Source organism: Onthophagus taurus, chromosome 1 (assembly GCF_036711975.1).
Source record: "Onthophagus taurus isolate NC chromosome 1, IU_Otau_3.0, whole genome shotgun sequence".
Lineage (NCBI taxonomy): Eukaryota > Metazoa > Arthropoda > Insecta > Coleoptera > Scarabaeidae > Onthophagus > Onthophagus taurus.
In genome coordinates this window covers 10532149-10604237 of record NC_091966.1, presented here as the reverse complement: position 1 = coordinate 10604237, position 72089 = coordinate 10532149, and the positions used below count along the sequence as shown (strand labels likewise).

The window sequence follows — 72089 nt, the reverse complement described above, 5'->3', positions numbered from 1 at the left end:
CCGAATTGCCCGGGCCGCATTGATAGGAATCGTTTAACCATGCGCGTCCCTGTTTGTTTAAAAGGATGGGGGACGCGATTCTATCGTTTCGATAAACTGGAAAGGCCGTACCGCCGTAAGGCCAGAGGTAGCAATTTAACATAGAATTGCCCCCAATGTTTGCTCAGTTAGATTTTACTATCGCGTGATAAATGGTAAGTACTCCCTATTTCTTTTTATAAAAAAAAATAACTGTTTTCATTGTTAAAAAAAATAAATTGATCCGGATCTTCAAGGCTTCGTAACTGGTGGATTAACGCAAACCACACCAATTAATTCATCGTCTTCTCCCCTTCACACGATTTCGGAGGGAACGAAAATCAAGTAACCCCTTGACTTGGCCTTCGAAGTAGATTCGGTCCTATCCTCTTCGTCGTTGTCGAGAGTGTTGTTCGAGTTATTCGCTAATTTAATTCCGGAGGCGAATTTACATTGTGTAATGTCACATAACGTCAACGGGCGTCAAAGTTTACAATTCCGCAAATGTCTCTTCCGACCTCTGTGACGATCCCTGTTACCACCCTTCGCATTACCAACAGAAAGCGGTTTCCCAAAATCTTATGTGACGTTAGTATAACAAAATTCAGCTTTAGTAATATAGATTAATATTTTAAAAAGATTTTTTTATTGTTCGTCTAAAACGTTATAAAGTAACAGATTGCTTAAATTCAACTACAACGATGGCAAAGTCATGTATCCGTCTAATTAGTGTCAGAAAATCAGGGTTCCTCGTCCACGTCATCGTACCTCTGAATAATTAAAACGCATACCACGTTTTCCTTCTCCCCACAGTATTCGTCCCCTAAAAACAAGCGATCGTCTAGTCGCAGATAATAACAATTTATCGAGGGGGAGTTTGCACCCTCGGTGGAAACTCGTGCAAGTGACAGGTCCGGAAGTGGGGCAGCAAAAGCAACAGCCTCCTAACTGCCTCCGTCACACACATATCTCATAACCGGATTACTATTCGCCATCGAGAATCGCTGTCTACCCCAGTCAACTCTACGCCAATAATTCACGGTGCCCTCGGGTGTATCCAACACCACGCCACTGACGTCGTCGTCTGTTGCGGACAATGTCTGTTTTAAGAAATATTTGAAATACCGCTACCTAATTAAATATATAAAATATATTATATATATTTTATATCTAAAATTTATATAAACTGTTGCATACAATTTATTCCCCCCTGAGGGAAAATACAAACAGTTTCGTCACAAGAAGTTATAGTCTTTTCCTCGAGGGATGTTTTTCACAAGATTTTTCCCAATATCCAATCTCGTGGCAGTGGTACTTTTTTAGTTTTTCTCTTCCTTGTTTTTATGTTTGGGTCATATGATTGACGCGCCAACTGAGGGAATACAATGTAACAGTAAATCAAAAATGACAAGACAAAAGTAGTCGACGAGAACAATAGAAGAAAAAAAATGTGGTATCAAAAATGTAGTATTTATTTAAAATTTTGAATTACAGTAATATTCCGAAGATACGTTATAGGTGGGATATATTAAATCGGCGCATATTTCGTAAATCGAAAATTACGTAAGTCAAGTATCTAAAGGCTTGAACCAAAATTAATGTTAACACAAAAAACACATCTATTCAAACATATTTATTATACTCTATGAAATATATATTAATAAACAACATATTATTTAAGTCTTTTACAATTTATGCACCTTGATTTAACCATTTAAATTTGATGGTTTTAGAAAATCGGAGATGGTAGTTTGGCGACATAAATTCTTTTTCTTCTGCCTCAGAATTTCTTGATAACATTCAATCGATTGTTGTATATTCTTTTTAACTGTCATTACGCGCTCTTCATTGTAATCTATTTCTTCTAAATTTTCTATACCATTCTGCATGCAATTAATTGCTTCTGTCAATTTTGCAATGGTTAGAACTTTTCCCGGTTTACTAGTTCAACATTATTTTCTTCATTTTCATTTTGTTACTGGATTTCAATCAGCTCGTCAAGGGTAAGCTCCTCATCACGTGACTTTGAGCGCAATAACATCTTCGCTATCAAGCTACAAATCGACTTGCTTTCCTAAAATAACATTATTTGCTACTATTGCGAGTAAAGGATTTATAAAAGATTTGTAAAGGTTTTCTTATACTGTTTCAGGTGAATCAGTAAAGAAGTTCGGGCTAAGCTTTTTCCAAATTCCCTTCATTGTTTTTGAAGAAACTTCGTTCCACAGTTCCCCTATAATTCTAACAGCATCAAGAACATTAAATTTATTCCAAAAGTCTTTAACGGACAAGTTATGATCGTGATTTTCAGATTAATTTAAACAGATTAAAATAACCGTCGAGTATAATACGCCTTAAACGTTTTGATAACACCTTGATTAGGTTGAAGTAAACTAGTTGTGTTTGGGGGCAAAAATATTACTACAAGATACCACTTGATAAGGTTAGCTGCCGAGTCTACAAATAGAGAAGTCTTCAAATAAAGAAGCAGTAACCCAAGCTATCCGATTGGACTTCCAAATTACTGACATTTCTAAGATAAGGTTAGCTGCCGAGTGTCCAGGTGCGTTGTCAATAATTAACCTCACTTTAAATGCAACGTCCTTAAAGGAACAGTACTGTTCAACTGTCGGGATAAAATGATTTCCAAACCGGTCTTCAAATAAAGAAGCAGTAACCCAAGCTATCCGATTGGACTTCCAAATTACTTGCAATTCTGATAAGGTTAGCTGCCGAGTGTTCAGGTGCATCGTCAATAATTAACTTCACTTTAAATACAATGTCCTTAGAGGCACAGTACCGTTCAACTTCCGGGATAAAATGATTTCCCACATATCTTCAAATAAAGAAGCAGTAATCCACGCTTTCCGATTGGACTTCCAAATTACTGGCAATTTTGATTTTGTTTTATTCTTTAGGGCTCTGGAGTTTTCAGAACGATACACCAACAAAGGTCTTAGTTTATAATCGCTAGCAGCATTTCCACCAAGCATAACTGTTAATCGATGCTTTGAATCTTGGAAATATTTTTTCTTGACGTGCAATGAACGTTCTATGAGGTATTTTCTTCCCGAAAAGCTCTGTCTCGTCTGCGTTAAACATGGTCTGTGTGCTATAACCGCCTTCTTCTATTAACTTCTTTAATTCGATAGAAAAAGCAGATGTGGCGACTTTATCGGCACTTGATGCTAAAACGACAAAACCAATCATTGCTGGCTACAAAAGTTTCCTCTTTTGCATCATCTGCAGCAAAAATCTGCCTGGGTTGATTACATATGGTATTCTGGTCTACTAGACAATTTTTGACATTCACTTGGTTTTCACACCATACTTTAAGCAAGGTTTCCATTTCAGCTATCATACCATGTCGTTTACGAATGTCGTCGAATGAATAATAGTGTGAGTAAGGTTGAATTTGTGTGCTAATTAGCATGTTTTCATGCCTTTTTCAAAATCTTTCACAATACTGTGTTTTAGGTCAAGTGTTAAAGTTTTACGTTTTCTTCAATAATTTAGAGAATCAAATTCTTTTCTTTTTGTTGACATAATAACTAATATGTAAGGAAATAAATAAAGCTTTTAACTAATGTTTACGTATATATATATATAACATAAAATACGATGGATTCTCATACGAAACTCATGTGAACGAGCTAAAAATATTATGATGCAGGGGAAGAACCGCCTAACTACGTATCTTCGCGTTCACGTAAGTCGAGGTATTACTGTACAAACCAATTTTAGATTTGAAACATTTGAAACAATTTAAACAATTTCTCAATTAGCCGACTTACGATATCCAATAAATCAAGAAAATCTCTTGAAACGCTGTTGGCACTCTCCGCTTAACCGAGCGAATTAATCGTCCTTGGTCACGTGAAAAATCACCCCAAAGCCGACAATGTTTGTGCGTGAACTCCGACGAAGCGACAGCGACGATGCTTCAGTTGGAGGACGGCGATTTGTTTTGCTAATCCTGATATATATTTCAGCGTTATCTCAACTCGGCCGATTAATTTAACAGAATTAGAAGGACTGTGACGACGGCAGTTCCGTGTCGACCCGGAAAATATCTCTCCCTCTCTCGCAACAACGCTACCGAATCCTGGTCGAAATCGATATAATCGATAAGCCTTTTTGAATTGGAATCGTTTGTTGCGATAGTTCCAAATCCAATCTCAGAATTTGTGTTTCGATATCTGCATGGTCTATGATTGCAACAATAAATCTGAATGAAATGTTAACAAATTTAACAATGTTGGAGGATATTCCTTTTTATTGATGGGAAAGTTATTTTTATAATAAATTTTGTGACAAAAAGAAAGATTGAAAGAAAGTAATTCTTTAAGTGAATTAAATCGACCTGAAATATAAGGTAACGCACAAGTTCGTGAAACCGTAAAATTTATCATACGGCTTTCAGCAAATTTTCATTATGACAAACGCAATAGTAAATAACACCGACACGTACACGTATCCCCATTTTCAATAAACCGCCTTTTATATGTCCCCTTGAAATATGCGGAGGAAACACGCGTAGAGAAACGCGGGGTAGCAGGTCTCCTTTTCGTTCTGAAAGTGAATAATTTAACGATTATAATTAGATTTCAGCGTCGCGGGCATCGTAAATCTCCCGCGCGCGTCACAATAGGACCTAACCCGGTGGGGTTGGAAATTTTGCATACGGCCCTGCACGTTCTGAAAGCGGCAACCAGGACCGTAAAACAAGACCGTAATATTTCACTTTCATATAATGCGTAAATTGTGAACGCGCGTATTCCAGGGCACCAAGAGAACCGGTGGCGTCGCCGGCGTATACATCGTTAAAAATAAATTAGTCGACCCGCAGAGTTCATGTTTTATTTATTCGGACGCCGGATGGAATAAAAAAGGTCGCGCGAAAAATCCGGTTAACCGGAAAATAAAGAACGCTCACCGCCGGGATTTCCAACTTTTTGTGTCGGCGTGAAAGAATCACTGTTGGTCCCCTTGAAAAGTGTTCAATACGTAACCCGTATGTGGGTGTTCTAAAACTTGCTACGCGTCAAGGAAACTTTTGGGGCAAAATAAACTCGTTGATGAATTTCTTGTATAAATATGTAACTAAGCTTATAAATATATCATGAATACTTTTCAGAGGAAAAATTTTACATTACTGCATGATATCTGCATAAATATTCCTAATATATAAATGAAAAATATCTCTTCTTTTGTTAAGATTCGTGATAAACAGTTGAGAGGCGCCAATATTTTTCACAAAAACATCCTTTCATCTAGCTCGTTCATCACCCACTATCTGACAGTGCGAGATTTCGATGGATTTAGAATATATTTCGAGATGAATAGTTCTTATTCATATGGCGCGCGGTGCGTTTCGATATACGAAAATATCTATATTTCACGCTTAAATCCTAATGATTTATCGGCGACGTTCGATTTAGACCGCGCTCCAGGAAACTGCGCGCACCCCAGTTTTCGATATTACGAGGGCTTTTTTCATCGCAACAAGTTGCTAAGATGAGGGTGGTTTTTGAAGCGATAGCGAAGCGAAATGCAGAAATACACTTTTCAAGGGGTCATCGTACATTTTAGTCACGTATAAAGCATGTGATTAGAATAAATACAGAAACTTATAAATCGGTTTATCACGGCTGAAATCGTTTTACACAGGAAAAGTAAAACGAAATAATATTGATAGTGTTATTAATCTTCTAACTGTTATGTATTTAGACAGACGCGCGCGCCCTCTACAAAACAGAATAAAACAGTGTGACTTGTAAAGCTGTGTGTTATTGTTAATTACTGAGAAATAAAGTATATTTAGAGTTCTAATGTGGGTTTATTTGATCGGGTACACAACATAATTGGCGACGAGGTAAACGAAGAAGTCGAAAGTGAAAGAAAAAGTCAAAGTAAAGTACGAAGAAAGTAATTCCAGTCTAACCTAAAAAAAAAAAAAAAATGTCGATCGGAAAGGTGAACGAGTTCTCACCCGAAACAGAGAATTTTGAACAATATATCGAACGCCTTGAACAGTATATTATAATTAATGATATCAAAGAAGAAAAGAAAGCGGCATTGTTAATTACGTTGATAGGAGCGAAGGTGTATGCCATATTAAAAAATTTATTATTACCTGATAAACCAAGCACGAAAACTTATGACGAATTAGTCGCAGTGTTAAAGAAATATTATTCGCCCACTAAAAATATTATTGCCGAAAGATTCAAATTTAATAAAAGAGATCAAGAAGAACATGAGAATATTAGTGAATATGTCGTAGAGTTACAGAAGTTAGCAGATACGTGTAATTTTGGGGTGTTCCTGAACGAAGCACTGAGAGATAGATTCGTAGCAGGAATAAAATCATTGGCACTTCAAAGAAAATTGTTGGCGGAAGACAATTTAACATGGGAAAACGCAAAAAAAATTGCAGTCAATATGGAGTTAGCCGATTCCCAAGTGAAAGAATTTAAAACGTCTGACATGGGTGTTAGGCGAATCAATCTTAAGTATAACAAAAATCAAAAAGAGTCATATGTATCAAGAAAGTCGTCAAGTAGTGAGGGAAATGATATAGGAAAGAAATGTCAAGTCGAGATTAATAAAAAGGATCAGTCTGCAAGGTCAAGCGTAAGGGAAAACAAGAAGAAATGTTATAGATGTGGGAGAAGTAACCATGATCATGAGGATTGTCCGGCAATTAATTGGAAATGTTATGCCTGTCAAGGTAGAGGTCACATAGCGACGTGCTGCAGGAAGAAAAAAAGAATACATGGAGTGGAATCAGCGGTGGAGTCTGAGGGCACAAGTGAACAGAGCAGTGAAGAGTGTGAATTAGCGATTCAACAAATAAATATTAATACAGTTCATGATAAGTTATTTAGTAAGATAAGTATTAACAAAAAATTAGTAACGATGGAGGTCGATTCTGGAGCTAGTGTCAGCATACTATCTAAAGACAAATTTGATATGATATTACCAAATTGTAAATTACAGAGTTGTCCAAAACAACTTTTGTCGGTTTGTGGTAATAGATTAAAAGTTGCAGGTCAGACCAATGTTAGGGTAACTACTAAAAATAAACAAAAAGTATTATTGCCGTTAGTCATTATAAATGAAAAAAATGTTAGTTTATTAGGTCGTCCCTGGTTAGATGTATTGGTCCCCGAATGGCGACAAAATTTAACGATCAATAGGGTAAAAGTTGACACAATAATTAAAAATATGTCAAATAAAAGTTTAGAAAACAGTAATAGTAGTAATAGTGTAAATAATGAAAAAAGTAAGTTCAAAACAGATGAAAATAATTGTATAAAACATTTTCTGGCGCAAATTGTTTTAAAAGATGATGCCTTGCCTGTATTCCATAAAGCCTATTCAGTTCCTATATCGCAGAGAGAGTTAATTGAAAAGGAAATAAAGAGGTTGGTCAAGGAAAATATCATAAGCCCAGTACGTCACAGCGAATGGGCAAGTCCGATTGTTATTGTTGAGAAGAAATCCACAAATAATGAAGAGAAGAAAATTCGTCTTTGTGTCGATTTTAAGAAGACCTTGAATCCTAATGTGAAGAAAGACCATTATCCATTACCCTTAATGGAGGACGTGATTAATGCGATGGCTGGAGGTAAGCATTTCACTATTATCGATTTAAAAAATGCCTATTTACAATTAAAAGTTCAACCTAATTGTAAGAAATATTTGACAATTAATACCCACCTTGGATTGTTTGAATATAATCGACTACCATTTGGTGTCACTTCAGCACCAAGTATATTTCAATCCATTATGGACCAGATCTTGAAAGATATACCAATGACCGCATGCTATATAGATGATGTTATCGTAGCAGGTCGTACATTAGAGGAATTGAAGAAAAATGTAGATGCCGTGTGCAAACAACTTGAGAATTATAATGTAATCATCAATTATGAAAAGAGTCAATTCAATAAATTGTCGGTTGAGTTCCTGGGTTACAAAATGGATGCTAATGGTATTCACCCTGTAGAAAATAAAATAGAAGCGTTAATGCAAGCACCTGCCCCCACAAATTTGACTGAGTTGCGCTCTTATTTGGGATTTTTGAACTATTATCATAAGTTCATTCCAAACGCTTCAACTCTATTGCAACCACTATATGATCTAGAGCGAAAGGATATTCCTTTTCACTGGAGTAAAGAATGTCAGAAAGCATTTAACAAAAGTAAACATCTAGTAAAGTCCAATGCTACACTTGATTATTTTAATCCTAAATACCCTACACGCATTACTTGCGATGCATCTAAAACAGGAGTTGGGGGAGTGTTGAGCCAAATTGTTGAAGGTGTGGAGAGACCAGTTATGTTTGTTTCTAGAACGTTGTCCGATACTGAGCGGAATTACGCTCAGGTTCAAAAGGAGGCATTGGCAATCATCTTCACAGTACAAAAATGCCATAAATACCTTTATGGAAGACCATTTGAATTGATTAGTGATCATCAACCGCTAAAGATATTGTTTGGAGAAAAGAATGGTTTACCTATTCATGCATCTCAAAGATTACAGAGATGGGCCATTATCTTGTCAGGATACAATTATAAGATCTTATATAAAAGAGGAAAAGAAATAGGAAACGCTGATTGTCTATCAAGGTTGCCGCTCATTAACAAGGAACTTATCGAGGAAATTGATATAAATATTCTGGATGCACATTTCCCAATTACAGCAAAAGATATCGCGTGTAACACAAATCAAGACACTACATTATGTCGAATAAAAGAATATCTTCAAAATGGATGGCCTATGAAAGTTGAAAATGACAATATTAAGCCTTATTTCAGGAAACAAAATGAATTGTCTATCGAAGAGAACTGTATTCTACTTGGCAATCGAGTTGTGATTCCCTACCAATTGAAAATGAGAATTTTGGAACTCCTCCATGATCAACATATTGGCATGGTAAGAATGAAAATGTTGGCAAGAAATAATTTATGGTGGCCTCTGATGGATGAAGATATAGAGCAGTATTGCAATAAATGTGATGTTTGCAAATTTACCCATGGCAAATCATCAACAACGACTATAGTACCTTGGCCAAAGTCAAACAGATGTTTTGAGAGAGTGCACTTAGATTTTTTTCAGAAGTGTGGGAAATATTTCATGTTGCTGGTGGATAGCTTCAGTAAGTGGTTGGAAGTAAAAGTAATGAAAAATACAACGGCGGAAGAGTTAATAACTACCCTAAGGTCAATTTTTGCCACTGTTGGGTTGCCACAGCAATTAGTCACCGATAATGGACCACCATTTGGATCATCAGAATTTAACAAATTTTGTAAGTTGAATGGTATATTGCTAACACATTCTCCTCCATACCACCCTCAATCTAATGGGTTAGCAGAAAGAAATGTAGCAACAGTTAAGAAAAATTTGGCAAAACAATTAAGGGAAAATGAACAAAAACAATGTAGAAAATCTCTACAACTACTATTGGATAATTTTCTTTTAAAACATAGAAACACGCCAAATACTGTAACTGGACTCAAGCCTACAGAAATTGTTTTCAAGTATGTTCCGAGAACACTCCTTACATTGATTCATCCACACGCTGTTAAAGATGAAGAAAAGGCAATGATGATGAAGAGGAGACAACCGGAATTTAGTATAAATGATAAAGTGTTGGCGTTTATTAATTTGGGCGGAAGATTAGGACATTGGAGGGAAGGAAAAATAGTAGAAAGGAAGAGTTATAGAACTTACATGGTGCAATTTGATAATGAAACTAGATTTATGCATGTGGATCATTTGAAAATGGATAAAAGTAAAAATCAACACAGTGAAAATATATCAGAGGATGAGAAGAATTTGAGATATCAATGGTTATTACAAAGTTTACCAACATCAATAGAGAAGAATGAAGATAAGACATATAAAGAGGTACCTGTGACTATGGAGACAATGGAGAAATCTAAGATACCGCAAGGTCCAGAATCGGATTCCTCAGATCATCCCTCTACTCCCAAATCTCCTAAAACCCCTAACTTACGTCGATCTAAAAGAATCATAAAGGCACCCCAAAAATTAGATTTGTAACGAAGGAGGGAGTAATGTTATGTATTTAGACAGACGCGCGCGCCCTCTACAAAAGAACGAAGCGTCGGTAAACAGAATAAAACAGTGTGACTTGTAAAGCTGTGTGTTATTGTTAATTACTGAGAAATAAAGTATATTTAGAGTTCTAATGTGGGTTTATTTGATCGGGTACACAACACTAACAAGTTAGAAACTATTTTAAAACTGTTACTAAAGAACACAAGTGTACAGTTGTTACTATCTAGATTTGAGGACCTATAATTTTTTTAAAGAATGTTTCTTCTATTATGCCGTATATGTGCAGTAGAAGATTTATTTGTTCAGTGAACATGTAAAATAACTTTGTTTTCAGAACAGGATCAGGACCTTTCATAAAAAGCAATTTTTTTCAATGCTAATATTTTGCTTATATAATATAAATCATCCTCCCTAATCACCAGATCTAAATCTCATACAGCATATTTGGGAAGAATGTGATCATCGAATTCGATAACCAAACATAAAAATCAAAATTACTATTCGAGCACCGTTAAAGGAAGTTATCGACAAAGTATGGCGAGAAATTCCAAATGATAGTTGCGACAATTTCGTTCTAATCATGTCTAGATGTCTCGTTGCTGTGATTAAAGCAAAAGAAGACCCTAGCCCTACACTCTTCTGTACGAAGGACAATGTATATGAGTCATCTAGTTTCAATACCGGCCATCTTCTGCAAAGTTAATTTTGAGTAATTTGCAAGAATACTGTTACATATGGTATTCATTAATTGCGGCTGATAAACAATATTTTTCTACATTATTTACATAAATTTTTGATTTTGTAATTGGCTTGACTTTCATAATAAACTTTGCAGAATTAAACATGTTAAAATGCAAATAGTTATATTATATTGAAATAAACGTGAACTTATTCGAAACATGGATCCAGATAATAAATATTAACTAAATATTAAATTACAGTGAAATTCCCCTAACTCGAACTTCTATATCTCAAATTATCCTCTAAGTCGAATAATTTTCGTAAGATCAAGCGTTTGACTAGGTTTCAAATGTGTTTTTATCCCTCTAAGTCGAATTTCCCTAACTTGAATTTCTCTGTAACTCGAACTGAACTACTATGGAATTTCTTCAACTTTTACTTCTATAAGTCGAATTTACCAAAGAATAAAATATTCGAATCCGCTCTGTAAGTAATTTTAACTACAAAAATCACATAGACTATGGCTCAGAAACTACAGATTCTTGAACCAAAACAAACCTAATGTTCTTATTGTTTCAGAATCAGATGAGGGTGATGATAATCTTGAAAATGAAATTCTTATCGCTGTGTATACATTTGATGAAGCTTATTCCTCTCAGAAAGCTTGAAACCTTTGTATTATCTCTCTTGATAATACAAAGGTTTCATATTCCTAATTCTATACATTTAATAGAAGATTTTTTCTACAAAGAGCGGTTGTCCACTTTAAGCCAAAAGAAAATTACGGATTACTTTAAAAAACTTGATTAATTTTCTACTTACAATAGTATTAAGGTTTCTGTTTTAAATATACGTATTAGAAAAGTACATTTCTAATTTTTTTCATTAGAGCTGAAATTCTACTAATTTTTCTCTAACTCGAATTCTTCATAACTCGAAGTTTTGTTCCGCTCCCTTAGTGATTCGAGTTAGGGGAATTTCACTGTACATAGATATGTCAAAATTCAAACGGTTATTATGTCAAAAAATAATAGTGTCCACTTCTTCTAATACCTCACATATCAGGCCCACTTCTTCTATATTTATGGCTGTTGAGTTTTCTATCCCCACATAAAATCTCAAGATCTCGAGGTCTCTCCAGCCCTCTTCATAATGTGTTTGAAGAGGTGTTGAGAAATGTGTAATTTTTTTCACATTTGGAATTATTCCGGATGTTAATAGCTCAGAAACCAACCCATACAGCTCTTTTCCTTTTTAATCACCACTTTGTCACAAACTTGAACAAGGCAGATTTTATATAATAATAAAACAGTAAGAAAGTACTAAATTTCGATCATTAATAATTTTCTAAATCAAATTTAAAATATCATTGTCCTGGTAGCTTTAGGACTTTTTTGTGGCACTCCAATCATTGTCATTACAGTCAGTTCCCAGATGGCATATAATTCCATGCTCTTTAAAAATGTTAAAAAGACTGAAGACTGCTTAGAGAAGTCTAGATATCCCTGACAGAATTAAATACTGCAAAGTAATGACGAGGTATTGCTTCGAAGACTAAACACTGCTTTTAGGATACTAGATTTGGCGGATAAGTCAAAATATTGTAAAGGCATGACGAGAAATTTCTTGAAGAAATATAGATACCGTTGATGGAAGACAATTCTTGGCAATCATGATAATTTATTGCTTGCATAAAGCTAGATACAGCTGCCAAATAACTACTTATTGTTTCCAGAAAAGTAGCTGAAAATTTATCTGGAAAAAGAATAGAAACTGCTGGCATGAATACTTACTGCTATTAACATATTTTATCGGGTATTCGAGAGTGGTTTACTACAACGAATGTTACTTCTATAACTTTTACATTATCAGAAGCAGAAAAGCCATTTCTATAACATTGCCATGAGAGTGATATTTTTATTTTGGAAACCGCAGCCTTCTACATACAATCTTATTGTATCGATGTTATGTTTCAGTCCAGCAATAAATATACATATTACTTGTGGTTAGTGGAACATGTGAAGTACCTTGCTCGATGGTAAAAGTATAGAAATTCCATTGTCTACTAAAATATGCTCTATGATCTGGATCTTTTAGAAATAACATATTTTTTGGTAATCTCTTTCATCTTTAAGTAATGCTTATATTTTTAGCTTATGAACCCTCTTCATTGTGATTAATTGTTTTTGTCCTTGTCATTATCATCTTTTATTTTTTCTATCAGTTCTAGTACATTTGAAATATACATCAACTAAGACTTCTGAAACCTAACTTATAGGATTTTGTAACTATGTTATGAAAAAAGTTATCTTTTACAGTAAGACCAGTAGGTCTTAGGCCATCGACAATGACATCATGAAGTGATAGTTGATTGGCTAACGGGAGGTGGCATACATCAGTTTGCTTATACATGTTCTTTACTCTCAGGTTGGGTTGGTAATGTTTTACGTTGTAGATCGTAACATTTCTTATGCAATGGTATTTATATATAATCTTAGGCAAATTGTGCAGATGATCGGTACTCTAAATAGATAACTAATATAACACAACACTTTTGACCACAAACAGTCACCACTGTTCTTATTATTGTACTATCCTCGTGAATGCCCAAAACAATATTACAACTACCGCAAGAAGGTCAGCAAAGAAAGTAGATCGATACTTATGATGTGGTACACGGGCCCTTCTGAAGAAACCACGAGTATTTCTTAGTCAACTGCGGATATAACGAAACTGGTAAGTATAACTAAGTAAGAATATTGGTTCTTACAACTAAAATTTAGTTATGAGTACAAATTTTGGTTATTAATAGTACCTATTATAATTGCTATAAATGGTAAACGACAAATGGTAGTCAATATTTATGGTATTGATTACATAAGAAATATGGTTTAAAGAATAACTAGTATAGATTTAAAAAAATCACTTTTGATGAGTGGATTTTGAGCAATAAAAAGATAAAGACTTTATGTTTGTATGGCATCTGTCTCAAACGAAACATCTCGTATTTGTTATATTTTTTTTAAATCCCATAGATTAACAGAAAATTTGAAACAACATGAAGCTTAGATTGTTAGAACTTAAATATTTGCAGTATTTTTAGCTTAAAATGGTTACAAAACTGTTTAAGAATTTTGTCGGCGAAGACATTCATTACAACTAACAGTTATCGTCGAGGTTCATGATAAATAGGAAATTTTCTAAGGGTAAAAGAAGTATGAACCAACCTTGAAGCAGGGGAATGGACCCGTCTGCTTCCGGGTTCCGCACTAAAGAACGCGAACGGTTAAAAGCCCTAAATGAAGCACGCGTGAAAGTCTCTCATCCATCAGGGTTGCCTGCAAAGCAAACTCATTACTTTGCAACTAGACTGGAGGCAGAAAAGGACCGAGTTATATACAGGCGTCCCGTTTTCTTTCTCCGGAGAACGTCGAGGAGAATTTGAGGTGGAGAGATCTGAGCCCGCGATTCTGCACTTCGTAATGTTTACGTAAGGGGTCGTAATGCATCAAGGGCTCGTTCGCATTTTCTTCTCCCTCGGAGCTGCAACGGAGGCCGGGACGTCTTTAACGATCCTTTCTATTCAAATCAGCTCTACGCAAACACAAACGACTTTGTCCTGGAGTTCCGAAACTATTAATGAGAAGGCGATTGAATTCACGGAATCGGGAGGAAAAACTTTAGAGGTGGAATTGGATGTAATTTGTTTTAGGACGAGTGGAGAACCTGAGTGGAAATGGAAATTTCTCCGAAGAACGTGCCCGGGAAAATCGCCCTCCGGTAATTATGCTGTAATAGCGACGGCATCACGATTGTAATAATAAAATTTCGATTCTTTCTCGCCGGAAGTGATAGCTGCGATTACGATCTTAAGACTTTTTATGGAAAGGAATCCGAAACACTAATTAGGTAGTTGTTATAAAAAATATTAAGGGGAGAAACTTGCGAAACTTAATGGATTCACGCCGGGTTAAAAAAGAAGATTAAGTTAAAGTTTAAATTAAGGCTGTAAATTACTTCGAGAGTAAAGAACAATGTTTTGTACTCTAAAGTGACATTAGAAAGTTGTAAACTGATTTCAAATTCTCCGACAACTTTAAGTATCTATTAAATGTACATTTTTAATACAATGAAAAAAAAACTGTTATTGATTTGATGTCTAAACAAGTTTGAGCTTAAATAGATTCATAAATGGATTTTCATCAGAAAAAAAGTCATAGCAACTTTTCTTCATACATTCACTTTTATAACCGTTTACACACAACTGTAAAAATATATTATGCACAATATAACTTTATTCCTCGAGAAAACTTCTCTTTACAATCTGTTGCATACCATTTGATGTCGAACGATAAAGCAGATGCCCTCGGAACGGAATACCTCGGGATGGATTCAAGGGGGAAAAGGGAGGGTTCATATTTTGCGCGGAAACGCCAGCTCTAAACCGGCGCGCGGGGGCTGTAAATATTTTTACGGCGGCCGTAAAAATTTTTACAGTCGCCAATCGATGCCCTTATCTGGCCAAAGGAGCCATCCGAGGGAATATTTTTTCGCGTTCCCGCAGACGCATCGTGGAACTTTACGATCGACACTAAAAACTAGCGACGCCGTAAACCGATTAGATAAAATTTTACAAGATTACTATTTACGAAACTTCGCATCGATGAGAGAACAATTCCTCTCCCAGTTTTCGTCGATAGTTAGCGTCACTCCCCTTCTCCTTTGCCTTATCACAGTTTCCCGGTTTTGTTTTTCTTGCATTTACGCCGTTCCCTCTCTGTTTCAGCTCTCGGGATGTTTTCTTTTCATTACGAATCGTTAAAAGTTTTCTTCGTGTTCATTTCACGTCGCAGCGCCTTCCTACGTTTTATCTCCCGTGATTTAACTTTAAAACAACACGATAGTAAAGAAGCTAAATGTATCCTGTCGGTTTCCTTTTCAAAATTCATCTTTTAACCATTTGCAAAAACAATTTTAATAACAACAATATTTCTTAGTTTCAACGTCGAGTTTATTAGTCGACGACTAAGCAATGCGAGTTTATTACAAAAGATTCCCAAGTTACCTCGGGCACATAATACTTCGAGCGAGAAGTCATTAATATAACCGTCTAGTTTGCTCTTCCTTATCGAGTCCCCGTAATCCCACAGCACCCTCAGGGAGCTACTTTATTAACGCTAATAAAGTTAAATATATCGCGAATGGGAACTGGGAAGTAGTACACGGATCCTCAGATGTTTAAACTAAGACTTGAATAGAGCTCGAGCAACTCGAACTTTCAGTTGCCAAGTTTTGAATTAGTAGTATGCGTTTCACCGCAGTCGGAATTCGGGTTTACTATTGACAAATTTAAAGAGCCAATAATTTACTTGTAAACCATACTGTTGGATTAATTTATTTTAAGAGCTACTACCATTTTAAATTTACACACAACAAAGTTTCCTGGATTTAGAAACTAATGAGAAACTGGCAAAGTACTTTGAGTTGAGTTAGTATGCGCCACGTCGTCATGTCGACACGCTCTTTAACGGCGTATCACAAGCGAACAAGTTGCTTGAAATACCGAAAGTAATCTAATAACGTGCTCCTGACAGATACAAGTGTGTGCAGGACGGAATTACGAACAGCTCGGTAGTCAGGAAACCGGCTTCTAGGTATCAAAGACTGGGGTGTATGTCTGCGACACATCTGCCGACGTTTATCCAGAAAATTGACAACCACCATCGGGGTTCATCTACAAGATCGTAACGAAGACGTACGACATGTGAAATGATTGCCATCTGATCGGGAAAGAAGTATATGGAATAAGATTTTGTAGAATTTATCCTGTTCCTATTTCCTACGTATTTTCATGAACACAGAATCCTGTATAGCATGAATACATCCATATCATTCAAAAGTTATAAAAAGGACTAAACCCCGTAATGCTAAGATAGTTTAAAATTTAATACCATTAATTTCCAAAATACAAAATAATAGCTATTAATTTCTGCGGACTGGAGAAATAGTTCGAAATATTGAGTCAAAATATTAAAATATAATTCTTTCTTCTCCAAATCTAATATTTCTATCTCTTTAATTACTTTCAATTAGTTCAAAATGCAATAAAAAATATTTACAAGTATTAAGTTAGGAAGTACATTGTGATTAAACGTATAAAATTAATGGGAGATATTTTTTTTTGCATCGAAGACCATCAATTTACATTTCATAATCCTCGTGCTAGTTTACAATTATAATTGTGTGTCTACTGGTAGCCAAGATTACTGTGTAAAATATACGATTAGTCACTCCATGTACTGTTTTCTGCTTTTTCGAACCTACACTAACTCGCAGGGTTTTCTGTGCGTTGGCATATCATTGAAGGCAGTCTTCGTTATTGCCGGCGATTCGTTTAATTTCGTCTTTGACGTGAGTAACCTGTAAGTGTTTTTGTAGATGCGCTTTTCGCACGCACCACGGAGTAAATACAATCAGCTGCAACACCTTATTTTCGCACGTGTGGATAGTCTTGGTCTTGATATCGTTTACTCACCTCCACAGTTGACTACCTAGATGAGTTTAAGAATCTGATTGTACACTAATAATTTATTTTGAAGTGTTGACCTGGAAGCCAATACAGTTCTTCTACATTTTGCAATGCGTGAAATTTACGTAAAAAAATTTCAGCTAATTGAGTATAATTTTCCATGTTTGTGTCCACTAACTTACTAGTTGCTTCTTGTATCGTTAATCCAGTAACAAGTATTGCCGTATTGTCAGCGAATGTTGCTTTGATTACGTCGTAGTGTTTGGGTAAGTCACATGTATAAAGTAGGTACCAGGATGGCCCCAAAATGCTACGCAGTGGAACACTTACAGTGATGTCTTTCAAATTTGAATACTCCGCCACGCTAGAATGTGACAGCTTTAAAAATCATTTAGTCAGGTATTACAAGTGTTGGATATGTTGAGCTTGTAGAATTTTATTTAGTTTATTAGGTTATCTCGATTTGATCTGTAATCCTGTGAACATGATCAATGGTGTAACGTTCGCTGTGAAATCTAAAGTGGTGGTCGAGAATCAGTTGTCTTCTAACTATGAGTGGAAATAATGATATTGACCTCTGCAACTTTATATCATTAAATGTCTTACTAGGTTTCGTATTTTGCAACTTGCCACCAATGTGGCGTATGTCTGACAATGAGTCTAATTGCGGCGTTGCATAGATAAGTTTGCAACATAATTCTGGCAGTTCTTAGGAGTTGTTTGCATACTTCGCCTGTTATAAGATCATATCACGGAGCCATCTTAGGATTCAAGTTGGTAAGGTGTAATACTAACACGATACTCTAATACTTTCAATATTTTTTATTTTTTATCGATTATATTTCCATTTCATACGTTAGTTATGGTTCTGTTATCTTAATTATTTTATTTTTTGTTCCATTTTACGTTATCTACGACTTTTATTATTTAATAAACTCTACAATGTTTGAAAGGTGCAGTTCAAACATGTTCTCACTTACTGTGATTTATGAAATTGATGTCATAAACATACACATAGAATATACATCAAAATAGATTGTTTCTTAATTACCAATAGTTAATATTGAATTAGATTATACAGAATAGTCCTATGATATTCCATAATCAATTCAATGAACTCTTTTGGGGGAATACCTTTCATGCGTTCCAAAGCTCACTTTTTCAAAAAAAAAACAATCTACTCAGAAATATTCTTTTATATGTTTATATGTCTATATGTCTGTTATATGTGTTTACAAAAGTTGAAGGAATTTCTCCCTTGTATTTTATATTTCCAACAACTGACGTTTTCTTGTTTAGCAAATCTAAGGTAAAAGATTAATATTAAAAAATAATATGAAGTAACTGTTTATTATTATGTTTCTACCACTATTCAAAATATGGTTTGCTGCTCTATTTACTCCGCTGTTTGCTTTGTTGCCAAATCTGTATTGTTCCTCGGGATGTTTATCTGGATATGTTTCTAGATTTGATACGTAAAAAAGTCTTAAATCTATCACGGCTTAGGTTTTTGATTACTAACAAAATTTACATCGTCCTCGTAGTATATATAATATGATACAAAATCATCTTAAATGTATCTAATTAGAGAACGTAAGGCTTCTACTAGGATGTAAAACCTGCTATATTACTAAACGAAAATATCATGGAGATGTGCTAACATCAACCCACAACCCCTCAATATTGAGATCTGCTGATTTCTTCACATTTACAATATAAAAAAGTCCTATTAGCGCATTTATCTCTTTCACGTACATAGTTTTGACGCATTTTTCAAGATAGATATTGGTGCAATTTGTATTGTGTAGTCAAATTTCATACAGGAAAAGCAATTTCCATGAATGTAAAAAGGTTTTTGCATTTCATGCCAATCCTTTAACGCTAGGAGGCTTTAGTACTACATAATACTTTCTTATCCTAACATTACGACACGATCCATGCTTTGCTTACAAAGTGGTTTTATCTTTATCAGTAAAAATAGGCCAATTACTTCGCCATTTTCTGCTTCATCAACGAATTGTTATGAATTAGTCATGTGCTCACTATTTTAGGACGGTGCAACTGACTCTGGTTCATCCAATCTTTTCTGAGGGTTGTGAAAATTCGATTTTGGATTGAAAGAAACGTTTAGTCGCTTCGTACTTATTGTAGTGGTTGCACAGCTTGCATAATAATAATCACAAATATAACAGAAAAGGAATTACGATAAACCCACTTCGCGTTTTTTTCGCATTGTTTGCTAAAGCTATTTGCACTATGATCTCTCCGCATAACATTTTAAATAAAAATCTTTCATAAAAATAAATTTTATAACTATTAGGAAACTACCTAAAAGGCTTTAAAAGAAAAGTTTTAGTTTTAAATAGAATTTTTTAAATTATGAGTGTTTTTAATACTAATCTCTATTAGTTTAAGTGTGCTCACTTTTACTGAACGCGTAAATATAAGTGACTAATCCAAGCTTTATAATCTCAAATGTAAAATCACTGGTATCAAAACTCGTTACCCTAATTACTATTTGCGGAGATATCTGATGACTGACGTATAATCCAATCAATCCTTCATAACTGACCCCCTGAATTTTTTTGTAGTACGATGGGGCGGAGGCCCGTCGGCCACAGTGACAACTTATTCGTTTTGCGCGTCCCCCCAGACACGCCATCCATATTAATCACACGAGACCGTGATTAATGAACCGCTAAATACCTCTGGCCTTCCGTCGTCCACTTCTCCAAGGACTTTTCCTCTTTCTCTCATCGTTCTACTTCTTCTTCTTGATTCGCTTCCAGACTATCTGCCCCTTTTAATCAAGCGACCGCCGATGATCGCATTCGTCACTGTCGCAGTCGGAGGGACGATTGCCACGGCCACCTTTAATCCTTATCAGTCCTCTACGGTCCATTGGACAGGTCAGCTCAGGTCGGCCCTTACTTACGCCTCGATAGATTACTGGGAACTGGCCATAAATCAGCTGATCTGATGTCCGCGTGGCTAATGCATCACCTAACCCGCGTGCCAAAGGGATGATACAGATGCACACTAAGTGGGCCCGTCCATCTATATATCCCCCTTATTTTTGCGTATTTCCTGGGGTTCCTTTTAGTCCGGACGACAGGTGTCATAAATTTATAACGATGGGGATTTATTTACAGGATGTGTCACCACCTAGCAAAAATTTGAAAGAAAATCGATTGGTTTACAAAAAAATATATTTTCTGTGCTATATAAAGGAAGTTTTAAATTTACAGAAAAAGGTGAACAAATAGAGTGGTAGTTGGATTTTATTAATACGGTTATCTACATCCGTTTTAAACAATAGAACAAGCCATTAATATTGACTGTTCGCAAAATTTTTACCCATTTTATTGAAACTATTTTTTTATTACCAATTCCAAGTTGCACTTTTAAATTTCCAATATTTTTCCAACATAAATAACACAACAGTTGGTTGAAATAAAACAATACATCGAATTTTTTGTTGTCGTATTTCGGAACTATCCATACTTTTATTTAGAGAATTTGTGGAGATTTTGATAAAGTATTAGGTATTACAATAATAATAAACGAATTTCAATTCCACACAACATAGACGGAGATAACGATTGTCACGATCCTGTTATTACCTCGTTAAAAGTAATGTACTTTTGGGTAACTAAATAAATGTAGAATTCTCGGAACTAACAAGGCCATGTACTTCGTTCGTATCGTGCGACTTCCGAAACTTTCTCCATCTCCCTTCGGCCTTGCGAGACCGCAACATAGGAAGCGCAACCCGGAATCATAGAGAGACGACAAAACAGCCAACTAACCAACAATGCAGAAATTGAAATTGGCAAGCCGAGGTACGTAACTACTCTACGAGCACACGTCGCGGCGCTTAAGCTCGCTTTTAGAACTTCTCCACGGCTTCCTGGCGTCATTGTTCACCGGCGTTGCACTAATAGATTACCTCCGCGAAATAATACGACGGTCCTTCGCATATACTGATGAAATTTCTAGTCAAATGCTCAAAATTTGTCTGCTTTGTATTATCAAATCGTAGTACAGTAAAACATCGTTCTAACGGACTTCGGATATAACGGACAAAATATGTTCATAGATAAACTCAAGGACGGTAAGTTCTATTTTTAATTGTTTTTCAGCGTTAGATTAGTAGAGTAGTATATTAGAACTAACACTAGTTCTAGAACTAAATAGTTCTAGAGTTTTTATTGTATTTACCATCTTTTGTATTAAAAAAAGCATCTTAAAATAGAAAATGAAATTTTAGTTTTCCATTTTGTAACTGAAAAAACTGCTTGGTATGCAAAAGATGGTTACCGGCGTAAGTGCTAGACGGATATTGGCATTCCCATAGGTGACTTGTTAGACTAAATCGGACTGAACCCTAGTCCGGACCTTTCAAATAAAGCTTCTATCGTTTTCAATCGACAACGCGTCATTCGTTCGACATGATTCGGGAGAGACCCTCACAAATATCTCAGAATTCAGGATTTAGGTTCAGTGATATAGCAGTGTATATAGAAAGGTTACCGTCGAGTCGAAGTGAAACGGAGAGAATACGAAAGAAGTCACCCACCATATATTATCACATTGGGAGACACAACTTCATCACGTTATTGAATAAAAAAGGAAATCAGATATTTTAAAAAATGGTTATTATCATTGTGTTGAGGTTCAAGAAGTGTAATCGTATAATACAGATGTTTTTAGTTTAGAGATCATAAGCCTTGGCACGTAAGCACTGTCGAAGTAGTAGCAAAGTGGATGGTTGGGAGAAGGGGTCACAAAGACGGTGGTAGAACTGCACCAGGGGCGGCATTTCGAGTAGAAACTTTGGCCATACCGGCGACGCCTTAATGGTATGCAACTCCGGGGCGACATATTGAGCCGGATAATGGGCGAAAAGTAGTCGTCGGGATCGTCAATCTTGGCGGCTTCCGGTTGCGCCATCGGCGATGACGTCATGCACGAAAGTGCTCCGTTCGCGGCGCGCCAACTTCGCCGAAAGTGTTATTGTTGGCGATAATTTAGCCGCCGCATAATCCGGTCCACATTAATTACCGGAAACGACACACAATTCGTCCGCGAATGTGCGGATGACATTCTTTGTGGAGAATTAATGAGTTCAAACGGTGGTCGTGATGTATGGCGTCCCGCAAAGATTCCACCCTAACCCTCGGTCCTCTCTGAAAAGCGAACGTTTCCACGGCGACCCCATTAATACGGCCGACCGACGGTCGATTCTTCATCGACAGCGACGCTTTTTATGATAATATGAAAATTATGCGAAAGATCGGTCCTTTTTCTTCGTCTATTTTCAAAACAAGAAATCGTGCTTTATGACATCAATCATCGGTTTATAAATTCCAATTTTTTATTTAAAGTATTCTAAAAATTATAATAGGGGAAGCAAACGTTTTTTATAGCCAAAAATTTTTAATTTGCACTTTAAACTGTTTGAATGAATAATTTTAATGCACACAAATTCGAAGAGTTATCCACTTTTAGTTCAATAAAAATATATAACAACCTAGCGCTGAATAACAACAAAAGCTAGAAACACACTAGCATTAGAACTAACACTAGACCTAGAACTAGAAACATTCGGGTTTAGCCAACTTGAGAGACGTAGGCTAAACCAGAATTTGTCTAGTTCTAGGTCTAGTGTTAGTTCCAGTTTTAGTTAAAAAAATATACAACAATGCAACGTTGAATAACAACTAAAACTAGAGATAACACTAGAACTAGAACTATCACTTGACGTAAAACTAAAAACATTCGGGTTTAGCCGTGCGTCTCTTAATCGGCAAAACCCGAACATTTCTAGTTCCAGGTTTAGTGTTAGTGTTAGTTTTAGTTAAGTAAAAATATACAACAACATAATGCTGAATAACAACTAAAACTAGAACTAACACTACACCTAGTGTTAGTTGTAGTTTTTATTCAATGAAAAATATACAACAATCTAACGCTGAATAACAACTAAAACTAGAATTAACTCTAGCATTAGAACTAACACTAGAGCTAGAAATATTTCGGTTGAGCCATCTTAAGAGACATACGGCTAAACTCGAATGTCGCTAGTTCAAGGTCTAGAGTTAGTTCTAGTTTCAGTTCGAGGTTTTACTGTATGTAAACTTTCAAATATCTATTTAAGGCCCACTTTTACCACCTCTAGTTAAAGTGGTTAACTTTAACTAACGAATAGCGCAAAAGTCGGGTTTTACCACCATATTTATCTTGTTGCTAGCGCTAACAGGTAGATATATTCGGTCGTTCCGTAGCTACCGGTTTGAGGGTCGGGTTAAAAATTTATCTAACGAATAAAATAGGTTCGACGCATTTTTTACTAGATGGCGTATCATTTATACAATTACAATACAGTTACAATTCTATAACAGTGATGGCAACGTTATTATACAGCGATTTAATTAAAAGAACTATGACCATAATGAAATTGAGACGATTTGAAACTGATTAGGAAGTCTTGGAGGAAATTAATGATTTATTTCCTATACGGGATGGACGTGTAATAAAAGGAAGAATAGATCGTGTCCACCATCAGTCAGATGATGAATTCATTAAAAGAATTCGGTTGTCAGAAGAATATTTTCATCATTTGTTAACACAAGTCATACATCAAACTCCGAATGGAGAGGTATTACATATTATGCAACCTAATTGATAGAAGAATTGATAATTAGATTTTTTTTAGAAATTTGGCAATCTCATCTACAAATAGATTGTTGCTAACTTTTGTATGCTTTGCCCATGGCCAACATGTAATATAAAGCTTAACTACTTGAAGATACCTGATAAAGGTGATGATATTTGAAGTAATTAAATAGTATTTTATGAGATTTTTCATGGGTCCTTGAGGATTTCGAGGTGTCTTCTGAGGTTGCCCTGCATCAACTTGAGTGAAGAAACTGTTTTCGGTGTGTCTCCTTTTGTATATATAAATGGAACGGTGTTAATAGTTCTGCTTTCAATGGAGGGTGCTTTTATTTGTACCTTCCTTCTCCGAGTGAAAGGGACTATTTCGATTTTATTGGGATTGATGCTGAGCCCATTGCTTCTACACTAAGTACTGGTGAGTAGTAGGGCTTTCTGCATTAGTTGAGTTATGTTTGTATCATATTTACCTCGGATTGTGATTACCAGGTCATCAGCATACCTTTGAATCTTAAATCCGTTTTTTGTTAGGGTGTTCATCAAGTCATCAACTACTAGGCACCATAATAGACTCCCCCTTGGGGACATCCTCTTAGCGCCTTTATAGTCAGCGACTCGCCTCCCAGACTGGCTGTGATCTGCTGATTTTTCAACATGGCTATACACCATTTGATTGTCGACGGATGTATATCTTTTACGTTTATAGCCTTCTCTATGGATTCATAGGAGGTGTTATCAAACGCACCCTTTATGTCTATGAAAGCTCTTTGGTTGCAATTTTCACCTCTAAAGTGCTAGTCAAAGCATGGAGAGTAGTAATTGTTGATTTTGTTTTCTGGTAAGCATGTTGGCTAGGGTGGAGTGGATTAGTGACAAGCACTCCATTCCTAAGGTATTGATCGATTACCTTTTCTATCTCTTTGAGGAGAAATGAAGTTAGGCTAATTGGCCTGTATGCCTTGGGGTCGGCGTTTGAACGCCTACCACCTTTAGGTATGAAGACAACCTTTACTTTCCTCCATAGTGTGGGTATATAGCTAAGGCTGTAGCTGGCTATATATAGGGTTATTATTACTGGGAGCAGGTCTTCTAAGCCTTTTTGCAGAAAAATAGGCAGAATTCCATCTCCTCCAGGCGATTTTAGGGGCTTTAAATTAGGAATAGCCCACCTTACTCTGTTGGGTGTAAAAATGTTCCCAGCTATGCTGCGAACCCTGCCTGATGGACGGGTTATGTCCATTACTTCAGGGTCGGCATTTACGGGGGGGCAGACTTTTGAGGAAGGAAAATGTGTAGGAGCTCAGTAGGAGCTCCAACGATTCCTTAGCATCCTCAGTGTATTTAGCGTCTTGTTTGCATAGGTGGAGATACATAGTAGGTGAGTTAATCTTTAGGCATCTTTTCCTTTATCTTGGTTCTTGCAAAACATTACTTAAATTACTAGGCGTCCAAGAGTTCCTTTTTCTGTAGCATCCAATTACCAATAACCTATTCTAATTTACCACTTATTGTGGTTTGTAGTTCCTCAGATTGAGACAATGTTAATTTCATCTGGCTTAAAATTTCCCCCACACAGCAGTTTTTCGGTCTCAAGTAACAAGTTTATGGCAATTAACCTCATTTATTCGTCAGCACCAATAGTTTTTATAAAATTCCCCTAGATTTTTACTCTAACTAGTAGTTAGCGTATCCTCTTGATAAATCGAATTGGTAAAAGTCTTTTTGGAGTTATCCTTTAGATAAACGTTATCCGGTAGGTAGACTAACAACCACTTTAACTAGAGGTGGTAAAAATGGGCTTCAATGGACTTATTTAAACAGTTGAGTTAGTGTTGAATTACAGTAAAATTTTAAAAAATATTTAAAAAATAGTTTTCGTAAATGAGCACCATTTCGTCCGTATCGTTGATGCCACGCGAAGAATTTTAAAGCACGTACCGCGGCAATTGAATTAAAGCAAATTGCGGAGCGAAGGTGTAAAGGTATGCAAGATTGAATCTCTCTCGACTCACCGTCGCCGACGGGGCGGCAACCAGGAGGGTTTGAAGGGTGAGTGGGGGCCGGATGAGAGCAGGAAAGGCGAGATACTCGTTGAGCGTGGGGACGGGAAAGCTGAAATTTCGTGCGGTGGCGCACATAAAAGTCGGAATTCAATATAAACCCGGCGTGTTTTTGGTAAATATCGTAGGGAACCTGTTGCCATTTAAATTTCAGCCTCCGCACCGGACTCGCCGGAGTTCGCGGGTGCGCCCTCCTCTGGTATGAGCGTCACGTTTGCGTTTTATTAGGGCCATCTCCGCTGTCAGAAAAGCAACCAGTCGCCATCCCCCTTCGTTCCTGCACACCTCCTCTTCCGGTACCACCGGCACCGCCGTAATCCCTGGAATGGAGTGCAACGTAACGGGGAAAATGCGATCCTGAACTAGGACTGGTTGTTACGAGAGAATTACGACACTGCTACCTGTGGAGGAAAATATTGATAAAAATCGGATGACCGAATAGGGTAGGATGCTCACCCGTTCTATTAACATTTTATGTGAAACTATATATTTTCAAAAATTCATTGTGGACCAAGATAAACTAATATATTTTCAAATTAATTTTCTAATCATCAATGTAGAGAATCATCAACTGTAGAAAAAAATCTAAATAAATCATCTCATTTTGTTTTAAATTAAGGGAAGCGACATAAACAGCCCTAAATACCTCTCTTTACACTAAATATTCATAAAATATAACTTCTCACTCTTACATTTGTTCTCTTCGTTGTAAAATCACGGCTACACAAACAGAGAAATCGTTAGTCAAATATTTTAATTGCAGTTAATCACCATTTTACACTGGCAAATATTTCACCCGAAGCTTTACTCAAACATCATTAACTCAAGTGTACATATATTTTGATCAAGCGCAGAACCCCCGTCTCGAAAGCCGCCCCTTAAATCATCCGATCTTGCTTCGTTATTTGTTTCGACGGTAATTGTGTCGGTGGCGGCGGAGGGGTAACCTCCAAGATCTCGCCCCCCATGCAGGCTGAATCTCCTTGAGGTACACTTTTCTGAGGCAACAATAACAATGGATTCAACAAGCGACGGGGCGCACCTCCTGTGTATAATTTATGTGGCGCAAGGGTGAACAACAGTTGGGGTGTTTGCCATCGTGATACTACAGGACAAACTCCTACAGGCTACCACAGGAAAGGCGCATTGTTGGTGCTTAGGATGAACAAAAAAAGGGATTCTGATGTAGCTGGATGATTTCAGACTTCCGGTTTTATGCAAGGGTAATAATCTGAAACGAATTAACGACGCGTGAATTTATCCATTACGTTTTTAATAAAATCTTTATAAGCAAACGTTAAAAAATAAAGAAAAACTCTCCTTGTAGATACTAATTTGGTATTCTTTATCGGAAATTGGATCTTAGATAAAGTAGCTTATTACATATTCTATAGCCTCATTTTCGCATCAAAATACAATTGAGTCAATTTCGTTCGTTCGCGGAATGAAATCGATTTACCTAATAACCTACATCCTGAAAAGAAAATTGGCAAATCTTCCGCTATTTCATGGAAACACCCAATGTTCCGCCCCATGTGCTTTTATCACTCCCATTCCATCCAGTCCCATTTTTTCCTCTACGCTGGTCTCCCTTATACCCGAATTTCGACCTTGTTTTCCGCTAGAGGTCGTAGCCGTAAACACCAAGGAAATGGCACACCTTCGCCACTGGCGCCTATCTGTGCCGCCACCGACCCGAACAAACTGCAGCCTCGTTTCAGTTTCCACACACATAACCATGAAAGTAAAGTCTAGTTGCAAGTGCCTGGTCGAAATGAATCCTTTCTCCTGCAACTTTCAACATGAACTTCTCCAAATCTTTCCTCTTGATTCCCTACCAAACCACGCCATGTCGAAAAGTGTTTTTCAATTTATTATTGGTAAATATTTTTTTTAGTTTAAAAATTATTTAATAAAAGAATTAGTGCAATATCCTAAAACGGGTTGGAATTGCAGTACAAAAGGTACTTTAGGAAGCCCACTTTGTGATCATTATCTACATCCCTTTTACATCTAGAAGCAGATAAGGGACGTGCGGTTTTTTACCGTTGCACTCTTTCCCGAAAACATCGCGCCCGCATGTCGTCGCCTACAAAGTGTACAATAGAAATTTATGCAAGGGCTCGTTTGCCTTTGATCTCACGGTGACGACAAAGACACTTAGCACGCTTGAAAGGGAGTAAGTACTGGCCGGTGTTGCAGCGACGCCACCTACTGTGCCAAATACGTGCTTTGCTGACTGGGTAAAATGTAGAAAAATTTACGTGACAAAAATTGCTTCTTTACAAAATTTATAATTGTCAGCAACAAAATAATTTCATTGATTCTTAATTGTTTTTATGAAAACTTTCTTTTTTATAATATCCCTGATAATATCAAGATTGCATTTCATCTCTAAATTTTAAATTGTTCCGTTTATATTAGAAATCATTAACAATTCAATAGTTTGTCTTTTGGTTTAATCTATCTATTATTGAGCTACTTACTTGGAATTGTTATATACTTGGATTTGTATGGTACTACATGGTGGGTGATAGTAGTTATAGAGTACAATAGATAGTCTCTATAACGGTTTATCCATACTAAAAAAATAGTTCTTATTTATATTTATGTATAAGAGGTAAAGTATAAAAGATAGTTAAGTTTTGACGTTGGGTAAAAATGATGTGGTTCTGCTTATTGGTTTTGTCCCTTGAGGTTTGTAAAAGAGGTCATCATTTAAGTATCTCCTTTTAAATAGCAAGAAGTAAACACATATACATATTTAGTTTCATAGAACTTAAATTAAAAATCAACTATTGAAATTGAAAATTTGTACAAGTTCACAATTGTGGTTCTAATAGATTGCGTTCGATGGCACTATTCTCCGTAACAGGTAAAGTCCCTAAATAAATTAAGTACAGTTATTCTTCCGTGTTTTCTGGCAAAACAGGCGCTAATTGTAAAATATCAAAAAGATGAGTTAAATTAAAATGTCACATTAATGTTGCTAATCATTGTAATGTATTTTAGCCAAAATGTAATAAAATCGAGTTATTATGTATGTATAAATGAATTATTAGTGTTGCTAATTAAATCATCTTCGCTTTCGATTCACCAAATTATTGATTAATAGATTTATATCTAAAATATAAACATCATTTGCTCGTTCATTATGAATTAATGAACATTTATAATTATTATTTCCCTTTTGTTTTGGTTATGAAAATGCTGTGCTCTTCAGAAACCGCTTTATTATTATTATTGCTGCCGGGCTGAGGGGAGCAGCCCCTCTCGTCACCCCGACCTATAAGATATATTGTAACTTAAGTCCTCTAAAAGTTTATGGTAAATGTAGGTCCTTGATGAACCTTAGTACTCTCCAAGGTGCTCCAAGGCCTTGTCCCTTTATGTCGATAGGTGTCAGGCGTACTTTACCGAAAATTTTGCGTCTTAGGCGGCCTCTGGCAACGCAATTATACACTATATGTATACCTGGAAGTTCTTTCCAGCGTAAGGCTACCTTTGAGGGCTCCCAACTATTGATTACCTGTTTTAAGTGGCTTTATTGTAGTCCACAACCGGGTTGGGGTCCAATAAAGGGCGTTATCGTTGCCTTTTTGCCAGCTTGTCCCCGTTTTTATTGCTCTCAATGTCTCTGTGACCTGGAGCCCGCCATAGAGAAACATCATTGCCCCTACCGAGTTCTGTCAGGATGCTGGTAGACTCTCTGATCAATGCGGAGTCACACGTGTAAGCCTGTATTGCCTTTAAGGCGGACCACCTGTCTGTCAAAATGGATATGAATGCCCCTTTCTGTCCCTTTTCTAGGTTCAAAACGAAGCAGAAGTTTATAGCAAGAATTTTTGCTTGAATGTGGCTATTTGGTCCACTAATGTCCATACCTACTCCGGATCCAACTGTGTTTGAAGCATCGGTGTACCAGGCAAGGGCTCCCTTTTAAGTTGAGGCTCACCCTTCGTTCAAATCATCCCTGCTTCTAAAATACGGCTGGTCGAAATTATATACTCTCGGTATAAGGTCCGTTTTCATTTCAATCAAGTGGTTTAGACATGAGTCCTTGAGGAAGTTGAGATGTCCGCTGAGGTTGCTTTGCATCAACTTGACTGAAGAGCATGTTTTCAGTAATAAGGCATTTAAAGCTGCCTCCTTTTGTATGTATAAATGAAGTGGTGTGACACCGAGTAGGGCTTCAAGAGCAGGCGTCGGACAAGATCTCATTGCACCCGTTATATTAAGACATGCTAATCGTTGGATTTGTGCCAGTTGTTGTTGTGCTCTCTTATGATTTGTTTTTGGCCACCAAACCAGTGAGACATAGGCGACCATTGGTCTAATTATTGCTTCGTAGGCCCAGAGAGCCATTCGTGGTACCTTCCACGGAGTCTACGGCAGATCTGGTTAGCCATAACTTGACTATGTGGAAGTTCCAGTTTAATTTACTGTCTAGTATTACAACTAGGTATTTGACTTCTGTTTTGAGGTTAATAGTTCTGCCTTCAATTGAGGGTGCGCTCAATTGTAGCTTCTTTCTCCGAGTGAAAGGGACTATTTCGATTGTGTTTGGATTAATGTTGAACCTATTCCTTCTGCACCAATTGCTTGTAACTTGTAGGACTTTCTGCATTAGTTGGGTTATGATTGTGTCATATTTACTTCGTATTGTAATTACCAGGTCATCAGCATATCCCTGAATCATGAAAACATTTTTTGTTAAGGTGTTCATGAAGTCATCAACTATCAGACACCATAGGAGAGGTGAAAACACTCCCCCCTTGGGGACATCCTCTGAGTGCCTTAATAGTCAACGACTCGCCTCCCAGACTGGTTGTGATCTGCCGACTTGATGAAACCGCTTACCCTGTAAGCGAGAATTAACCCAGCTATAAAAGAAAATTGTTACTAAAGAAACCAAATAAAATGGCATACAGTAAAACTCAAATGCCCAGATAAAACCGTTTAAACTTGTTGATTATAAAACCGGATATAGAAAGGTATAGATTTTTTAACAGAAAACGTGACAGAATTTATTGGAAGGTAAACGGAAAAAGTATTTATACCCTTTTCCATGAGCCCACTGAAATGGGGTTCGAAGTCAATTTCCAATTCTTATTTAATAGCCAATTCTGGAGAGCACAAAAAATATCGTCCAACTTTCCTTAATAGACCTCATAAAAAATCAGTACTGTAACCGAAAGTCAAATAAATATATATTTTATCCCTCGATAGCTAGAAAGAGAGAGAAAAGGCTTGCGAGTTGGGATTGCAGTGCCAGCGGCGGCGCCTGAGGGGGAAATATCGGCCGATAATATATGGGCCGTTATATTAAAACAATATAAACGGGGATCGCGCTCTCCCCTTTCCAATAAACTACGGCCGAACGGCGTTAATACTCTCGGAGATACGGGCGTCTGCGAATGGGGGGACTGTTGAATGTTACCCTTACCGGAGGGTTTACGGCCCCTTCGCAACGAAGATCTGGTGATTGTAACTTTTAAAAAAAGCGAGTACTCCAACTTTTGCGTTAAAGTTTTCTAAGATATGGGAAATGTCATGGAAGATCAGACATTGTCCAGACTACCGATTTTCCTAAACTTATAAGAGTTTTCTAACAAAACTTTTCTAATAAAATATTCACTAACAACCACCAATAAATTAATATAATAATAATAAATCGAGATTTATTATTAAAAATAACAAAATATATTGGGATATAATTGATAAATAAAAATTATAAATCAATTGAAACAAGATTTAATCTTTTGGCTTTAAAGTTCACTGACCCTATTCAAGCTTGATTTATTTCATGCTCCGACTCACTTGAAATAAGTGAAGAAAAGAAGTGGAAGGGACCTCGTAATGAAAAAGCTCCCTTCACAGTACACGTACCAGACAGGAAACGGCCTAGTCAGGTGGTTGGGTTCGATTCGAGTGAAAAGAAAATGGTCGGACCAAAACTGTTTGAGGAAAGTTAGACACAATGACGCCTTGAATTGGTTAATAATTGCTTTTTTTTCGGCAGGGGATTGTGGAAACAAAGCCAGAATCCTGAAAGCTTTCCTTCATTATCGAGTCATTCGTTTTCTACCCCTACTTTCTGGTTATTTTGAATCGAAAGTCAATTAAGTTTTTTTTTCAATTTTCCAATATTATTCTAAAATATTTACACCCAGTATTCAGAGTTATAAAATCGCTAAGGTTATTAACTTAGTTTTAATATAATTAATAACTTTTTATTTCAACTTGTAGGAAATTATTTAAAAAGTCATATGAAAACGAAACCTTTAAATATTAATCTACTTTTTGTGGTCGAACATGGCTTATGATTAATGATATTGGTTGGCTGATGGCGATTGATTATTTCGTGCTTTTTCAGCTACCGGCCCTGGCAAATGTCAAGAAGTTCGTCAGACGACTGGGAGGAGGGTCGCTAGACGTTCATAATGTCGAAGCATTGTTGCGCGAGGGCCTTAATTCGGCGACCGCAATATATGGGACGACATTTCTGAAAGGTCGTGAGTCGAAACTTTGAAGAGAGACTGGAGGGTTTGGTCGCTCAAACCGCGACGCTAATGAGGTGTGCTGACATTACATCCTCCCTTAACAATTACCACTTAGTTCAGCCTTTATCCGGCACGTACTTAATTTTTGCTGCGTAAGCAAATATAAGCACTTTTGTAACCAAAAATAACAAAATAAGAGTTCTTTCAAGAAATTTTTGTTGTGTGTTACGAATCTTGATATATAGAAAGGAGAAAGCATTATCAATTCTAATTTTAAATGGTATGTTTGCGTTCATAAAGTATCTGTATCGTAATTTAAAATGGGTACGATATAAAAAATGGTAGCGAATTTGAAAACACAACCAATAAATCGGGATGGTGGTGAGTGATTTACGGGCGTACTCGATAAGATGCGAAACGTTTGGAGGATCGTGACGTTTTAAAAAATACGCTCGACGGGGATGGAGAGAGAAGCCGCCCGTTAAACCTCCGTGCGATAAAGAATAACGACGAGCAGTTAATATTCCGTTCTCATTTCCAAACGCGTCAAGTCTAAATTACGGGGTTGTTACGTGAAAAAAATAAAAAATAAAACGAGGGGTACATAAAATCGAATTTTAAAATATGAGGTACTTAAAAGGAAATAAATATACGATATAGTATTAATTTAATCATGGTTTAAGGGGAGAAAAAAGGATATGATGTTCTAAGTATAGAAAAAAAATTTATTAAGCGATGATTCCAATTTTAGTAATCTAATTATAATAGATGCGAGAGAATTAAATAAAATTAGTAATAATGTTCGATATTTATAATAAATTACGTGCCAAATTAATTTTCTGATATGGTACATTAATGAGAGAAGTGTGAGATGTACGATTCGAAGGAATTTACAGGTACTATTACAGGTAGCAAGGATAACATTAGTTAAAAGCCATATAACATGTCATTATCTCTGAGCAATGACTGAGAAGATTGATGTAGCCATTACCACAACAGAATTTATGTGGAGCATATATTTCCTATAATTTTATCAAAAAAAGTCTTGTTAAAAAGGAGTCTGTCGAAAAATAAGTCAAAAAAATAGCTATTTGAAGTTGGGTGGAGGCCGAGATCGAAGAATAATATAAATATTATCTACTAATATTGCTACTAATATGCTACTAATATTGTCTCTACTAATATTATACATGATTAGTTTGGGGATCGATGTCTCAATAGCTATGGTGAAGATATTTAGATATCACTTGATTGTTGTTCATTTCATCTATTATAAATGTTATGTATAACAATCGGTGCATTTACACCTCGTGGCGTGGTGTTTAATATAAGAAAAACATAGCGCTTAGACACCTTTGATTAAAAATAATCTTCTGCAAAAACTTTTCTTCTCAGTGTTCCAATTGGTATTATATTTGGTGAATAAATAGAAGGTACTGCAACGAGAAATGTCGAGTATATTACGTTATTATACTACATTACGTTACTATGTGGCTTGTTGCACTGTTAAAAAACATCGATACGATCCAACAATAAGGTCCGTTTCATTACATTATGTTTAGGATTGTCAGACTCAACACCAACGAATGAACAGTCGAATGATATGTAAAAAGTGACATAATAAATCAACATTTCATCGAAATGCACAACAACATAGACTCTCCAAGATTGTAATCATAAATGAATTCGGGGTGGTGTAACTCGGGTTGTTTTTGTATATTGAACAAGATCAACTCTCAACAATTTCTTTACGATTTTTGCGAATAATATGAAGAAAATCAAGAACATAATCAAGCAAATCAAGAACAACACCTTCCGCTTGAATTGTTTCATCTCAAAGCCACCTGGGATCCATAATTTTATGCCGCATTTGACTGACTTTGAAAATATATACTGCTTTAATGCTACATGTAATGGGAGCAATACACGAAATGGAAGCAATAACAACACATGTCAATTCGATTCCTCTTTGCTCTTTATTCTCAAATCGTAGACAGCGGTAGATATCTTTTAACTGACGAATTGCCATAGTTGCAGCGAAAATTGAACGGCCATGTTTGAACATCCCACAATTCTTCAACATATTCGTCCTGATAAATACAAATTTAATTCATCATTTCAGCGGCCATATCTTCGAATTGCTCAATGAATAATAAGAATGTGGACAATGTGTTGAATATACAAACGGTGGCAAATGGCTTGTAACAATTCATCACAAGCAATTCATCAAAGCAAATGAAGCAGATCGAGGATGACCAATTGACATTGATTCTCTGGAAAATTGTATTGTTTTATGCATCGACAATAACAAGATAACAAAAAATGTCAAAACTTTCACTGTTGGCATTTTGACATCTTTATGGATTACATGATTGGTGTATAGTTAATATTGTTTTAAGTAGCTGTGCTATTATGTAGCTTCTTTTAGTTGTTGTGAAGCCTTATTTAATTTCGCTTTCAAATTTTCCTTGGATTCTGTTTCTCTTTAATCATATGGAGTATTTTGTGTGATCAATACGAATCAACACATTCACAAATTTAGTATAAGGCCATACTCGAGCTACAGTAAACTAAATCTAATGTATCAAGTCTATCTCGTATGCGTTTGGCCATAGGTTCCTCCAACAGCGTTGTGAAATGACTTGTTTTACTTGGGACTAAGAGAGTGCGCTAGCATATACGGCATCCTTGACATTTTGTTTCTGTTGCAAGTCAGCTACGTCATAATCAGAGTTTAATAAGTCCTGAAGAAAGGAACTTCTATAAAAACATTTAAAATTTTGAATAAACCCCTGATTCATAGGTTGGATCAATGAGGTAACATCTGGAGGAAAAAATGTTGCAAATATGAGATATAACAGAGTTGGTTTCTGACAAAACCAACTCTGTTATTAGTGGATGAGCTTTGCAATTATCCAAAAAAAAGAGGATTTTGCTGTATTCTGACAGTTTATGATTTTTAATGTTATCATTGACCAGTGGGACAAAGTGGTGTAAAAACCTGTCTTTAAATAATGCGACAGTCATCCACCCATTTTGTTGGGTATCGAAATGAATAGGCAAAGTTTTGATATTCTTAAAACCCCCTGGTTTTTTAGATTTGTCAATTTCAAAAGGTGTTTGTCGATGGTTTCCAGATGCATTAGCTTACAGTGAAACTGTCAATCTATCTTTGCTTTTCTTAAAACCCTTAGATGACTTTTCTTCTCGTTCAGCTAAAGTTACAGTTGGTAAACAACTCCAAAGTAGACCTATTTCATCAGCATTATACACTTGCTCGGCTGTCAGATCGTTGTCTTTGATAATTTTATCAAATTCTTCCTTATAGTGGTTTGCAGATTCTTTATTTGCCGATTTTGTCTCTCCCGTGACAACAAGACTTTGAATTCCATGTACTCCACACTTCCGAGTACTTCCTCTTTGGCTAGTATTTCGATACTCAGCAAATTGCGTGTTCGGTATTGCATATATTTTGTGTAAGCTTCATCTCTTTGCGCTGTGTTGATTCTGTCACTTCCAAGACTACTTTGCCAGTACTGATTATAGCTGTTTTAATTCCATTTCATTCTTCATCAATTAATTCGATGTTGTTTCTGTTCGAGATTGTTTCCAGTACTTTATCTACTGCCGTATTTTGGGCGTTTAGTAATCCTGCATTTCAGTCTTACATGCACCAAAAGATGGTTTGATCCATAGCTCCTCTTATAGTCATTCAGAATATGTACTTCTTACTGTTCTTGTATCTATTAGTGAAAAATCATAGTTAATAGTTGCATTAGTAAACACCAAGGTAAGTGTTTCAACAAGTCTTTTTTGGATTTATTAATATGTAATACAATTATTTATTATTAGGTATTCCTTTAATCTAATTATAAAATAATGTAATGATTAATAATACTTAATGCTTATTATTTTGTATTGTTTAATGAAAATCCTAGGAATTACTGTGACGATTACGTTGGTAATTTCTATCCATTTGAATCGTTACCATTTATACGGCAATCAAGTGTAGTTCTCGCCTGGCGTGCTCTAATAGAATTAATGTAATAGGACATTACGAGAAGGTGTGGCTCGATAGGATAAAAGGAAATGGTCCTCCGCCCAATTCTCCTTCGTAGAATCTTCGTACCATAACCAAATACACCGATAAAATCTATTGCCTTTTCTTGGAATTATATAAGCCGTTAAGGCGACGACGTCGTCTTCGGCCTTTTGGGCCGTCAGACTTTAACAGCTGCCCCAGGATTCGAAGTCACGGAGGTATTAAGGCGTTTGATTAAGAAATCATGTCTTCAAATTAAATTTTACCTGTCGTTAAAGAGCGTCGTCGCCATCGTCGTTATCGTTTACTGTGGGGACTAAGGTAAAAGAGGAAAGGCAAAAGTTAGAGGGCGCTAATCAGAAAAGTTTTAAAAAAGTTTTTAAAAGTTGAAGTATTACCGTTAAGGTTATGGGAATATTGTTTTTAGTTTTATTACTATTACCTATATAGAAAGCTTTTTAAAGAATTCTATAAGAACTTTAAATAGCGTTTTAAAATAATCCCTAAATTAATCGAAATTTTTAATAAAAGTTTGAAATATATTGAAATATCAACTTTATTTTCATTAAATTCTTCACCACATCAAATGTTTATGCTAACTAAATTTAGTCTGTCGCATTTCCGCTTGGAGGTTCGCCGACCAACACACGTAGTATTCAGCACGAGCCAACTGTTGACGCAATGCGCCACAGAACGCGGCATTTTGAGCAAACCCCGGCAGACATCAGACCAATTCGGGCAACAGTTAACTGTTGATTCCCGTCTCTTCTTTCTACTCCATTCGAACTGCTTCAAGTAATAAAAATGCACTAGCTTTGCGAAAACGGAAATCTTATTTGAAAAACATACAATTCTAAGCATATTAGTGCGGCCAACCAACAATAGATAAACCTGACAGAAACCGAGAAGCTTTTAACAAAATTGAAACCACAAAAAGCAAGGAAATAAATCATTTCATTTAAATTTAGAATTTTTAGCGAAATATGTTTGGAAATTTTGATAATGAGTGGATATAAACTGCGTTCAGAAATTCATGCTAAGAATAATGCTTTAATTTTAAATTATCCCTCCAGCGAGTAATTTGCTGTTATAAATAATACGGTATCTAAATGGGGCGATGGGGTCGGTTATTCTTTTTCTCAAATTAATGGACGCTTACTAAGAAAATACCCGGCAATTTAATTCAACGGGAGGGGCGCGTACGAAATTTGAGAATAATAACTTTTAATATTTATTGAGAACCCCCAGGAAAAGTTTACTTTATAAATCATCTATCCCCTTTTCGGAAAAGCATTTAAAATAACTTATTATCATCCATAATTGACATGATCTTTTATATTTTATATAGCACACAAATCGTTTCTTTATTTTAATGAAGTAAGTTTCGATTTTCCTTTATTCCCAACAAAAATGAATGGGAAGAGTAAATTAAAAGAAAAGCTTATACCATTGCCGTTGTAATCAAATTTGACCAACAATTTAGTTCGGTAATAATACTGTTGGTAATAACACAGCACTTAGATGTATTTTGATACATTTAATTGCGCTCCAAGAACTCAATTTTATGCCACCCACAAGGTCTGGAATCAAATTACTTTTTAACTCACGAGAAAAGGCTCCCAAGCGTCAAATTAAAAAAATTTAAATAGGTGGAACATTGTATAGGTATATACAAAACACAATATTTTTTATTTGTGGTAATTCACTAGAAAGAGTTGAAGTGTTTATATTTATTGTCGCTATCACGGTAACAAAAACCATGCAACAAAAATAAATATTATTTATTTTCACTGAGTTTAGAGTATGTAGTAATGATCTAGATCAGTCCTCACAGTATCAAACCTCTGAAGACACCAACAAAAGTCGGCAAGCATTGTAATTTTACATCTGCCTTGATATAGTTTCTCAAACTGAGTCAATGTAATTTTTTCATGGAAATCAGAAGATTTGTGGGCGTTGAGGAAACTTTTTGTGACATCGACAAAAGATACTAAATGCCCATTTACTAATAACTAAATGGCTATTTTTCTACGGAAATATTAATTTTCATATCAGGCTCTACAAAAATATTCTCTCTTTAATTTTGACCTCACAGAGCATACGAAATTTTCTTTTAGAAACTTAAATTCTGCTTTATTTTTACTAAGTGATGTCACATAATTGTTTGACGTGCAACAGTGGCAAAATGATTTTGTCAGTTGTTACTATTGGTTTAATTTTAATATTTTTCTCACTCACAACATACCCAGATCTTAAAAGCCAGTTCTGTTTAACATAATGTTCTGCATGCGCTCTGCTATCCCATTCACAGATGAAGCAACAATAGCTCCTATAGCCAGATCACAATTCTAAAGTTAAAATCACTATTTTTTTCTTACTTTTTCTTATTTTATTGAGGGAGGATGTCATGTTTATTAGTCTATTATCCGTGCCAAAATTCCCTCGCTTTAGAGATCTATATCTTCGTTACCGCTCAATGAAATAAAATTGCGGTAAGCTTTGTTGTAAAATAAAGGCGCGACGTTCAGTCTGAAACGCTCCATGTTTTCCGATACGACGAAACTCCCGGCATGGCTTATTTCTCTTTCTTTTTAACTTATAATTCGCATAAATTACTCTAAAAAAATCAGAGAGACATAACATTGATAAATAGATAACAGGATTCGACAAATGCAATTATTTGACATATTTTGGTTAAAACCACGTAAAAATCCACCCAGCCGTGTTCGATATAACCGCATACTACTTAACCGCGATTTTCTGCGGATTTTTTTCATCTTGCGGTCGTGAAGATATCGATCTCAAAGGTGGGGGGTCTTGACTTTTGATACGGATAGTAGTCTTGTACTAAACTTATTATAATTATATTGTTTATAAGGAAGCCTGTGCCCAGTCTACGTTCAGATAGACTACAACTATAAAAGATTGTATGATGAAAAATGATAAGAATCCCTTAAAAATCAAATTACAAAATGAAAGTAATATTAGTACCGACGGTAACAACTTTATTTACTTGAAAACATCTATATAATATTCTACAATATTTTCTTCGGTATAGTTTTTAAGAAAGGAGTTATATTGTTAAATCTGATTTAATCATTTATAGTTATTCAAGCTGACGCAGCTTTGAACAGCTCTACAACTACAATTGGCGATGACAGTTTGATAGTTTAGTTCGGCTTGAATACCAATAATTTACAGGATTTAACCACAGTAGCAATTTACAAGATCCCTTTCATTTTGTAGATAAACAGAATAAGTCAAAGTCGAGAAAACAAAAACTATCAAGAATGATAAATCTACCAAGTAGTTGGATGATTACTTTAGCTTTAATAAGAAGCGAAGGGTATGAAACTGTGAAAAGTGCCATTTTATATATAACGAAAACTTTCATAACTCCCTGAACGAAGAAGACAAAGAAAAGGCGGTAATGGGTTTCGTCAAAATAGTATTCAGTATTATTTTACGAAATTTCTGACGTTATCAAGAGAGTATCATTTCAATTACAATTATTATTACGATATACATTTCCTCAATTGGTCCTTCAATGGAAGATAGTGGCTTTAATAACTTGAATAATTACGTGGTAGAAACATTACTAACTGTTTTAAATATTTTTTATGACAATTAGTTAGTTTTGAACAAGTCCATAATTTGAGTTAAGGTGGAATTAACTTCATTCTTCAGGAACAAGTTCAAGAGCATGCCAAACAAGGCCACAATAACATCATTTTCAACAAACTATTTGTATATTAGCATTGTAGAATTATCCATTGCGCATAAACTTGTTAAACGAAAAAATATTTTTCAAACAAAATTTTAATAAACAATGCTGTTAAAATTTATTTTATGAGCATTCAGAAAAATATAAGGTGCTTTGTAATCCCCTAACTTGTCAGAAGAGAACGTTTCACCATGCAACTTTAACGTTCCTTTCTCTTATTTAATTCCAGTTGTAATTATATGCCAATGTACAGAGTTTTAGAAGAAGGCGTAATCCTCCTTAAAGTTTAAATTATGTTATAGAATGAACTCAAGCGACTTAAACTCCTTTCTATTTATTACACAATTTAACTAGTGAATGAAAAAGTATTTACCAGTTAGATTATTTTCATTTAACTTTTTGTTTCATAACTAATAAGTTATTCCCCCCTTAATGTCTAAGATTAGGAAATCCCATTCTAGTTTTAAGTGCCCTCTAAATTCATCTTGGTCCGTAACTTAAAGCCGTAAGCATCAATCCGCCCTCTCTCACCTGTTGTTCTCGATATTAATTTTGCACGGGGGATAATTTATTCCCACCTCTCGGGATGACATTAATTATTTCGGATTTCGTGCCTCGGACGTGACTCAGCACGTTAGGTAGCAAAATTCCGAGGGTTGTTTACGCACCCCCACGCTAACGACGGCGTCAGACGAAGATGACTGATTGCCTAGTCTCTTTTTTATCGCCATCCTTTGCCGGTCACCACCGATTAGTATAGGGGGTGGAGTTGGTGGCGAAAAATACACGCCTAAGTAGTGGCTAATTACACCTTTTCGGTTAAAGCCAAAATAAAGCGGCGCGTTATCTGGATTAATGGATAACCTGTTGTTGTTGTTTTATCGCCTTTTTGTTTTCACCATCGTCGTGCTGGGCTTTCTTTCAAAGGGATTAATTATCGGACGGCTTCGTTCCGGTCGTAATTTATAACGGCACGTGTTTTGTTTGCTAACGATCTAGGAAATGAGTTGTATTCGTAAAATATTAACAACTCGATAAAAAAAGAAATATTATCAGGAGTTATATTGGAGGTATAATTTACATTTTATTATTTATGACTTCAATCTTTAATTGATGAAACATTTCGTTTTAGTCTAACATTGTCTAATTGTTAGTCAATTTTGTTCTACTTAAGTAGTTACAAAGAAAGGTCATTAGTTTTGCGTTCAGTGCTTCAATCTCTAATTGTGTCTGTTTATGCTTGTAATGCGCTATGCCTAGTTTCATGTTACAAAATGTTACAAATACATGTTACATGTATTTAGCCTTTTCTGTCCCAAAACCAGCTATCATTGGGGTGTAACCTTTTGTGTATTGCAATTACTGTATCAATTCCGGAGTCACCTTTTGGAAGATGTTATGCCTGGGAACGATAATAGGAATATCCATAAGTGTGAAGTTTGCAAATGTTTGTATGACCTCTTCATAGGAAAGCAATATACATATACTGACAAAATCACAAACGGCAGTAAATGTTAGAAACATAACAGTAAAACAGTCAGAATAAACAAAATACAGACTATTGGTATACTAACTTTACCAGTTTTTGGACGAAATTGAAGTTTACTGAAAATTTCCAGTTTGTGTAACATTTACTCACAGCTGCGTAGGCGTCCTCGCTGCCAAAGATTCAGTGAAGACGCCCTTTATTAGACTCCAACCTGGCTGTGGACTACAAAAAAGCCACTTAAAATAAGTAATCAATAGATGGGAGGCCTCAACGGTAGCCTTACGCTGGAAAGAACTTCTATGTCACAGACAGGCAAAGAGTATGATAACTCCGTCGCAAAACAAAACAAAAGAGACTTTATGCCTCGGCATAGGGGACCTGACGTCGCTCTCAGGCTTCTTGACCGGTCATGCGCCCATAAAATACCATCTCTTCCTCATTGGACTAGCTGAGGATCAAACTTGTCGACTTTGCAACGACGAGTCAGAGACTGCGAGAATATATATTGTGTGAATGCATCGCCAGAGGCCGCCTAAGACACAAAATTTTCGGTAAAGTTCGCCTGACACCCACCGACATAAAGGAACAAGACCTTGGAGCAATACTAAGGTTCATCAAGGACGTACATTTGTCTGCTCACCTCAACCAGGCATCAATAATAATAATAATATTCACAGAGTTTATTATTTTGGGATGGCGAAGGTTCACTTCCACTTAATAATATAGGTTTCTGAGTAAACCTAGTTAGTATTTGTTTTATTTTGGGTCAATATCAATTCATCTCTCACAATTTTTGCATTTGCGGTTTAGTTTAATTAGCTGCTTAATTTGGTGTGGTTGGGTGATTCAAATGATGCGCTGGATAACATGGTAGTCTGCCATCTTCCTTAATTTGTTAAGACGATTTAAAAACATCTTGTAGAGTTCCATATATGTTGTGTTGCATGTTGCAAATAAAATTTTTTATGAAAACGGTGACTTACAACTTCTGTCCATTTCAACACTCCTTCTGGCTATTTTCCTTTTTCTTTTCAATTCAAGATCTCACTGTCGTTTTTCATAATTACTTGCAAAACCGTTAACAGATGATGGTTGTTTAGAATGGCATCTAATCTCTGAAGTTCATCTTTTAGTGCTTGCAGTCTTATTCAAGTCAAGAATGTGCAATTCTGTATTAGAAAATGTAGTTAAAGAATCTGCAAATAAATTCTTGTAGAGGACTTTTACCTTTGATAATTTCTTCTTCTTCTTCATCCTCAGCCTGTATTTATCCACTGCTGGATATAAGCCTTGTCTAAATGTCTCCATTTATTTTTGTCTTTTGCTGTTCTTATCCATTGTTTCCCACCCCACCCTTCACATCATTGATCTACCTCTTTTGCAGTCTTCCTGCACCTCTTCTAGTTTCTTGTGGTCTCCAAAAGGTTATTCTTGGTGTCCATTTTCTGTGTTTTCTCTTGCCATATGCCTGACCCATTAAGCTTCGCTATGCGACTCATAACATCTGTTACTTGTGTTTTTCTGCGAAGGTCGCTATTTCAAATCTAGTCTCTCTGAGTGACTCCCAGTATTGCTCGTTCCATCCCTCTTTGAGTTATACTAGACTGCAGAGGAATGACTAGTCGCTACGACCAATTTGATAATTTACTGCAATTTTTATTTTCTTGAGTAGATTTAGTGCTTTTGGAAAAATTAAAGAAGATATTAAACAAAATTTTTGTTCACATCTTACTCTTTATATCTTATTTTTTTAAATAAAACAATTTTATGTATACATTTGTATCATAAAACTTTTATAAATAAAATAAAAAGAGAATCAACCCAAGAAGAAGAGATGTTTCTATCACTCCGCAAACCGATATCAACATTCCGCATCACAAAGTTACAACCGTGAAGCCTAAGAATGCACGCAGAGTCTCCTTTTCGTCTATTCAGAAATTTTTCTCTATCGAGGAGAAGTCGCGCGCGCTTCAATCTGACGAAAAGCGAAGTTCGTCATCATCGATTTCCGTTGGAGTTATTCGAGCGTACGACCCGTTTGATGCGGTTATATAGATTTTCAGGCATTGGGGGGACGAAATAGGAAATACTCGTGCCCATCCTTGAGAAGATCGCTTTGAAGGTTCGAAGTTTTCGTTCGATGGCACACCTGCAGCTTCAAAATTATCGCACCGCGTCTATGTCGCCGTTGGATTTTTCAATCGCCACCTTATTAAACAGACACGAAGGGGATGGCGAACAGCAGGCGGAGAATAAAAACGGCGAATAAAGGGAAACTTTACCGAAAGAAGGGTGCGAGGGATCCGTGGGGAGGAACGGGAAATAGGAAATCTGTTGATCATTTAAATTGAAGGGATTCGAGTTTAAATTGAGAAAAGTTTTTGCCGATTACCGAGTTATACTTTTTTCATTATTTTCTTTTGGCACTTCAGAAGTTTTCGGCAGGAAAATTGACTGTCAATTGTCGTGACGTTTAATTGTAGTTCTCCCTTAACCGTTTTCCTCCGCTGCACATTACTCTTATAATCCTAGAAAAGTTTGCAATTTACTTGAAAACTTTAAGTTTAAAAAAAATAATTATTTTTCATGAAGCTTTTTGGATTTGTAGATCTAAAATAGTTTAACTCTTATTTGAACATACAAATTGTAACTTAATTCGAATAAAATCAACTTTTTATAACATTAAACGCCGGTTTAACAAACTTTTATCAAGTTATTGACAACTTCAATTATTAGTAGTACTACAATACTAATTAAGTCAGTATTGTGCACTTTTTTCGTTTATTGTCAAAAGTATTTTTCAGAACTTGCCCATGTATACAGATATTTCTTCATACAGAGGAGAGGCGGCTTTCTAGTCCCCAATTTACACCCCATTATTATGATATTCCAAGTTATATTTTCTATGATCAATATCATTACTGAAAATACCCTCCGATTGCAAAACATTATCTATTTAAGGGTTTCAGTATTTTCAGTAATTAGCAATAATATTTTTAATTGATAAAATCTTTTTCAAAACTAAGTATAGTAAACTAACAATAAAACAAGAGACTACTTTACAGTTTGAAACATAAAGTTTGTTACTTGAAAAGAGACTATTTTAAGTCGACAAAAGTGGTACCAAGGAGGTATAGGAGGACACCAAGGGAAACGTTGCGCGAAAGCAGAGCCTTCGATTCTCTTATTAAACTTACCGAAGATAAATCTTTGGGAAATTTACGGTCGCCGCGTTGCCGGTTAATCCTCCGCTTCCTACCTTACAACAATGCCGCCCGCCTGTTGAATACACTTTAGTTACCTATTTTATCGCGAGCGCGCGGTAAGAGATTAACCCAAACAAAAACCAACCGCCCCCGTGTTTATGCTCTGCGATCTTTCCAAGGGGTAGAAGATAAATGAGGATTTATTTCATCTCGGATTCCGTTAAGTGTTGCTTTTGTTAACGGTTAAAAAAACAATAATCGTTTTAACAGGGGCGAGGTGTTTTCTGGTATATCTAAATTATGATTAATTGAAAATTGTCCAGAAATAAATTAAACTTTATATTTACTTTAATACCCTATATACAGGGTGTGAAAAATGAAAATGGGTATTCCTCATTTTTTGTCTTATGTTTAATAGTAGAACACATCCGAGGGTTGGAGTGAGGATATTGAACCACCCTGTATAGAACAGCAGTAACAGCTTTAAAAGCACAATAACATCAACAAAGTGCGTCATAAAACCATTTGAATTACCGAGTTCTGTGGTAAACAATCCTAGAAATCTGAATAAATTTCAATACTTTTAGACATTATGTACGATAAATTAGTGTAGGGCCGCCCAAAATTGATGTACATATGTTTTATGTAATAATGAAAGTTTATTTTAACTACTTTCAGCGATCGATTAGGAAATTTAATGGAACAACATAATAAAGTGTTTATTACAGAATTTGGCAAGTATCTCCGAAACAAAACATCGTATCATGATTCAGTACTTTGGAGTTATTTTAAAGATGGGCCAGTATTACAACGAAAGTGAAAACTAATTTTAATAAATTGATTTCAAATTTGACATTACAAAGTAATGTAATGTATATGTTACCGCTACAGTGTATAATGCCGGCATTCTATGAAATAACTAGTTATTTTATGAAATATCGACCCACAATAGTTAAAGTATAAAATGGGTTATTTATTTCATACTTTAACTAGTTATTTCATAAAACAACGAAGTTCTATAAATTAAAGTATGAAATGGCGGAAAAAAATTACTTAAATATGTATTTTACGGCGTGACTTTTGTCGGTAAATAAAAACAGTTTGAGAATATAGTTATGAACTTTATTAAAAAATAAAGATAAACACTTCTAAGAATATTAAAAAAATAAATAAAAACACTTCTAAGAACATTAAAAAAAATAAATATCCTTTAAAATAAACTAATAATCATGAGATCAATGATCATTAAAAGTTATTGTAAATATATCACATTAAAATAAACGAAATTAATTATTTTATTATTTTCTCTAACTATTTATTTGTGCACGGATTACTACCATGACATTTCGAATTACATAATAAATTACTTCGTTTACATAAGCATTTTTTTGTTTCACATTTTTTTGTGCAAGCACATTTTTTAAAGCCTTGCCCCGTACCAATTGACTGAGCAATTGCCACCGTCCGCAGCGACATCTCTTTAGAAGGAACTTCTTCGGTTGTTACAAGTTTCTCATCACACACGCTAAATTGAGACCTCGCATACAATTGATTAATTATACCATTTCTTGTGCCCAATTTATAGTAATTATCGTCAGTGACTTCTAGTACAACAGCCAATACAGACCTTGGATCACCTCTTCCACGGTCTACATCGGGAATTTTGACACGAACAGTCGAACCAACATCTGCCGAGGGGTGTAACTTATCAGAAGTAATCTTCATTTTTTTGGCTTGTTGACATAAACCTTCTTTAGCATCGTTACGTTCATTTATAATCGAATTTCTTTTGTAACATAATAGGCATAGGTGACTTGGATCCATTCTATCGCCGTCTATATTAAATGTTTCTACTGTACATCTGAAATGCACTGGTTTTAAACAGTCAGTGCAAAGGCAACAATTCTCTAAGCAATTGTCCAAACAAATTATACATTTTCTTTCTTCAATTTCTTCATTCGTTTCTTCATTATCCTTGTCGGCGTTGCTAACATTTTCTTTATCGTTGTTGTCGACGTTAGATTGTTCTACATGTGTCTCCATGCCTTGCAAAAGTTTTTTTAAATCCTCCTCATCTTGTATTGAAGAAATGATTTCTTTCGGCAAAGGAGACGTTGTTAATCCAACTTTCGGGTCCTTTTAATACCGGAATGGTAGGCGCAATTTTTCATAAATTGAACAAATTGTAGTCCTTTATTCCATTTATTGCTATTATTTTGTTGCATCCAAGTGGTGAGCATGTTTTCAATATCTTGGTTCGCCCTTTCGACGCTCCCTTGACTCTGGCTATGCCTCGGCTTACCATGTACAAGTTTCAGTTCCGGCCACATTTTTTGTAAGCTTTCTATCAGTTTATTACAAAACTCACGACCATTATCGGATTGCAATATAGTTGGATCATCAAAAAGGAGGAATATCTCAAGTATATGCAAAGCAACTTCATCTGCGCGCTTTGTTTCTAACGGTTTTAGTACAACAAATTTTGTCATATGATCCTGATATACCATAATAAATTTATAATTTCCATCTGGATGGGATTGGAAATCAATAAGATCCACCTGACAACGACTATTTAAATGTTGTGAAATTAACGGTTTTACCACAACTCCTTTCTTTTCGCTCTTCTTTTTTTGCTGACAGACTTCGCAGATGTTTAAGAAACTCTTTATATGTTTCTGCGTTATATTTTTATATTTTTTATATAATTCTTTAATTATCCTATCTCTGCCTCCATGTCCAATTGCAAGATGAATGTCATAAAGCACATCAAACAAATCTTCTTGTGTAACATAAAAGATTACTTCACTATCATTTTCTTGCATCGGTACAATTAATTTTTCAATACCTGTTATTACAAATACATAATCATGAAAAGATTGAATTGAAGTCTTTTAGAATAAGTATACAAAATTAATATTTTTGCAAAATATACCTGTTATTTGAAGCACGTCGTAATGTTGCAGCAACCAATAATCTCGGGGAATTTTTTTCTGTTTTGTTTTGGAATCTTTCACATCTCTTATTAAATTCATATATTTCTCACTTGTTAATAAGGCACAGTTTGTTTTAGATTCATTTTTATTTAATAAATCTGTAAATTTTAGTTTCATATTTCTTTTAATATCACTCACTTCCATTGTTGTATTTAAAAGAGTACACAGATCTCAGATCAACGTTTGAAACGTTTGTTTGTAGAGTGGTTTCTTTTTTAGGTTAAGTTTGACGGTTCATTATACACTTTGGATGTAGTGTAACCGGTATTCTATGAAATAACTAGTTAAAGCATGAAATAGTTTTTTATTACATGCTTTAACTATTACAAATAGTTATTTCATGAAATAACTAGTTATTTCATGGAATACCGAATTATACAGTTTAATGGTAACATATACATAAACACTTTTTTATTTATATATGTAGTGAGTTATCGATGTAAGATACATACAATAAATATGGTTTTATGAATAAGTTGTTTTATTAATGCTGACTTAAATAATATATGTACTCACCTGCCATACTTACCTGTATATTTCAACACTCTAACATTATTAATTCAACTTTTCTGTCGTGTTGATTCAAAATACGCTGTAGGTGTTATTTTACATCTTTACGGAGTACAAATAAACACATTCTAGTTACAGTAACTTCAAAAATAAAAATTACTATAGATGATCAGTCTACATTTCTAAATAGTAAATAAATACAGTAAAGCTAAAAGAAAGATTAGAATCAAAAATTAAATCAGAAATTCTTAACTTCTTTTTTTAACTTTTTGAAACACCTGTATAATAAAAGACGTGCCGGTTACTTTGCTGGTATGCTAATTGTGTTCGCGATGAGTTAATTTAGATATAATGACCCGGTGCCGGACAACCGTGGATTAATGGGACAACCCGCGCCTTGCACTTTAATAGTTACTTACGACGCGGCTGTGCGCCGCACCCAGAGAATTCCTAAATTGCCGGTGAGTTATTGTTAATATGCAAAATTTGATTAAGATTAAAGACAACGCGCCGCAATTTACATGAAAACTTTCCGGGCGAAAATCGAAATGAAATCCTCGTAAAGCATTATTCAACAATTTATGGTGGTTATGTTTTAGAACACATACGCAAAAGGTCGATACAAAATTTAAATTATTTTTATTATAGCTAGTTGTAGCGTTTTGTATGTTCCATCTTGTGATAAAACAGAGGTTCATTAGGTGATACATTTTTTGTAGAAGTATTTGCAAATAGTTGTATATAGGTTTGTCCAAATTTGATTTTAAATGTTTCATAATTGCTTTATGGCTTTGTTTTTAAAAAATATTATTGGGATTAATAATAGGAGTCTAATATTCAAACATATTTCCTATTATCCAATAAATTCTTAGCTGCTTATGTTATTAATTTAACAACAGAAATGTCTTCTTCGGTGTGATATGCATTTGTATCATTGTTTTTCATTGCTTCATACGATCCACCTTGTATGATGTCTGAATAATAAATAATTAAGATATTGTACCATAATTCAGTAATTATGTGTCAAAACAAAGTGTAATAATTCTTATATGGGGTGTAATAATTAGATTTAGAACATGTTTTATATTATTAATTATATTTACATTATTATTAATATGGTTATAGTAGTGGTTTGAAAAGATCAACGTTTATTTTGATGTAAATATAAAGTTTTAGAAGGTGAACTCACGTAGACGAGACAGCGTTCATTTATACCCAAAGCACTAACACTGAAATGTAGCAAAAACGTGTATAACAGTGCGGCGAATAATGAGCAAAAGTGTATAACAACTTTTATTACAGCTAAGTACGTACTTGTTATGTTCTAACTATATGAGTTTTTAGTTAGACAATAGTAGTTTTATCTTTATTGCAAGAGCTATTGCAAAATTACAGCCTTCAATTCCCCTAAGTGTTATTGCATTATCAAATCAGGTATACAAGGGGGAAAATATCTACAAAAATTTGTGGAAAATTGTCGATGGTTACTTCATACGACTATTACATATTAATTAGTAGCTGTTTTTAAATCCACAAATAATTTAAAATTTTGAATTAAAATCAAAATATAAATCTTGCATCATTATTAAATGCTGTAACAAAAGAATCCATTACAACAGTGTTGAAACCGCTAATTAGTTTGATCAAGTTGTTAGCATCCTTGGTCTGTCAATTTGGAGCAGGCTATTTGGGCGGTATAACCGATATTTACTACGAAAATGAACTACGAATATTGGGTTTGGACCTAAGTCTAGAAGTGTGGCAGGTAATATGGTTTCAGCATGATGGTTGTCCTGTACATTATTCAGCACAAGAAGTATTTAATCCTGGTTTTAGAGGTCGCTGAGTTGGTAAAAATAGGCCGATAAATTGGTCCCTGAATGATTAGAAATATTATTGAACGTATCAATAAATCTTCTATAAACACTTTTCAGTTTCATAGCATAAGTTAAATGCGGATCAATAAATGCATTGAAGTTGAATGACATCATTTTGAACACGTAAATCAAAAACCGCAAATGGAACAGAAAACTACTACTAGAAATAAGAGGGTGCTATCAGCACAACTAGTTCTAGTTTCTAGCTTCTTGTCACTGAAATGGATCTCGAAATATTCCTAACTATTAACTAGATTGCATTCAAATTCTGTAATGGTTGCTCTCCAAATCAATAAGTGATGCATAGAGTGATCAGAATTTATAACCTTTGAACAACACTGTCCAGCCTGAGAATTACAGATTTGACCCATTCTTACGATTTTTAAACACTGATACTCAAGGTTACATGCAGATATTTTGAAATGTGTAAAATAGGATTTAAAATAGAAGGATGAAAAGCGTTGCCATTAAAACTTGACACTCGCATGATTTCTGTAACTAACTTACAGCAACGTAATCCCATAGAAGAACTGTTTTTGAACATTTGTGTTTGGCGCAAAAGTGGTGTAGTAAGATCATTACAACTGATATAAGAATGACAAATAAATTTGACTTCTTTGAACAACAATATTGATGAAGGTTACAGGATTTTCAAGTTTGCATATATAACTTTTTGCAATTACATTTGTAATAAAATTATTTTAACATTTGAAGATATCTTTGTTTCTTGCAAACATTAAAAAGTGCTTATTTGTTTACTAATAACAATGACGTTGTATTGCAGCGAAAGCAGAAAGTATTCATATAAATCATTTATTTTTCAATCCGTAATGAAAAGGACTTATTTGACAACGTTTGAGACAGGATAAAACTCTGTGAAAGCCACAACTCAATGACTAAGATGATGAGTTAACTTGTTGTCGGGGAATAATTAATCCCAAAAAGTTTGTATAACATTTCACACAAAAAGTTGTAGGAAGACATCAAAACGTAGTCTTTATAGAATGTTTGGGTCAAGTACAGAACTATGTAACGCTATGTATAGATTATTTCGTGAAATTCACGTTTTGTTGGGTTTGTTGAAAATATTGTCCGTGGTTCCGGTCTTTATTCTTTTTGGAGCACATACCTACAGTGTGTTAATTAATTATCGTACCCGACGTCATCATTGCAAGTATGCAACCAATATCACAGTAATGCAATACGCGATTTGTGTATTTTGTTGTATGCTTGCAATGATGACGACGGGTGCGCACGTCATTGTCAACACATCTGTCATTCTCGCTTTTGTTATTACAAAGTACAACTTTTGCTACGTATTTTTAATACTTAATTCAGTGTTTAAAACAACTGTAATTAGTCATAAACTACTCTTTATCAATGTGCGCGCTAATGTGCATTTACTTTACATGTAGTATTACAAATTGTGTTTTCAATTTAAGGTTTAAATTGCTCATTATAACCGTTAACTGATATGGGCCCGGTGGTAACAAATAGACGTAGTAAAAGTAAATTCAACTCGCAAACTACCTCCATGGTGGTAAGCCGCATATCGTAAATTCAAAATTAGGCGGCCAGTCCACAAAGGTTCGCATTTTCATAAATAACCTCGCAAAATTCGGCTTCGTTTGCATGGAAAATTCGAAATTTTCCTCGAGCTGGGGTCCCAGCCGTTACCATCTTCGGTTTATTACATCGCACACTCATACATATGTAAAGCCGGCTGCAGTTTATGATTGGATTTACGTCTCGGCCAGACAAAAGCGGGGAGATTTTCAAAGGTCGACAAGCATTCAAATCTCATTGCAATCATTCGTCCAAGTACGAACGAATCGTTTCAATATCATTTTACTGAAAATTACTCTTGGAAATGGCGCAAATGAATTTATTAGGTTGGTATTGAACACGTCAATTATAAAGTATTCAAATACATTATATAATGGCGTTTTTTATTTTAATAAAGTTTTAATTTCAATTTGGAGCACAAAAATTAATTTCCACTGTGCACCGTGTAAACATTGATAAATCAATTTTACCTACTAATCAACATCAGTGTATAATTTCCATCGTTACGTTCATGGTAAATGAAATGAAAACATCGAATAGATAACACGTGTTTTTGTAATACTCGTTCATATGAAAGTTAAATAATAATTAAAAAGTAATTTTTTAAATCAAAAAGTTTTTTTAAGCTATAATTACATTTACCGTTTTAGCATTTGGCTAAATTATGTTCAACATACATAATGCTGAATACGAAAAATTACGAATTGCCAGTTTGGAGTTTTGTTGGAATTCACAATGAATAGGAGATGTGGAGGGTAGGGAGAAGGGTGAGTCCGCAATAAGCCACAAACCTGAAAGTGGCCTGCTTGATTATGGAAGCCGCTCGGAAAAGCAATTTGAAGCAATTCCAACAGACAATCGAACGCCACAGCGCGCATCAAAAAGAGACGAAAATAGTGGTTTTTGTTCCCCTCGCGTCTCACCAAAAGGAAAACAAACACCGGGACCTCGACCGAAGGAAAAAGGGAAAACCGGGCACAGCAACGGAGAGAAAAGCGGAAAAGGGAAATGGAGCGGGCCGCGACTGGCCATTGTTGCACAAACGCCCGTGGCATAAATTTCTACTTTCCCTATTGTGCCCCGGCTTCACCGGCGTTTTATTAGTAATTACAGTGGCGCTTAAAATATTACCCTTAATATTTAATCTTTCGGACATTCGTTTTTCAACCTACAACCGCCGCCGGGTTATCGTGCTTATTCCTTTTTGTTGCCACGGAACACTAAATTCGAAACGCTATAAAGTGTTATAAATGACTATCCAATATCGGCTAACAATTCCAACTAAACCAATTCTAATTAATATTACGAAATAGATAAATTGCTGTATGCAGAACTTTCTATAATCAAATTTACGGTATGATTAACAAAATATTAGTCGGATAAACCAACGATTTTCAACCTGTGGTACTAACCTAAGTAATTTGCCAGTGAAATAAATTGACGAACTATCGCCGACCATCGAAAACGATTTCTTTTCAGATGACCAAATTCCTTATCTTTGAAGTTACTTTTGCTTTTCTTTAAGCAATAGTATGGAATCAAAATTTAGGCAGTCTGGGACTATGACCGGCTATGTAACTACACTCAGGTTCAAAAAAAACGCAACAATCTAGGTTGAAAGCTTGCAGACCAGCGGTTGGACCCAAATTGCTTGCTAGCCACAGGGTGGCTAGACTACAATTTACCACCGAACACTTACATTGGGATTTGAGGCAATTAAACAATGTTCTCTTTACCGATGAATCTAGGTTCTGCTTACATTCTCCAGATGGGCAGAAAAGAGTGTGGAGAAGAAATGGAGAAAGGTTTGCGAAATGCACATTCAGCCCCCGTCTGAGCTATGGAGGTGGTTCAGTAATGGTGTGGGCAGGAATAAGCGGGGAAGCCTGCACTGATTTGGTCATCATCGATGGATCATTAACTGCCCACCGATATATCAAGGAAATATTGGTTAATTACGTGCAACCCTTTAGTGAGCTTATAGGCGATGATTTTATCATAATGCAGGATAATGCACGGCCTCATACATCCATGTGTGTTACACAATACCTGAATGAAGTGGGTATTAATAAAATGAACTGACCATTATGTTCGCCCCATCTAAATCCCATCGAGCATAATTATGTGGGATACGCTTGGTAGGCGGGTGAGAGACCGCGAAGTAGCTCCAGCTTCTGTACATGAACTGCGAATAGTTCTTCAAGAAGAATAGGAAAACATTACGCAGCACTTCATTTGTAATGTTATCGACAGCATGAATCGACGTATGGAAAAAAAAACACTAAGATAAATGTCTTGTAAAAAAGTGTACCCTATGTACGGTTACGTTTTAGGTTGAATTTGAAATATTTTGCATTAATAGATTTTCTTATTTTCTGTCTTTTTAATTTTTTCTATTTTTTCTTCTTGTTTGCTTTTCTTATTTTCAAATTCATTTCGCTCTTAAAAATGAACGAAAGCACTTAGACATGAACCAAAAAAACCAAATGTAGGGAACGAATGGTTCTTAACCAAAAGTATATTTTGAAATAATTTATACACTAAATTATTCCACAGGATGTTTTAAAATTAGGATCCTAGAACGGTGTTTCAGTTAACCCTGTATACTGACTAAATGACCAGCATTTAACAAAAGGGTGGATATTGAACATGAAATTAGACATTTTTATCTACAGATTGCTGAAAAAATGTATTTATTTATTTATTCATTCAAAATAAACAGGATTTCCCCTAATTACAGATTTCAGAATTACCTATACTAAATTAATACATAATAATTAAAGAGAATTGAATTAAATATTAAACTAAATTAAATATTAAACTAAACAGTACTCGATTTGTAAGCAAACAATAAAAAAGCAAATAAGTAAAAATAAACAAAATGAAACAAAATAAAACAATAACATAAAAACGGAATAGAAGAATGGAACAGAATGCGCGAAGAATTATGAACTATAATAAGATTCTATAAGATCAGCCACTGCACTGGGCGGTTGCAACGTTCATCACAGACATCAAACTCTTTTTTACTATCTTTGCATCAACGCCAAATAGTGGGATGAAGGACGCCATAGATAGTTTGTTATATAACAAGAGAATTCTAATAAAAGAAGAATTTCTTCTTAGTTCAGTGGTAAAGCGGGGAATGTAAAATAGATTTTTCAATCGTCCACAATATGCCTGCACGTAAAAACCAATCTTTACCAAGATTAAAGGTGCATCTATTTTATTATTTAATGAAAATTAAACGAAAAATAGAAAAGTTATCACATTTCAAACTTTACCAAATATTAGCTTGTTGCGTTTTTTCTGCACCTGAGTGTATAATTGCTAAATAGGAGACCAGTGAAAACCAGGGGCAGTGTGTTAGTTGTGATAAAAGGGTTGGAAGGATCAGAGAGAAATGTGACAACGATTATTATATAAGAAAAATATGTAAAATATTTGTATTTTGAGTAGTCTCTTACAAAAAACATTGTCATTAACATACCCGCATAAAAAATACATTCAATAAAGGATACCGACATTAAAAACTTGAAAGTTCATAAATTATTCTATAACATCGTTGAGGAATCATAATCAAATATGATTTGTGTATTAACTGACTATAGACACATTACAAATTTACTATTTTAATTACTATTTTAATCAAAGACAATTTAATATGTTTTTAACAGATTTTTAAAGTGTACTATAACATGTTATTTTAAATTTATTATAAATGTTTAACTCTGTGTTACTTAATAAAATTAACAAGTTTCTAATCATATTATGCGACCGTCGAAGCATAATAGTCGAGAGAAAGCTCATCCGGTGAAAGTTCGTCGGCCGAAATTTTGTTCTCAGTTATTCGACAGTTTGCAAGTAACATCATCGCAGGTTCTAACGTTATTAAAGCGGCACACTTTGAAGGCTTCCAGAGAGGAAACGTGGACGTTGCAACGGCAAAAGGGTCTCATGGAATTAAATATATAAAATTTCTATAGCAACAGACTCATTAGTGGGGTGTAATTTTAGACGTTAGAGCGAGCACTCGCTGTCTTTTTCCTGTCCGAATCTCGTTATGCGTTGTTTTCCGCTTCACCAATGTATCGTATTTTAAATTTTAACAAACCTAATATAGGCTTTTAACAAATAATTACGTGAAATAAGTTTAAAATCAAAATTTCCTAAAAATTTGTGAAATTGTTTTTATAACAATATTTTCATGGAGGATTATTGTTTGGAGAAAGCTTTATCTAAAACTATTTATCATCCCCTGTGACAGGAGGGCAAAGTTGCCTCCGGATGATTTGTACAATGTGCAGTCGTAATTCGCAAACGTGGCTACGTGCCGTATTCAGCAATCGTCAGCAGTTGGTGTGGCGTTGAAAGTCATAAAATACTGAACTTAGGGTCCATATAATACGCCCGCCTGACCGATCGAAAGGACCTTAGTTCTGTTCATCTTTCTTTCCCTTATATTATTTGCTTTATGTCAGAGGATCCGCGTAGAAAATCGTAAAAAGAAAACGACACTTTTGTTGCTTTTTACTATTTAATCTAAAGGTCAAGAAATAAAAAATTCATATCGTGCTTTTATTTTTTTTCGGGTCTAAAAGCTTCTAGAGTAGCTACAAGCTAAAAAGTTACATACTGCGGTATATTTATTTATTGATATTGGTTTATGCTTACGGCATGTCTACCAGAACTAATATTGATTCGATTTAGTTTGTTTATAAGGTATTAACTACTAATGCACAAAACGTGTTTTGGTGAGAATCTCGTTATTATGTAGGGGTAACCTTTAATGAAGAACCTATTGATTAAAATTAAAGATTTAAACAAATATATAATTTATGAAAATACCAAATAATTATAAATGAGAAAGCAAAAAACCTAAAAATATAAAGCTACAAAATCTACAAAAATATTTAACACTAAACTCAATACACTAGAAATTTTAAAAATACTTTTTTGTAGAATTGATGTAACAGCAATTTTTTGACTTGGTAAGTCGACGAAGATATTTCCTGAAGAAGTATTGTATTCAATACAGCTATGAGTTGTTGTTTTGCTATGTAGCTTAAAATAAGATTAAAGTTCATCAATAAAATTAGTTGCGCTTAGTTGAGTTATAGAAAGTATTTAAGTCCGGCTTACATTAATCTTTAGAATTTTTATCGTCGGAATATATAGTTGGAAAGAGTAGGACCTTCTTAAATTTGTGTGGCACATATGATACCAAAACACCTGTTTTTAAGAAGACAAACTTGAAACTAGTACTTATGCACTGTACTTCTTATAGTTCTAATAATTGACAATTTAGAATAATTTAAGTTATGAGAATTTACAATGATAGAACCTTAAAGTCCTAAAGATAAGTACAAGAAATTCTTAAAATATTTGTTGAACTAAACGTTGAGAACATGTTTGCAGAATACACCACATGATCCTTGTGTGTGACAAAGCTCTAGGTAATGAAAGAGTTGCTCGTCACCTTTATCAAGATCGTTATCCACAACGTGCTGCATGAACAATAACTACATTCATATCACCTCTAAAGTATACTTTCACTACTGCCAGCCGATTTTGTACCACGCGTTGAGTTCTGCACATTTTCTTCACAGATGAATGTGATTTTATCTGCCATGTCGGGGCAGACGAAAATTCATGCTCCGCGTGTTCAGGGTCCAACACAGATTTGTTATAAATGTGTGGGCGGTATTCTAGATAGTTATGTGATTGGACCGTACATTTTCCGATCCAGGCTAATGGGTGACATCAACTTGATCTTCCTACAACAAGTATTGGACGTGTTGTTGAGTTTAGTTTATGTGACTCCTGTAGATATAGAAGAAGATCTGGTGGCACGAGTTGTGGTCGTTGTAGGACAGATTGCGGATACACCAGGTGTGATGGAGCGAGTTTATCAGAACATTATTCATAAGTACAATCCAAGCAATAAATTAAAAGATAACAAAATAAAGTTGCAATAAGTGCATGCAATAAAGTTGGTGGTCGCTACATCGAATCGCACTTGTAGTGGATCAGAAGCATCCTTTGAAAAGGACAAAAACAGTTTAGGTGTTCCTATTCAAAATATTATCTGCCCAGTACCTTCTACAAGTTCTAGAACTTTATAAAGGGAATTTTAGAAACCCAGTATAAGTAATATATTAAAGTTAGTTTTAACAACTGGTATTGCAGTTTTGCAACAAACGGTTAATAATTTTGACTGATGCTTTGTCAAATTTGATAATTATGTTCAATCCACAGCGAATATTACATTTGTTACACCAGATCTTAATATAGTGGCAGATTATTGTTAATATTAACACTTTTGATATATTTTATCCTAATATTGAATTCAAAAAATAGCTCGAGATGAAAATTTACAACAAAACCTTTCTCTGTAACTTAGCTCGGATAGGTGGATGACTACAATACAACAGTTAGGTGTAAAAGTCCTACTTATGTACCATATAAAGTTATTAAAAAGAAATTATACTTTGATGCCAACATCGTTATATTAAATTTTAATCTATTATTATTGGAATAATTACACCAAATGCGATAGGAAACCTATATTTCACAAACAGAAACGGAACAAAAAGTCGAATGCACGCAGTATTTAATTACTATCCCCGAATAGGGGGTAGTATGATACCGATATTTTGTTTCCCATCGTTAAACCCTACTGCGTACTGTTGCATATGTTATTTCGATCGACACAAAGCACCAGAAGTATTATCCCCGACTTCCGTCGTAACGACCGAACATAATTGATACCCACCTATCTATTTTAACGATATTACTGAGGTTTCCCAATACAGGAAGTGCATTCGAGTTGAACACGTGCTGCTTCTACTTCGATGTTGCGTTTGGTGGTATAGTTCCAAAGACGAATGGTCGCACAGAGAACGTGCTTATTACTAGGAGGGTTTCCTCCTTGGAGAGGTTCACGAATGGTGAGAAACAATGGGAAACGACTGCCGTAAGCGTCTAGAATCCGGGCATTTGTACTAATAGAGTTACCCGGCGTTATTGTGGCGGGAACGTAATGGGGAAATTTGAAATAACGCAGCAGTAAACGTGAATGGTGTCTATGTTGGTTTTGATGAAGAAGGAATTATCTAAGTAATGTAAATTAAAGATTTGGTTAAGAATCATTCTTGAATGCTAATTTGTTTTCTGTAATAAAAATTCAGATTTCAAAATAATTTTATTAAAATCAATTATAATCGTTATTGTGTAATCAAACAGCAAAATTACAATATCAGGAAGTCCATTATCATACAAGAACGATCAAGGTTGAAAAGGTTAAAAATCAATAAATAATTCGCAATCTACGATTACGATTTTTACATTTATTACGATAAATATTATAAATACTTCAATAGGCGCACTAAATATTCTATTTTGAGTGTGTTAATTTACAGACACTGTCGTTCTATAAAATGGTAAGTTGTTATACAATTTTTATAAGTGCTACATTTTATAATTTCCTTTTACTTTGTTTTAGAAACTATTTTCAATACTTATTTTAATATTCTATTTTACAATTTCCATCAACGCAGAATGCTGCTGTTGTAGTAGTTCATATTCAGGTTGTTGTACCAGAAAATGTTACACGGTGGACTGTTGCAAAACAATATGTGATAATACGACAACATCTTCAACAGAATCACCACCAACTACCATAACATCACCTCCCTCAATTCACAACTCATCACATTCATCAAAAAGTAACTTAAACGCTGCCATCACTTTGAGTAATCAAGTCTATAACTATAATAATATTTCAAATCCTGTAAGAGTGTTCGCATCAAATGTTAACAACGTCTACGTTGTAAACAAACAAAATTTTTCTATGAAAGTAACATTTCCGCCTAGAGACAATACGACAACGAGTATACCTTCAAGTACAATTACTTCAACTTCAACCACTACGTCAAATACTACTACTGCAACTCCACCCACTACTCCATCGAGAATTTGTTGTGTGATACCGTGTTGGTATGGTATTTGTCATCAATCAAGATGTGAACACAATTGTTATCATCAACCTTACTATTACAACGTCCATTCATGCCAGTCTTCTTATGGTTGCGTAAGAAGGTCGCATTGGAATAGAAGAGTTTGTTCAGGATATTCCTGTGGATATATTCAGCAAGATTGTTCTAGTTGCTATAGCTCTCAATATTATTCTAGTTATTCGGAATATTCAAGTTGTTATGGATGTTTCTATTAAAAATGTATCTTTTGAAAATATTTTTGTAATACCTATGAAATAAACAGAACTATTATTAAAAACGGTGTATTATTAGATTAAAATAGAGTAATTCAAGTTTCAATATAAAAAATATTCAGTGCTTGGTGTCAGCACCTGCGTACATTAGCAGATGTAATTGAGTAGTTGGATGCAGAAGATCACGAGCCGATAATGTTGTAACCGATACATATAATCAAACTTAATCCAATAACATCCAACAAAGCGTCTTATAAATAGCAACCTTCACTCACCTTGAATTTCAGAATTCACTGTATATTTTTGTTCTATTTAATAACCAAGAAAATTTAATTATCCGATTGCGCTATCTCAGAAAATACCTTGGAAGTGTATTTCCGCGCATCGATCATCGAACTGAACCCCAATTTATACTTTTAAGTACATTAAACTATTTCATAATTTCCATACAAATCCATAATTAAATCCATTTCACGTTTTTTAAACCAAAAATGCATAACATATCTGATCTTACACTTTAGTAAATCCTAAGATATCACACGTCCTAATTTCTAATTAGATAAATCCAACTACTTAATCTTAAATAAATCTTAAAACCTCCTACTAATTACGAAGAAAGAACTTCTGTTTTGAAATTTTGTTTTGAGACGTGTTTGATTAAGATCATACTTACATTTAAGCGAACACGTGCTTATTTGCGGAAGGATATGGTGAAGCAATGGTTCGAGTGGCTGTAGTCGGATCCTCGCTAATGGCGATATCGTATGACACATCCTGATAGGGGTCATATTTCGCTGGGGAAGGCTGCTAGAACGTGTGCAATCTGTCACACGCGTGTCGCTGCAGGGGAACTAAAGGAAACCGCCTCTTGTCGCCGTTCAAACTTTTGTAATCTACTTTTCTGTGAATATTCCCCATGCGGCGAAAGTACCAAGAGGTAACGGGATACGGCAGATTCCGCTCATCCCTTGTCTCCCGAAGGAATTCTTATATGAAATCGCGAGTACAAAAAGGACAATAACTTTAATATCAACACGTGTCTCCGAAAAGAAATTTCGTTATATTTCAACATACTTTACAACTAGCAATTATTTTAAAACCTACTACCTATTAAAGTTAAAGTTGAATTGTATATTGTAAAGGAATCACACAATAGTCTATGGAGAGTACGACGTGACATTACAGTTTTGTCGCCCTCGAGCTGTCTCAGGATGGCGGAAGAGAGGTCACGCAAAGATAGAAGTGTAAAGGGGTAGCCACAAGTGGCCATTGAGAGCTGCAAGCCTTGCAGAGAGACAAGAGAGAGACAAGTGGCACGATCTCCGCCAACTTCACGTGTAGGCAGCAGGATTTACATCCGGCAAGGCGCCGAGAGACTCCGCCCGCCGGGCCCCCTTCGAAGGTCCCCCTTCGCCTTCCAGGAGAATAGGAAAGCGGATGAGAGTATTGTCTGTGCAGGAACGGAAGAGGCATTATTGCACTAGGAGGTACTCGAACTCCATCAATGGTATTAGGTTCTTTTTCCTGGAGATAAACTGTTTGGGATCGGGTTTCTAGAGGAGAAGCCTGTGGAATTCTTGATTTCGGTACCACGTTCGTGCACTTGAACGCTGATTCCGACTTAGAATTAAATCATTTTCACCCGTTCGTATTTTAAAGTACTTCGGAATCCATTAATAGTTGATTGTTCAAGAGCAAAGTTACTTAAAACTAAAATTGAAGTTGGAAATAATTTAACGATGAATTAAAATTTAATATTTTAAAAAATGCATTGCAAATCTATTATTATATTTGTTATCCGTCGAATATGTACGATATGATAAAAACAATCAATTTATTATCTGAAAAGTTCAGCTTATAGGTTATGACCTTTAACTTCTCATTGTTTTCTAATTTTGAAAATTGTTGACATCTTATTTTATGATTTCCGATATTAAGTAAAGGACGAGATCTTAATTTTACTTATATCTGTCGATTTTTTATTGTTACGGTAGAAATAACAACTATATTGTAACAATTGTGGATAAAATGTTTTGTAATTTGTTAAATGTTTGTGTCTATAAACGACGTTAAATGTCTGTAGTAATCTTCTCCACTCCCATGAGGGTAACATATCGCCTTAAGCCCTTAACCGCCAAACGACAAATTCAATTACCGTCGTTTAAAGTGAGCAGTAAATCCGGTGACATAGGTCATAAGTTGCGCGTCCCGTTTAACCCGTTCCGGGGACGACAGAAATCCGGACGGACCGGTTCGAGCAGGTTCATCGCTGCCCGGTTTATCATTTAGATAAAGACGGCATTAGCGATCCGTAGTCGGTCGGATTAACATTCAGGAAGCCATTAGCTAAATGACGTGATGTATCTGGTGATTACTTCCACTCCCGGCAAGGCCCAACTCCTACATCAAGGTAGAGCGGATACATCAGCCATGATATCCTCTCTACTTCCACCGAGCTATTAATGTATTTTACCGTAGCTGGGGCAGTTTTGGGGAAAGCGAGTTAGGGGTTGGATAGAAGAGGTGGAGAAGGCTAAAGGGGGCCGATATAGCGCCTAGATATGGCCCATATCCGACGTGCATTGAAAAAAAAAACCTTTGGAAGGTAATAGTGGAGGTTACGGGGAAACTGGGATGGGTCGTCAGAAAAAAACGTTACCAAGTAATAGCTTATTGATTACGCCAGAGCGCAAACACCGTTCCCCATTAATCATTTACCTCATATTGATATATTACATTTGGTAGCCGGTAATAGCTAATTTGTCTTCAACTCAAAAAGCAATTTGCAGTGTTTTTCCAATGCAATCATATGATGAATATTGGTGAGGGGATGGCAAAGATAAATTACAGTATCTAATCGATCATTAAAACTACATATCATCACTAAAATATACAAAAAAAATCATAAAGCTTTAGATAAAAGTTTCAAGAAAAAATTGAATTTCTACAGAGTTTGTGTGGTGTAATGTTGCAATTGAGGGATGTTTATTTTAATCAAATAAGAAAAATATACACAGGTTTATAGGAGAAGATAGTTTAGTGTTGATTTGAGTATTTTTATACTGATTTTAAAAGACATTTTAAGGTTTACTTTGCATAACTAGGTTACCTCCTAGAAAGCATCAATAAATTATTTGTGTGGCTTTGAATTAAAATCGATTTTGGCAGTGTAGCACACTTACACCATCTAACAAATTCTCATCTGTACTCCCTCCGTTTACGACGACGTCGTCGGTGATTTACACGGTAGACGGTAAATTTTGGGCGTCGGAGAAGCGTCGCAGGGTTCACAACGACGCCGCAATACGTATTCGCACGTCCGAAAACGGCTGATGTAGTCGCGTTTGTAAAATTTATGCGTGAAAAGGGGAAAACTTGGCGACCGTTTCGTCTCTAACCCCGTTAGCCAGCGCATTAGACCGTTTGCTTTTAATTTATGTGAGCGCTTCGTATGATTTGCGAGAACTTACATTTTCCTCGTGGACGTAGATATCCGAGTAAATAAATCTCCTACCCAGAATATGCCCTTTTATCTCACGAACACTTTATTATACAGATGAAAAATGGTTCTGGAAAATAACTCAAACGTAAAGTTAGTTAAATATAAAGTTTACCATGAGGCGACAAACATATATGATAGCATTAAGGGTGATTTTGACGACTTAATAAAATTTAATAAAAGCCACTTAGAATAGAAACATTCGATAAAATCAATCGCGAAACGGGGTTTATGCAAATGCGCACGATTCCAATCTCATTTCCTGTTAAAAATTTAGCACGGCGATTTAATTAAACTTTAACGCGCGTCAATTGCGGCCCAGTAATTGCTTTTTTCAATTCGTCCGGTAACGCGAACAATCGAGTAACAAGTTGCGTAATCGGCTCACGACTCGCACCGCCGCCGTCAATATTGAACGCAAAATATTTTTCCTTTATTATTTCCGTTAGTTGAGCGTTGCGTCGCTGGTTTCGACAGTTCAACATAAAAAACATTTAAACACTACCCGCCAACAAATAAAATAGGAGCACTGTTTCGAAACGAATCGTTAGAATTATTATTTCCTGAAACTCGGGAAATTTAATTTCCTGTACGAAAATTATTAAAAACTGACGTACCATACGTAATGTGTATTTATAGGCAACAAATTTGAATGAATCGCAATGCAATGAAAAAATGTACATTCATACATTTTTTCATTTATAAATGCTTTGTCAGATTATCCTTTCTCTTTGTACACAGTGTTGCAACGTTTTATAGTAGATAGAGCTGTTTGCACAAACTATGCAGACGTAATAAATACCTGTGATATTCTTCAAATAGTGTCATTTTATATAAATAAAAAATTAAAAGTCTTACCCTAAAAACTTTATTAAGTCCCTCAACGACAATTTGGAATCATTAACCTTGTGAATTTGTTAATGTCAGCACACATCTATAGCAACAAACCAAACATGAGGGTAAACTGTGCGAAGAACTATAATGGGACTTACTCGAAGAAACCTAACGAAGAAAGTAGCAAAAAATCTAAGTTAAGTAAAACACATAAAATATCTTACGTCGGAGCACCAAAACCAGTAATCAGTAATCAATAGATACACAAATGTTATTCATTCATAACTGACATCTACGTTACCTTGGGAGAGATCATCGCCATAAGAAAAAATATTTTCAACTGCGATAGCGACACTTTTCGGTTTTGTACAACTTTTCGTCTATTAACGTATATATCGATGATACAAGCGGCGCTTCTATCTCAAAAAGATTTTTGAACAAAAAAATATTAGCATGCTTGACGAAGAACGGAATCCTATTAAACGCTACAACACATATTTTAGCACTTATATATCCAGTGACGATCTAATCGATTCTAAGTACTTTACCAATAAACCAAAATATAACAATAAAACTTCTAGGGTTTACTGCAACATTCATCTCCAAACAAGATATACCGAAGACGGCAAAACTTTATGCACCTCTAAGCGACCAATTGCAGTGAATTTTGAAAGGAAATGCCCAAATCGTCAGTGGTAAGTCGGCAGTTTTGGGCATTTACAAATTCTAATAAAACTTTCGCATTCCTAATGACATCCAACAGTAAATATCTAAGTTTAGACTTAGTAATTGTTATGACGCAACAAATCAATCGAATTTGGAAGCTAATTGGAAAAACCTATGGAAGGTCAACAACAACCTAAACTTACGGATAAAGAACCACAGGCAACCTGACAGATGATACAATAACAACTCGATCTCGAAGATTGTAAAATTTCCAGATCGTTTCTTTTCTAGAATCTGATTTCGTATTTTAATCACACTATCTAGCAGCAGCACTATAGCGCATATCTAAAGCAATAAATCAGATAGATAACTTCATGAAAAAACGGCACAATGTCACCAGATATGAAGACAGCACTGAAAACACTAGTCGAATGCAACTTTCGTAGAATCTAATCTGTGCAAACAGCTACTGCATCAAATGAAGAAGCTCAATCAATTGCTCACTGTTGAGAGAAGTATATTCTGTATTTCAGAACAAGTCACGATTAAAGTCGTTCATATCTTCTGTCATAGTGTACATCTGATTCAAAAACAACTATATTTAAACAAACTTACTTTGGAGAAAAGGATTGCTGAGTTCCGGAATATTGTAAGCGGATTCTTAATGTTTTGGATTTTGAATTCTTTTAAAATAGCAAATTTGTGATTTCAATGCTCTATACTGATCTATAGTTATTGGTACAAGTTATGGAATCGTTCAACCGTAGACTTTCTAGATGTAATACATATAATTCCGCCCGAGACCATTTTACCGTGTTATTAGGTAGCAAAGTTAGAATCATTTGTAGTCCATAACAGATTATATGCACCATATTATGTTTTAGAGCAGCTAAAAATGAAAATCTTCTAAATACTAAGCTATAGCAATATTTTTCAATTACCGCTATTATTAAAACATTGTCTATGTGTATTTATCATGTGTATATACATGATAACTAAGTTGGAAGATTTGGAAGGGTTTTAAATTATATTGCTTCTTAAAATTTAATATTCCATCACCTATCGAAGATTTCCTAAATGTTGTTAGTGTAATGTCATCCAAGAATGCTAAAAAGTTGAGTATAAACTACTCCAGTTAGCTTAGATTAGATTCAGATTGAAAAGACATTAGAATTATCTCTTAAGGAAACTCCCAAGGTATAGTAAGTCGAACTAAAATTAGAACTAACACTAGAAAGTTTCGGGCTTTGCCGTGCGTCTTTTAAGAAAAGGTTTGACGTTTCGAAGGGCATGTTGCAACCTTCTTCAGAAACTTAAGACTTCGAAACAGTTTCTGATTGCAGTTCTAATTTTAGTTCAATTAACACCGACCGTGAAAGCCTTCATACTTGTTACTATACAAAATATTCCTCTGTTTGATCATCATTACTACTTATCTCTCTATCCTTCTGCATGCATCTCATCACCTCCGCATTGGTGATCACACGTTCTCTACCCATGAAATCTTTAACATTCGTCGGTATATCCATGTCTCAAATGCCTCCAGTCTTCTCAAATCAATCGCCTTAAGTGTCCACGCTTCCACCCCGTAGAACAGTACCAATAGCACATAGGAATACCGTCGGTATACCTTTAAGGGGAATATACCACAAAACAAAACCACTCATTCTATGCATTCTATACACCGATTGCATATGGTGCTGGCTTACTAAAAAGTGCTTTGACTTCGTCCAAGTTGACAGCTGACTGACTAGTAGTTAAGGAGTGGATTCACAGCAAAACCCAAATGTTTACAAAGAGGGGACAGTATTCAAATCTATTGGTCATAGTACGTTTCCCCACTCAAATGAACATCATAAGATCTTAAATATATACCTGTGGGGGATCAAAGTAGTGGTAGGAGTAAGACATTCGTTTAACACTGCAATGAAGCCAAAAAAAAACTCTTACCATAGCACCAAGCACGTGCATATATTGATCGGTACACTACTGTTTAGTTTCTCATATTGATGTATTCAACACATCACTCACTAAAAATGTGTGAATTCTGCAATAAAATGCTGTCAATTATGTAGAGAACTCTTAAAGAATTCTTTGTTATAAATAGTCATTTCATAATCATATGAAAATTTCTTCCAAAAGTTAATTCCGCAAAAAGATCACTTTACCTTTAGTTACTATATTGAAAACTATATCCATAAAATTATTTTTTCGATTACTATATTTCACCACAAACACAAATAATTTGGTGATTTTACTACAATGCTGTACTTTTAATTCGCGAATTAAGTAAAAATAGCCATATTCCATATTCAACTTGTTTTTAAATATATTATAAGGTTTTATTAAGGAAACTTTTGACAATAATATTTTATAAATGCCGCTAAATTAAGTCCATTTTATGTTTAATGTTATTTTTATTTTCTAAAACAGTCATTTGACATAAATGGTATAAATTCAACCTGCTCTTTACCTGCAAAAAGGGAATGAAGCTTAGTTTCCACAATTTTTTCTGTTCTCTATTTCAGTTTTTGTCTATTTGTTCCTTTTCGGCGTAGAGTGGCGACGCGTCGTGGCAGGAGCGTTATTTTTAATTACGTTGACGTTGATTAAACCCGACCGGGGCGAAAATTAAAAGGGTAATAATGGCTACTACAGGTAGGTAACGGTCGCTGAAGAGGAACGAAGAGCCGAGTAGAAAGAGTACATGGTTAGTGTGTATCTTGTTCGTAGTGTGGGAGTAATTTGGCCGGCTGATTAAAATTGTAAAAAATGCGTATACACGGTTTTCAGAACAATACGGAACCCAGCCAACGAGTGACAGCTGCACTACCATCGACAAATGCGGCGTGTGTTGTGTGCCAGATGGTGAATTAAATAATTGGGTGTGACCGAGTGCTCTTTTGCTATACAATAACACCACTATATTATTCATATAAATCATAAATACCAATTCATTCTATCAATTAAATGTACCCATTGCATATTAATTCAAGATTTTTCTCTTTGGAGCTTTTTTAAAAAATGTTTCTATAAATATCAGTATTTTAGTTTATATACCAAGAACTTTAAAAATATCAAAAAACAAAAGTTTTAACATTTTCGAAAATATTTTAATTATAAATTAAAATGATCCTTTGATATTTAACATGGCGCGTTAAGTGATTCTATTAAACTGAAATTACGTTGACCTGTTTTCTGACTTGACCATGGACCTTTTCGCGGTCATAAACTAGCGAAATCAATTACGGTCCCGCAAATCCCCGTTGATTAATTAATTTCCAATTGCTCGCAACAAGTTTTACGACGGATTAAGTGTTAATAACTGACGCGAGCGAGCGCGCACTCTGCCAGACCCTTAATTAAACGTCGATCAGTAGACTGTGGCGCGTCGTAAACGCGTCCGCTATGGTTAATTACCGCCAACGGAACACAAAAAAAATAACCCAGACGAAGGACCGACTTCCACCCTCGACGGAAAACCGTCTTCTCAAATCCCCGACCCCGGAATTTAACGTAAATAAAACTAAAGCTCCCCTTCTTCAATAAAATGAATTTAGTAATAGTTGACGTGGAAAATAAAATGAAGCTCAAATGTTAATACGCTATAACGTTGGGTTTTATTGATATACCACTGTTTGTTTTATGGATTCCAATTAGAACAATCCATAAATTTTCCTCTAATAATAGAGGCACTATTCTTAAACATTGAGGATAATTAGGCTAATTTTCAGAATGAAGGCATCAATTTTATTGACCCAAAAAGTACGAAGAACCCGACGGGGAATTTATTAAAATATTTTATGAAACAGACCAGGCGGACGTCCCGGGAAGATAATACCGTTTAGCGGCTTAATTACTGCCCTTATCTCTGCGGTCATTTGCGGTTTTAAAAACTTTATGTTTTATAAACACGCAATGTTGCCCGCCTAGTATATCCGTCCTGTAAACGCGAATATACTGTTAATTAAACGTTGCGCTGATTTAGTCGTTAATTTGGGTAGCCCGAGCGAACATTTCTGTGATGATGTGTAAGCCAGGGGTGTTATAATAAAGATTAATGCCTCTCCCACTTTATACGTATAACGATTTTGCGAACAGTATTTTGTAACTAATATTAACCAAAAAAGTTTCACTAACAAAACGATAATGCTTGGCTTATTTAATTATACCAGACCAGAAAATCTTTATCGTATTTTAAGCTAAACTCTATGACTAATGGGGTAACTAGGGCACAAAACCCCTGTGAATATTAAACGAGCAACCAACTGCTCACTTATTTACCGGTAAGTTACAAAATAAAATAATGTGGGACGGCTTTCGGTTAGACACGGGACTGAAAGAAACAAAAAGGGGATGAAAACGAGCGAAAAATCGAAAGAGAAAGAGATAGAAAAAATATAATAGTTGAACGAAAAAGGAAGAGGGTCGAAAGCAATCTGTCGCGACCCGGTTCTTTTATCTTTGCTCTATATTTTAATATTGTGTCCGGCGAATACAGATGCGCATTGCACGTCGTCGTCGGAGTCTCCCCTCTCGGTCTGCGGTCAGCTGTTGAGCTACCAGGTGCTCGCAACAGCTGAATATTCCCTTGACAATGCAACAAGTCCGAATTATCGGGAAAAGGGGACGATCGTTAGCGGTGTACCGTACCGTTTTCCGTGCTTATTACCGATTTGAAATATCGCCTGACGTTGGATGTCTATAAAATGGAAGGTTTTTTTTGGTCTTCTTTTTTCTGTCATTATATAAACTACCAATCGATTATAAATACTATTAATGTGTTTGATCGAATAGAAAGGGTGTATTTGTGACGATCAAAATAGTCTCACATGAATAGAACTTATCTGAACAATTATAAAAGAAGCTGTTTATAAAGCTTAAAGCCAAACATTCTAAATGGAAGTTTACTTTTAACCTTTGTAATACTAGATGTTTTTGTGACATATGATGAACCCTACCCAAACCAACCCCATGGTATTATAAGGGTATAATATATGGTGGGGCAACGAAACCGCACTATTTTACAAAGTTGGATATAACTTGGCAGTGTGTGGAAGTTTAAGTAAGCAAAATCCATTTTGGATTATACTGGGTTAAAAATTTTAAAGTAGATGGTGGAATTGTAATCCTTAAAAGATCATAAACATTTGGTTATTTTGGAGTAAATAAGTAAGATTTAGCAACGAGCGTAAGTTTGAGGTTTGGTTAACACATGGTAGGTGAGATATCCAATTGGAAACGAGAAACCAGTGGTAAATCAAATAAAGAGCGCATTAATAAGGATATGCTTTGTCGATTTGTCCAATGCATGTGACAGAGTGCGATTGGGAGACGTACTGAAACTGCTGGCACTAAAAGGTGAACCAGCAGTCATCATAAACAATTATACACAAATTAAAATCTAACAACACGACTATAGGGCCGGTGAAACACCAAGTGGCATCTGACAAGGTGATTATTATAATTTTTTGATGGATAAAATAATCGAAGAATTGATATCCTTGAACCTAAAAAAATGGGCGAAAAGGCTATCTGCATAATATGCTACCTTGACAACGACGCTGTGATAATCACCAACTTCAAAACCTGCATTGTGGTAGCAATAAAGCCAACAAGATGTAAGCTAGATAGTTAATACCTACCACCCCATCGAACAAGTCATGGAATTTTCTTACTTGGATTTGCACGCATCAAGCATGCTCGAGACAAAGTGTCTGCAAGTTCAGGCTGCTTACAAGATACTGTTTGGGTTGGGTTGAAAAAAACGAACAATAGTAAAGTACAAATATACAAGATCTGCAGCTAACCAGTAATAACTTACAGTATTGAAATACACGAGGACACAAACAAAACTAAGACCATTAAGATCCTGAATTAAATACTCCGACATCAAAGACCAATGCGGGCTCAGGACATTGTGGGATTTTAGTACAACTACATCCGTAGAATTTCAGACGTCAAACTGCCGATCTAGGCAGATCACCAAAAAGTTGTGAGACAGCTGGAAATCAACTTCTTAGGAGATATTTCAGAATGTTCTAAAAAAATAGGACGAATAAAAATATAAATAGGAGGTATGGATTAGGGGGTGTTATTAATAACTAATATATGAAAATTTCATCATGACAAATCATTTTCTTATCATACTAAGATATAATTTATAAAATGCAGTTTTCAATCATCTAGATGAAAATACGTAATGGAAAAATGAATGCATACATAATCATTAATAACAAATACCATTATAGGAAGGGGAATGAAATTCTTATTTCGGTTCAAACAATCAATTCAGATAACAATGTCTGCTGATAATTTATTATTTTGTTTACCGCTTCAACAAGCATCGACCGTGAAGAGAGAAAGCTCGTCCCGCGAAAGCTCTCCGGATTTATGGGGTTGTTGTGCAGAAGCGCGCTTTGATGTGTAATTAAATTTGTCAACGATTTATCGGGGTAATTGACAGTAAATCGTAATAAAATAAGACCACAGACGTCTCGGTTCAAGAGGAACTTATACAACTACTATTATAATAGGGAGAGACTAAACGGTTTATTGCTTAGACTATTCAACTATTGTCGACTACTAACTATTCCGTACGAGTTCATGGTCGTTATTCTGGGTCTACGAAAACAACTTTGTTGCCGACACGAAAGTTGGAATTTCCTTGTAAAATCGATCGATACTTGTTGAAGCACCAAACACAGTGTATACGATCATAAATTCTTACGAGAATCGATAATCTGTAACTAATAAAGGATTCCTTTTGTGTTCGGCACCCCTTTTGTCTACCCCGCACACCCGACTAGTTCCCATTTTCATCGTCAGCACACATTTTTAATGCTATTCTTTCTCCCCTAAAATAGATCAATTGTTATTTATAACAATACGTTGT

At 35.3% G+C, this 72089-nt stretch overlaps 2 protein-coding genes and 1 long non-coding RNA gene across 3 annotated transcripts; 1 reads left to right on the top strand and 2 right to left on the bottom strand.

Moving 5' to 3' along the window:
- Positions 1-46330: 46330 nt before the first annotated feature.
- LOC139429907 (uncharacterized) lies at positions 46331-47062 on the bottom strand. The gene has a single exon (XM_071196286.1). It carries the CDS (start codon positions 47060-47062, stop codon positions 46331-46333), a length of 732 nt encoding a protein of 243 aa, XP_071052387.1.
- Positions 47063-47136: 74 nt separating this feature from the next.
- LOC139429900 (KRAB-A domain-containing protein 2-like) lies at positions 47137-48535 on the bottom strand. The gene is made up of 2 exons (XM_071196246.1): positions 48529-48535; positions 47137-47864 (listed from the first exon to the last, which is right to left on the bottom strand). The coding sequence occupies exons 1-2, from the start codon at positions 48533-48535 to the stop codon at positions 47137-47139; spliced, it is 735 nt and encodes a 244-aa protein (XP_071052347.1).
- A 10347-nt stretch (positions 48536-58882) lies between these two features.
- Positions 58883-59950, top strand: LOC111420543 (uncharacterized). The gene is made up of 3 exons (XR_002707093.2): positions 58883-59089; positions 59156-59407; positions 59470-59950. It is a non-coding gene; the product is annotated as an uncharacterized lncRNA (long non-coding RNA).
- Positions 59951-72089: the final 12139 nt, after the last annotated feature.

Coding starts and splice junctions, on each gene's coding strand:
- LOC139429907 (XM_071196286.1), bottom strand. CDS start 47,062: ATGGAGACACATGTAGAACAATCTAACGTCGACAACAACGATAAAGAA.